The 72,089-nt window shown below is 34.3% G+C and overlaps 2 protein-coding genes across 2 annotated transcripts; both read right to left on the reverse strand.

Moving 5' to 3' along the window:
* Positions 1–21,397: 21,397 nt before the first annotated feature.
* LOC123539213 (peroxidase-like protein 3) lies at positions 21,398–39,564 on the reverse strand. The gene is made up of 14 exons (XM_045323742.2): positions 39,420–39,564; positions 38,747–38,932; positions 32,324–32,354; positions 31,699–31,811; positions 29,645–29,758; positions 28,980–29,096; positions 28,502–28,591; positions 26,766–26,970; positions 24,530–24,715; positions 23,529–23,768; positions 22,583–22,746; positions 22,295–22,391; positions 21,877–21,935; positions 21,398–21,523 (listed from the first exon to the last, which is right to left on the reverse strand). The coding sequence occupies exons 2-14, from the start codon at positions 38,865–38,867 to the stop codon at positions 21,516–21,518; spliced, it is 1,545 nt and encodes a 514-aa protein (XP_045179677.2). The 5' UTR covers positions 38,868–38,932; positions 39,420–39,564; the 3' UTR covers positions 21,398–21,515.
* Positions 39,565–40,466: 902 nt separating this feature from the next.
* On the reverse strand, positions 40,467–49,332 carry LOC128550563 (peroxidase-like protein). Its single transcript, XM_053529810.1, has 7 exons — positions 49,163–49,332; positions 45,274–45,463; positions 44,270–44,393; positions 43,728–43,936; positions 42,682–42,864; positions 40,820–40,844; positions 40,467–40,527 (listed from the first exon to the last, which is right to left on the reverse strand). Exons 1-7 carry the CDS (start codon positions 49,172–49,174, stop codon positions 40,467–40,469), a joined length of 804 nt encoding a protein of 267 aa, XP_053385785.1. The 5' UTR covers positions 49,175–49,332.
* Between the last annotated feature and the right edge of the window lie 22,757 nt (positions 49,333–72,089).

Here is a 72,089-nt window from a genome sequence, read left to right on the forward strand (position 1 = left end):
TAATACTTTGTAAAATACGGTGCGTCAGTTTGAGTTTGTTTTGTTGTCTCAGTTTATTAAAAACTATTGAAAACTTCTGTAGGTGTTTGTCTGAGTTAGATTTAGCAAAGTACTTTAAAATAGTAAAAGTCCAAACAAAGACCTTTAGTTGTGACAAACGCTGAATATCACGTGCACGAGAATTGTTTCCCAAAAGGTTTTTAGTCAGATGTTACTATACTATAATGTTGAGCCGATAAATATGATTTTATTGAAAAAAAAATATCCAAAAACAGTAACTGTTGTTAATGTTGTATTTTATTTTGGAAACCACTTATAATTAAACCATCTTTTTAATAAATGTTTTGTTATAGATCTCTTTTCGCGGTAACTTACATCAAAGAAGTAGTGAAACAACTGCAAAGTACGTCAGCCAATTAAACATAATATAACTGACAGACCGTACAATAGTGTTCATATTCGGAAATATTTCCGACCCGTGTCTCATATTATCTAGTTTACCATCTAAATTCCTCCAATTATTAAATATCCCGCAGATTCGCTGATCGATAGACTATAATCACAAAAATAATTTCATAAAGTCTGCCAAAGTATTGCATTTGTAGAAAGTATTAAGGCTTATGGTTCGGTCTGATGTAGATTCCTGCCAAATAGATAAGTGGACGGACTTTACAAGTTTTGAATTCAGCCGGTTTTTGACACAGCTTATATCGCTCCAGTAGTAGCGTCGACTGAATTAAATACATTGTAATTGGTAACAGCTGTTGATTTGTTTTTAAGCGTCTAATGTTATATCAATTTACCAAAGTTTTGGGGCGAAAAAGTGTCCTCAGTATTGAGTCAGCAATATGGATTTGACCTGCTTGAAAAGATTTAATTGCAAGCACCGACACAATTTTGTCATATGGCAAATTTCCAATTGTATTAAATTTTGAGTGTGGAGAGAGACCGTTCAGTATGCCATCACGGGCGGTCACCTGGGTAAAACCAACGTCCCCCTTTGAGCAAGCGGGATGTCTTCCTCAAAGTCACGAAGAATGTAACGTCCCGAGTGTGGCTTGAATCACATCGGCGGGTTGCAAGGGATTCAAAATCACCAACATTGATCACGGAGGCCAACTGATACACAATAATTAACCTTTCATTCTGTTATTCGCCTCGGGATTTTCAGTCAGTCAATCAAAGAGGACCGATACTTATTCTCGTTCACCATCGGCGATAATGAATAATACTCTTCGTGCATGTGACCTGGTTTGTTTTAGTTATGCAATACTTAAATAATGCAGTCGTCCGAGACCCGAGTGTACGGGGTCCTGTTCTTGCCAGTTGTAATATCGTTTTTTGCACTTAGAGGGCGACAAATGGCAATGTTCAGTCGCACAGTTACAATGCAATATAATAAATATAACGTGGTACGACGCAGAATATAAAACTATGCTTGACAGCGGCAGAAGACGAACCGTGATGCAATGAAAAGTATCGCAATCTCGTATCGTATAGTCGCGCGTCGAAAGCTTGATATATATATTGCAATGTCTTTCGCGTTGCTATTTGTCGTGGTCAGAATTTGTTTGCTAACCGTAACACACAACACAGAGTATTAAGCGATACGTCTTTTCACAGAGCAACGCAATTCGAGTCGATGATACGTCGAGTTACATTGTCGTGTGTCGCATCTGCGTCTATACAACGTCACAATGCAGTGGGATACGACAGTCGACAACGCTAAGCGACGCTCGAAAACATTAGGCGAAGCTATGTATATGCAAAATGGCATTTTCGCATTTTTGTGCGTTTAGTGTTGACCTGTTAAAATGATTCTATATTGTCGACTGTTATTGCGATTACTTTAAAAATTATACTTTTATATTGACTGAATAGTTATGCAAATTTTGAAGACGGAAAATACACGACAATAGTGACATCGTGACAGTGTGATATGACACGGTGACAGTACGTAGAAAATTTCACTTCGCATTGATTTCCATCGCTATACGTATAGGTCGAATAAAAATGATATCGAACATTTTGAAAATGTAGCTTTCTATTCTTAAACATTGTTTTTTTATTGGTATCGCAATACCGTGTGTGGAGACCAATAAAGTGCATTGCATGACGTACGACAATATGATATGACATCGCGAAATTGCAAATTGACATAGCAACAAATTGAATGTGATGCGGTGCAGGACAGTGCGAAGTAACATTACGATAATACTGTGCTATTAAATATCAAAAGTAACTAAGCGACGTTTTTCCGTATAACTTTAGTTTGTCGTATTGCATCGTCGAGCGTCGTTTCGCAGTGTCCTGGTGCCCCTTCAGTGAAAATGTGTCTATTTCCTGTTTAGTCTAAACATTGTGTAGATACTGAACACAGCGTGAAATATCAGTAAAAATATGATAATATTTCCAAATTGGTTGGCAGTTTTGAAATTAAGAACTATCGTATACACTATTTTCCAGGTTTATTTAAAATTAGTTTTCTTCAGTCTCTTGAGGAAAAAATGTTACTCTGTACCACACGCAATAGAAAGTATACAACTGAACAAGCCGAAAAGGTTAAAAGTATCAGACCAGGATAAAGGAGGGAATGGGTAAACTTCTTGACAAGATGAAATGACTACGTCAGTACTACTAGAACAAAATGGTACGAGAATGTCAGGCAGGTTTTGAAATGTTTATTTTGTCTGATTAGCCATTAAACATATATTTTTAACTAAATCATTTGATAGATATTATATTAAGTAACTTATATTTAGAAGTTACTTGTTGTTTCTCCTTAATAATAATGGAATTAACAGTAATAGTGTCAAACATTGTGTGATGACAGCAGATTAATAAATTATAAAAAAAATGCACCGTAAAAGTGTATAACTGATATATCTTAGGTTCCGGCTTTGAACGCATCTTTACCACTGGCACACTTGCCCCAAGTCGCATGAGCAAATGTATTAGAAGTATATAGTTTAAAGTTTGCAATCACAAAGAATAAATTGAGAACTGTAAAAATACAGAATGTCAGAAATGCAAAATAGAAATCTTTCATTTTAAAACTAGTATCTAATTGTCGAGTAAGATGATTTCTAAAGCATTTATGTCGCTTTTCCATTGTAAAACTTTCCCGCAAATAACTTAATGTTCACATTGATAATGTTTCTGATGCTGAAAACATGGTATCTGGCAGCGAGCGATGGCGATCTACATTCCGTTCAAGTATGTTAACTGCTATTAAAGGGTTTTCTTTCGCCAGCAGAACTGTGCACCATCATGGATGGCATCATTTTCTAACGAAAGTTGAACACCGTTTCTTGAAACCAGTATATGTGGTCTACAACGGGCCAACGGTGAAATTTTGTCAGGCAAGGCGCTCTAAATGGATCATTTTAACCGACATTCCTCATCCATTAACTTTTATTGATATAGTTATTCAAAGAGGTATGCGAGGCTAATCCTGTACATTTGTAAATTTTAGTGTACACATATATAGCGAAAATGTGTCTATTTTACCAGCCCAGACATTTTCAATTAAATCTGAAATATTGTTGATAGTATCTTATTTCACCTGTGATATTTCCCTCAGCTGAAATGTATATGTCACAAATATGTCTGTAGTATAGTCCCTACACTGAAGTTTCATTCACCCGTAATATTTTCCATAAGGTGAAGTATCACAACTATATCTGTAACATTATCCCTTACTGAAGTGACATTTTACTTAAACTGAAATGTCATAATGTTTATGACATTTTTCCTACATTGAAGTATGTAAACCTAAATTGATGTATTGTTTTTGTTTACACCTGTGTGATTTCTTCAACACTGTAGTAATGCATCTATTATATTCTCCCTTATTAATTGAAATGTGGAAATTAACTAACTTACATAACATTTTTGATGCGCATGCTCAAACTGATAAAATGTGACAAAACAACTCTAACTATTCAATTTAGTAAAGCCAATAATTCTGTGAATTTTTGCCTAAAGTACAGAGCAGTAACAACAAATTTGATATTGCCTTAAATTAAATTATCCGTGACATTTTTCCTGGATTTAAATGTCATAACAATGTTAGTGACCTTTTATTAAAAAGGGGTATATGTCTACATAATTCTGTGTCATTTCTGCAAAAATTGTCATACCTGTAACATTATCTCTATTTGGAGATGTTATATCTATATTTGTGATTTATCTCTCAAATTGAAGTGTCATAGCTCCATCTGTGATATCTTCTCTAAACTCAATTGTCTAAACTATATTATCTTAATCTGAGTTGAAGTGTCATATCACGCATTCGAAATTTCTCTTAATAGAAACGCCAGAGCAACATTTGTGTTATTTTCCTTTAGTTGACGGGCCATTACAGCATATGTGATATTTGCCTTAAGGTCGATCCACACCTTAGGACCGGAATGTAGAAGTTTGACGGAAAAGTATGAAATTTGGCACAAATATATTTGCCTTAAATTATCACAAAGTATCATAATAGCATCAATGACTTATTTCTGAACTGAAGTGTCATAGCTATATCTGAGATATTTTTCCTAAGATGCGTGTCATACAATGTAACTAAATCTGTGAAATTTTACAGAGTAATAGCGCTATAACTATACCAGTGATATCTTCTTAAACCGTTTATTTCCTATGACTGTCTTTTCATTTCAGACAAAACAACACGAGAAAATGGAGACTATTTGTTATATTCTTGCATTTGGTATCAACAATTTGTTCAGAGAATAGAAATGATGTACCGACATTTCCGACAGGTCTGTCAAGTTTGTGTCCATATACGTCTTTCTGCAAAGGCAATTCTACTCAAATATTTGAATCCTCAAAACAGGGAGAGCCATGCTGTCAGCCATGTTCATGTGAATCTACTTGTGGTCTGCAATATAACTGTTGCTTTAAACATTTAGATTTATATAATATAGAGGAAACGTATCAAATGGTTTGTAAGTCAGTGACAGCAACCAAAAGTTTAATTGGAGAAAGAACACACAGGCACTACAGAATGATCAACAAATGCATTTATTCACGTGAGTCATCTAAAGTAAAAACACAACCGGTAACGGACACTTCCACCTTCCATCCAGTTTACTCAGAAAAAACAGGTTATATTTACTTTAACTCTGCCGTCGCTGTATGTAATAACGCCATTAATACAGTTCCTTTCCGAAAAGCATTCACATGTCCCTCCCAAGAAGATTTGCTAACGGATGCCGATCGTTTAGTTCAAGGTCTAGAACCTTATTCTGAGTGTTATATGCAATATATCCCGCCAGATGGCGTCAATTTGAAAAATGAACAATGTGAACCGAATGTCGTACGTAAATGTAATGTAACTGGTGAAATGGAGGAAAGAACCCCATTTTGGGATTTGTGTGAAACATTCAATGCCACGTATATACGTCAGATTGGATTAATGTCTTATGGATATGGTAATATTTATTGCCATATGTGTAACAAGTGGATGTACGATAAAAAACGTCAAGATGTGTGCAAAACAAGAGAAACTTTTGGTAACAATAAGGTACCAGGTAAGAAGTCACTGACGGTTATTTTAGAACACGGACTTAAGTCACATGAGGAAAACGCAAACAGGTACACGAGAACGTCAAACAGCTGCCCTGTTAACGAGATAATGGTCAAATCCTTTTCAGTAAGTCAGCTTGTCAGCTTATCTAAATTCACTTCAAATATTATTTCGTTTTTTTTTTTAATATTTAAACTCGTAGCTTTGAGTATTGACTGGAGAGGCAAGTGTTTTATTAATGCCGTCTCTCATTTTCCTTTTTTAGTCCACCAAACATGTGAAAGAATTATTTACGGGTTATAACTATAAAAACAATACCTTCTAAGTGATCAATAAAAATGACTTTCGGCCCAAATTTATCATATTGATAAGCGGTAAAAAAAGCGTAACTTAGGACAGATTTTACGTTTTTCAGCAACGTGACGGTTGACGTCCTCTAACGATTCTTGGATTCACACCGAAAAATATAGACTTGATCCATCGCAGAAAGATTTCTGCTTCTGTATTGTGCATATTTTATTCAACTCTTATAAGCTATAACTATTGATCGGCAAGCCATTCAATAATTGTTAACTGATAAATACCTTTTTTTCAATATATCCATATAATAGAATACCACAGGAAAATGAGAGACAGAAATTATATAAAAGTGGACTATTTCTCATTGATATCATAGTGTGCAACCTACTTTTTTGAACAATTGGAGTGAGTTATTTTTCAAAAAATGTGGTTGTTAATTCCTTAAGACCAATGTGACTGTAGCAATAATTTTCGAAGAACAGCTCTACAAACTGAAGAGCGTCGACTGAATGCGCATGCGTACCAGTGACCACCCCTCTATCGTATTTAAAAGGAAGATGATACATTTTTGTTAGTCAAAGGTAGGCGGTGACTCCGACACGACTGACTCTGTAATTCTAATTGGTCAAACGTAGATTTCACACTATGTTTGACAGATAAAGTCCATGAAGAGAATTCATGTCGGTTGTTCATTCTCTATCGTTTTCTTTTTTACGAAGAATTCATTTCATAAACTCTGTCTATAACTTTGAAATCAGTACATCCTTGTTGTTTGTAAAACAATTCGTTTTTATTTTAACAAATACTATTTCATTCCAGATATTCTTGTAAAATGATTAAGGTGTGAAAACGATTTTGTAATGTCACGTGGCTCTATCAAAATATAACTCAGCTTTATATTTTGTTTCTATTTTCAGAAAAGTTGCCGGCCAGTGAAATGTCCATTTCTGAAAGTTCTTTTAAACACCGAATGCAAGTTTTACAGTAAGCGGCTCATTGGTGGTCCCTTCTCTATTTATTTGAGACTAGTACCTCTACTTGAAAATGCGAACATTTCGCGGTCTTACTTCGACAAAATGCCGGAAAATGACAAAAATGATAAAACAGCGAAATGGCTGAAACGAAAGGCGATGAAACGTTGGAATATATATACTTACTATCACCTCTTTCCAGATAATGTTAACATTGAATATTTTGTTGTGAAAGCTATATATCCGGTTATTTCTGTCAATCCAAAATATATAGAAAAAACAGTTGATATGGCTTTAAAAGAATTGTGGTTAATTACCCAAATAGATAGAAGTACCGCATTGCGAGCTCATTTTAACGAGTACACATCATATAGCCACCCGATAAGTAGACAAGAACTAATGGAAGAAGCAGGTATTGATGTGAAGGAAGATATCGTATACATTCCCGGAAGGTTTCAAATCAACATCGTTCCTATTAAAACTTTAATAGATGAAATTTTACTTCTGGTTCCAAAATATACATGGGAACATTTACAATCGGAAATGATACATATTACAAAACTGTTCCTTTGCAAGCAAGTCGACCTACTTCCGGAAGAATACGAAGATGGACCAGTTAGCATATTCTTCAAAGTCAGAAATATTACCCTGTACACCTTCATCAGAGTATATACCACTTCAAAAGTCTCACATTTAGACAACTTAACTGCGGAAGGAGAGACGGTTCGAATATGTTTAAATGAATTCCCACAAGCAGCTGATGTTGCTAATAAAGAGTATACATTTGAGGTCAAAATTATTGCGTTATTTACAACGATTAACCTTATAGTTAAAATGATGTAATACAGAAATAGGATATAGAACAATCATGTTTTGATATATGTACGTCTGTGGAGGTGTACAGACTTCGACAAATATGTTATTTTTAACATCTATAGTAAACTATGTACTGTCTTTTGTTGTGGCTTAGCAACCAATATTGTAGATGCTGCAGAAAAATACATGTTATATAGATTACTATAGATAGCAACACATAGGAGCGGATCTTGTAAGTCATTTTGACTTCAGTTTACTGTGTTGCTGCTTTAAAACACTGTAATCGCCGATAATTCAATATATGACTTTATGATTTGAGCGACAGGTTACTCGTAACTGTGGTTAGGAACGTAAGAAACAACGCCCTCGTCCACACACATTTTTAGTCTCGATATCCACTAAAGAAATGTCATTTATACGAAACAGTTATATTTGTGTTTGCTGTTGCCTCTCCAGGTTTATACGATATCTATTAACGAATTGCCTAATGATACGGCGCAGTTAAAATTGTTGTCTTTATTTTTGACGCAAATCGATATTGATGCATCGGTTAAAGCATGCAGATAGATATATATATGACTGTCTATTCGGCTGTTAAATTTCAGAACTATCAATTTCAGTTTTAATTATGTCATTTTTGCCTCAACTGGTTGGGTGAAGTAGTTATACCTTGAATCCTCTTAACGCATTTTTGCAATACAGCTGATGATATAAATAATATAAGCCAATAAATTGCGTACAGGGGACTTGCTCTTTGAGGTCGAAAGAGTAGCTCACGCACATAATCTACTTTTTAATCACCGATGTAAGTGTATTGCGCACCGTACTTTGAATTCCTCAAGGGAGTCATACGTTGTCCTGATCTTGCAGTGGTATCGGAGACGGAAATTTAGCAAGAACTTACCGCAGAACATGTCATTGCAAGACGCATCCGAATCAAACAATTGGGAAGAAGAAATCAATACAAACACTATCAGTCTACCATTTGGCAATTCATTTCTTCTTTCTTTTGTTGGCTACCTTTGTACCAAAGTTAGTAGGTATATACCAAATCATCTTCATTGCTATAATTGTTTTAAGTTAAGTCACAACGAAAAGAACTGTAAAGCCCAAAGGACGGCCAAAATTGCTATCCTCATAAGCATGACACTTGCATCGTCCATTGCGTTGTGTGAATTACTGCGAGCCACTCAATCAAGCCTCGTGACTGCAAGACATGGAAGATCGGAAAAGAGGTACTCCATGTCAAATTCACACAGGGCATTGGATTTCCGGAAGCTATACAAATTGCCAACACTAAATTTATACCTCCATCTGCTAAACAAGCGCTGTCACAAGCTGTTCAAAATGTACCAAGGTATCCAAATACGCCATCGTCAAGGCAAAGCAAGCCCACATGGGGTGGGTCAAACAGCAAAACAACAAAAAGCTGATTTACAAACTGACAGGTTTAGAAAGGGATCAAACGATCCTATACAAACGCATAATCAGTTCCCTCTGGATTTCAACCAGTTTACGGGAATGGATGACGACGAAGATCCGCTGTTGTCTTCTCTGTCCATTTTAACTAGCACAAAGGAGGTGGGTGATCAATGCAGCACTAATCTATTGTTCAAATTTTCAGTCGTGATTTTTTTCTTTACCATTTTCAACAAATATTAAATGTCAAGTAAAATTAAGTTATGTACTTAAGCTATATAAAATCAAATTCATCTCATCTTGTCAAAATATAATCTTTCACTTACATACCTTAGCGAAACATTTTTAAAGGAAACCGACATTATATCTTTCAATCATCACTCAATATATAATTTATTAATCCTAATAGAGAAAGAGCTTCTGGTGGTGCATCTATTGTTATTAACAAAGCATGTCCACACAGCACTGACACATAGTTCTAAATACTAATATTCAGTCGGTTGCATTTAAATGTTACATTGCATCTACCAAATACATGTACGCTTTGTTTTATATATATATCCATCTTGTGCCGAGTCTTTTCATTGTCAAGTTTATATATATAATATATACATCCTCAGTTTAAACTTTATCTTGAAGATCTAGGCCATCTTATAAAACAAAAAACACAACCGTATCTTCCTATGGTAGACTTTAACGGTCATCATGAGTTTTGGGGCTGTTCTGTCAGCAACACTAGTGGTAAAGAGGTCAAAGTATTGAAATAATTATTGAAAGAAATGTCCACTGTTTATTAAATAATAAATCATAAACATATCTCCATTCTGCAACAGGTAAACTTTCCTCCCTTGATCTGACAATTGGTCAACAGGACATTTTTCTTCATTTTGAATGTAAAGTACAAGATGACTTGCATTGGCAGTGACCATTTTTCAATTATTATTTCAAATACTTCTCATCTGCTCTGCCTACAGACCACCCTTCACACTTTAAAGTTAATAAAATTGATTGGATGCAATTTCAATGTTGATACAAAAATTATTTGACTTGGATAAATTCCACTATTCTTTATGATCCTGTTGATCGGTTTTCTATTATTCTATCCGATATTGCTAACAAGTCCATTCCGAAAACTTCAAGAAATGGTAAACATTAACATAAACCGTGGTATAATGATGATTGTTAGACCGTTTGTCGAAAACGTAGAGATGCAACCAAAATTTCAATATATGGTTAACTCTGCAGTCAGTTAAACATTTGGGGGCAAAAAGCGTGTAGACCAATTAAACAACCAAAGAGAAAGTCCCGGCAATCATATGAATCATCTCAACTGAATTCCAGACCATCAGTTAAAAAAGTGTGGGGTATGATTCGCAAAATAAGTAGTAAAGTCAAAACCCTAAACTTTCCACTATCCAGCCACTTTCATCAGTCGAAATTACGTTTGCCAAATAATGCTGCAATATTTTCAGCCAAGGCAAAAACTATTGATTTATCCCTAAATTTATATCGAAATATAATGAAGAAAAGTTTATTATCTTTTCCGACTCACTTTCTGTTTTACAGTCAATTCACAAGTGAAATCTGGAAAATCTTTTCATTTATTAAAATATTTTCCTCAGGGTTCATGCACTATCTTTCAAAACGTACGTCATATTTTGTTGGATTCCTAGTCATGTCTGTATTTATGGAAACGAGGATGCTGATACTGCAGCAAGAAAATCCCTTTCATTTACCACAATCTAATTTGATATTACCATATACTGATATTAGGCCAACTAAAAAATATTATCTAAATGGCAATCGTCGTTGAACAATGCTTCGTTTAATGAACTTCGTGGTATTAAAGTTACTTAAGGCGATAGAGCCAAGGGAAAAGATCCGTTCGCATGGAGGAAGTTGTTCTTTCCCGTTGTCGGACAGGTCATATCCAAACTGATTAAAATCATCTGTAATTAATGCTACGCATTGGATCTGACGACATGCTATTGATACTCACCTTTACCAACCAGGTCCTTACTTTCGTCATTTTGAAAGTAAAAGTAGAAGTTTAAATAGAAATCTATATCTAACCTGGGGTTCACGTTCTCGATATATATGTGAATTTCACGCACAGCTTATAGAAACACATGAAAATTTGTTGTTTTTCTTATTTTTTTTCATTCAAAATAGAAAAGCGTTTATAAGAAGTACCGGGGGTAATCTGCCTTAATTATCAATCTTTATATGTAACCATCAGTTAGTACGTGTTCCTCTGTGGTGTATTGGTGAAGAAAGAAGGAAACTACTTTATTGCTGCGGCGGCCCCTGGTTCGATTCCCGACTCAGGCGTGATTTTCCCTTGATTTTATTTTTTTTTAAGAGATAGTTTAGAAACTAAATTTCATGTTCTTATGTTTATAACATAATGAAACTTTTATTTTAAAGAAAAAATTATTTTAGCCAAAATCTGGGTCCAGTCCGTTTTAGCCCTGTTACAACAAGTCGTCTGATTTGTTCAAATAAACATAGATTGGTGTGAAGAAAATAGCAATATTGGAAATGATACAGAAGATGAGTTTGAATGGGCTGTCTTCAGATCTACCTTTAAGGAAGATCGAGAACTTTAGCCAGATTAGGTCATACCCGGTTGACTCATTCTTATCTTGTGAACAAAGAAGATCAACCTGAATGATTAAAATGTCAAACTCCGCTCACTGTTAAAGACCCACCACGATCTAGTGGATAATCTAGGCCCTCTCTGAATTAATGTGTTTTTACAACTTCATCTGCTAGTTTATTCGCTAAATCTCTTTTTAAAATAGTTTTAAAAACACAGATAACTAACTATTTACCTTGTAGAAACAAGGTGTGGTCTAAACTCAGCTTAATTCATCAAATTATGAGTACGCCTGATACTTGTCACTGTCAATATATAACGAGATACACGTTTGTTTTCTTTTTTCATGCAAATCATGTATAATTACATGGAATTCATGGAAATACAAGAGAAAACAGTTAATATGTGGCGCGTCTAAAAACATGTTTTAACCGACTGTGTGGAATTCGCTTCACAGCGCAGTACATACTTTGACATTCAGTCTTTGAAAGAGTTATTTGAAAAAATAAAAGGATTTCAATCGCCAATATTTTATCTTTTTAAAACAGATAGGCATTTATCACAAAATCTGAACTTCATATATTTTTATTCACATATTTTGCAATATTATTGTTCGCTGCTGATATTTTAACCCTTTATCATGTTTATAATATTATGTATATACAATTTTACATAAATATTTTTAGAGATGCTTTTTTTATTTACGATTGTAACCCTTAATATGTATAAACTTTTTACATATATGCTTTTGTGAAATGCTTTACAATTTACATTTTCAAAACAATTTGTTTATGGCCTTTTTTGTGTCGGTTCGCCGTAAAATCTAACTCACTCACTCACTCCTTCATGTTCAACTGAGTTTATTTATATAATATATTAAATAAATTTCAAAACGGATCGTTTAGACTGTGAATGCTTCTTACTGCTAAAATTATGTTGATCAAATGCAAGCATATACTTTAATAATTTGAATATATTTATCCCCGAGTATACATAAAATAGTTTGGAACAATACTAACAACACGTTTACATGAAATAAAAGAAAGGGTACGACCTTAAGAGGACAATAAAATTTGTATGACACTGTAAAGTAATATGAAAGTGGAACGAAGTAGATTGAAATACTGACTCGAATAAAAAATACATTATATTACAAAGTCTCCTGCCTTAAGGTAATTTTGTAATTCTAAACATGAGTGCTTTCTTGATAAAATGAACGTTAGAAAGGATTGGGCGTCCACAGAGCACTGTATTGTGATCAGTCTCAGTTGACTTCCTTTTAAAGATTGTCCAATGTTCAGAATTGAGCTGAGGCGATACTTACACACGTATAACATAATGCCTTTTTCCTTGTGTTATTGTCATCTTAGATACAGTAAGGAGACTTATTTTCCTAGTCTTGTCAGAAATGTAGTGTTTCTCAAAATCAAAAAAATTAAAGATTACATTGTTGCAACAGTCGAAGTTCTCCCCATAATGATTATTAATGTATTCCGAGACAAATTTGTTTAGGTTTTAGAAGTATTTTAAACGACGGAATATACCGTAGTTTTTGGTAAAGAAAGTGTTCTCCAAGGCCAGAAAAAAGAACGTTGATCATTTTGGAAACATGATCAAGATCGATCAAAGATTCGGGGTGTTCGGTAAAAGGAATTGGCAGAACATTTATTGCTCGGGATTGAATTGCTGTGGACTGATTCAATTTTGAACCTTGATACGGGACTGAATGCATAATACATAAAGTCACCTGGTTTAAACATAAGATATATTTGTATCAATTGCAAGACCGAACGAATCCTGATTAAGATTTAATGAACAGTATCAGAGTTGGGATTGAATAGACATGATCGAAAAAAAAAGACTGTCGAAAACGGCCGCTGTATTTGCAATAGGCAGTCGTTGTCGACTATCGAGAATACAGCTGTATAAAAGTAAAAAACTGTCTTGTAGACATGTTATATGCCCCGTAGTGTCTCTTCTTCATATAAATTTTGTATCTATTTAATCTACCTGTGTTTTTGCGATATCTTTCGTCTTTCGTTTGAGTAAAATGTGTATACATTAAGAAGCATTCACAGTCTAGGCGATCCGTTTTGAAATTTATTTAATCTATTATATAAATAAACTCAGTTGGACATGAAGGAGTGAGTGAGTGAATAAGATTTTACGGCGAACCGACACAAAAAAAGGCCATAAACAAATTGTTTCGAAAATGTAAATTGTAAAGCATTTCAAAAAATCTTGTATGTAAAAAAGTATAATACATATTAAGGGTTACAATCGTAAATAAAAAAAAAACATCTCTAAAAATATTTATGTAAAATTGTATATACATACAAAGGGTTAAAATATCAGCAGCAAACATTAATATTGTAAAATATGTGAATAAAAATATATGAAGTTCAGATTTTGTGATAAATGCCTATCTGTTTTAACAAGATAAAATATTGGCGATTGAAATCCTTTTTATTTTCAAATAACTCTTTCAAAGACTGAACGTCAAAGTATGTACTGCGTTGTGAAGCGAAGTCCACACAGTCGGTTAAAACATGTTTAAAGACACGCCACAGATTAACTGTTTTCTTCTGTATTTCCATGATGGTAATTATACATGATTTGCATGAAAAAAGAGAGTTTGTTTGTTTGTTTTGGGTTTTACGCCGTTTTTCAACAGTATTTCAGTCATGTAACGGCGGGTAGTTAAACTAACCAGTGTTCCTGGATTCTGTACCAGTACAAACCTGCTCTCCACAAGTAACTGCCAACTTCCCCACATGAATCAGAGGTGGAGGACTATGATTTCAGACACAATGTCGTTTATTAAATAGTCATGGAGAACATACACACAGCCCGATGATCGAACTCACGACCCCGCGATCCGTAGACCGACGCTCTACCTACTGAGCTAAGCGGTATCTCGTTATATATTGACAGTGACAAGTATCAGGCGTACCCATAATTTGATGCATTAAGCTGAGTTTAGACCACACCTTGTTTCTACAGGGTAAATAGATAGTTATCTGTGTTTTTAAAACTATTTTAAAAAGAGATTTAGCGAATAAATTTGCCGATGAAGTTGTGAAAACACATTAATTCAGAGAGGGCCTAAATTGTCTACTAGGTCGTGGTGGGTCGTTAACAGTAAGCGGAATTTGACATGGTATATAATCAGGCTGATCTTCTTTGTTCGCAAGATAAGAATGAGTCAACCGGGTATGACCTAATCTGACTAAAGTTCTCGATCTTCTTTAAAGGTAGATCTGAAGACAGTCCATTCAAATTCATCTTCTGTATCATTTCCAATATTTGCTATTTTCTTCACAACAATCTATGTTTATTTGAACAAATCAGACGACTTGTTTTAACAGGGCTAAAACGGACTGGACCCAGACTTTGGCTAAAATAATTTTTCTTTAAAATAAAAGCTTCATTATGTTATAAACATAAGAACATGAAATTTAGTTTCTAAACTATCTCTTAAAAAATAAAATCATGGGAAAATCACGCCCGAGTCTGGAATCGAACCCGGGGCCGCCACAACAATAAAGTATTTTCCTTTTTTCTTCACCAGTACAACACAGAGGAACACGTACTGACCAATGGTTAGATATAAATAGAAAACGTGGAAACTCCACAGGTCACTCAACACAACAAAAACGAAAATGTTGCAGGAGCCTGTTCATGGACGGTAGTGGAAATGCATGCTACCGTCCACGCAAGATTGATAATTAAGGCAGATTATCCCCGATACCTCTTATAAACGCTTTTCAATTTTGAATGAAAAAATAAGAAAAACAACTAATTTCCATGTGTTTCTATAAGCTTTGCGTGAAATTCACATATATATCGAAAACTGGAACCCCAGGTTAGATATAGATTTCTATTTAAACTTCTATTTTTACTTTCAAAATGACGAAAGCAAGGATCTGGTTGGTGAAGTTGAGTATCAATAGCCTGTCATCAGATCCAATGCGTAGCATTAATTAGAGATGATTTTAATCAGATTGGGATATGACCTATCCGACAACGAGAAAGAACAACTTCCTCCATGCGAACAGATCTTTTCCCTTGGTGCTATCACCTTAAGTAAGTTTAATAGCACGAAGTTCATTGAACGAAGCATTGTTCAATGACGATTGCCATTTAGATAAAAAAACAATTATTGGCCTAAAATCAGTATATGGTAATTTCAAATTAGATTTTGGTAATGAAAGGGATTTCTTTGCAGCAGTATCGGCATCCTCGGTTCCATAAATACAAACATGACTAGGAATCCAACAAAATATGATGTACTGTTTGATAGATAGTGCATGAACCCTGAAGAGGATATTTTAATAAATTGTCTTCTATTAACTTTTACTATTCCTTGATAAAAGGTGCGGGCATGTGCGTAGTCAACACAAATGCATATTATGATAGCTATTGCTTGCAGCGACATTACTCTTCTGTACATATGTTTGTATAAACCTTCCCTCTACCCATATGTTCAATCTATCCACATCTTAACTTGATTAATGGTGAATATGTATGTTGTATACCTACGTTTATATATTTTCTATTTAGTTTTGAAACTGTTTAATTGGGACTGGGTTACACATCACACATAAATACGTTTTTTTCAATTGTCATTTAACTGTTTACCAGTTGCTGAACTCCTTAATGCAATTGCCTGCGCTATTTGCTTTTGATAATGGGTAATTCCATAGATGACTTTTGGCAGCCGATGGATCTTTTTTACAATAGATTACAGACATACATTTAAAACATCGATGTATTTTCATTTTTGTCCTTTACAAAAACAGGTGTTTTCTTCTTATTGTCTTGCTTATGAGTTACGCTGTTATTTGGAAATCTTAAACATCATTGTAGAATTTTAGTCAATACCATCAAAGGGAAACAGCTTTTCCCTGTTGTTTTCACAAAATGTCTTCAAGATGCAGTCCCTTGCACTTTATTACAATTTTGTAAAATTACTTTAAATTTAGAAATATTTCCTATTCTTTTCTAATATAATTTAAGTAGTAATATGTGATTAAATCCAAACCCGGGTAGGTAACATAACTGTAATTGTCTATCGATGTATAGTCAAAGCATCAATTAAATCCAAGCCCAGGTAGTTAACCTAACTGTAACTGTCTATCAATTTAGAGTCAAAACATAAGTTAAATCCAGACCCGGGCAGTTAACGTAACTGTAACTGTCTATCAATTTATAGTCAAAACATCAATTAAATCAAGGCCCATGTAGTTAACCTAACTGTAGCTGTCTATCTATTTATAGTCAAAACATAAATTAAATCCAGGCCCGGGCAGTTAACCTAACTGTAACTATCTATTTATAGCCAAAACATAAATTAAATCTAGACCCGGGCAGTTAACTTAACTGTAACTTTCTATCGATTTATAGTCAAAACATAAATTAAATCCATGCCCGGGCAGTTAACCTAACTGTAACTGTCTATCGATTTATAGTCAAAACATAAATCAATTTCACTATTTATACACTCGAGCGGTTATATGTCCTTCAAAATAATTCCACTCGGTCTTCGCCCTCGTGAAATTATTACCCTCGACATATAACCGCCCATCGTGTGTAAATAAAACACGGTGTTTGCTATAAATTATATCTTAAATAAAAGGAGAGACAAATAAGGACCAGCTGATAATCAGCAACCATAAATTTCAAGGTATTCTTTTGATTAATCATTTAGAGAATATAATTAAAGGACCATTACGAGATAAATTAGAGTAACATCATACGAAATGAGATAGTAGGTGAAACATGTCGTGTCTCATTTTGGAGCTTGGAAAATTTAACATGGTAAAATAATAACTATTCTTCGAGCTTTTTGACAATGCACCATTATTGTTTATTGAATACCTGACTTATGCAATCTTCCTGAAAATAACTTCTTGGCAACATTTACATGTAGTATAATGCCTGCAAAGTGCCTTTTATACCGACCGAGATTAAAAAATCTTATATTACTAAGTCATCCAAAAAGGTCGCAAACGTTACGATAACGCCGCTCCGTGATAACGTGCCTTTGTTTTGACGACACCCACATTTAGTTATAAAGGACGTTCATCTGATGACGCGACTATCTAAGTGTGTGCAATTTGCATACATGCATTGTTATGAACAAGGAAATGGAGCCATTTCATGAGAAAACCTGTATTAGTGACTAATACTGGAAAGTCATTGTGTAGAAACTAGAAACTAGTATATTGTAATTCCATTATATAAGGCAATTCAAATTCTACCATATTTTACAAGTAGAAATTAATGGGTGTTGTCATGGCAACCGAAATTTAGAGACACCAATGAGTCATGAATATACATAGGTTTATAGATAAAAGGCCCTTGTTGAATCTAAAAATACAGGGTTAAGTTGTTTTTCATTTTAAATGTTTATCAAACTTTCTCTAAAAAATCAAAATATATGATACTAAGTTAATGATAAACGAAATTTGTCGCATAAATGAGATCAAATATACACCCAGTGCAGAACGATGTGATACTGCTTTCACAACGTTCTTGACGTGATGTCTCTGAATGCGTTCGGGGACTGACTTAAAACATTGTTACACTTGAAAGAGTGAAGATAATGTCTTCAAATTTCAAAACTGAAAGGTGAAATAATGGTTTTTTATGAATATCTTGTTATATTAATTTTGATTTTTGTGTCATTTAAACATGGTACAGGTTTTCTCAAGGAACGGCCCAAATATTATATATTTATAAGGAATGAAAGTACCCTTTCCAGAGTTCATGCAAAATGGTCGACAGATTTGGGTCAGCAAATTAATCATGAATTACTCACAAAATTCATGGATTAATAATGAATGCATAGATGCGACCAGTAAACATGCAATGAATTGCATAGTAAACGTTGTTCAGGGACTTTCCGATCGTGTTCTGTGGTTCATTTTGCCACACTGGATATTAACCGGCTCTCCTGACGCCCGCTGGAAATGTAACCCAGCTGGAAATGTAACCCAGCTGTAAGTCGGTAGGTAAAGTTTATCATTTAATTCTAATAAAACGAAGCCAATTCTTGCAAATCAACTTGACAGTTTTGTCAAGGAATGAACATGGCTTACATTTACAATTTCTGGGCCAAAAACGATCGTTATGTTTTTAGATATTCGCTAACAATATCTTCAGTTTGAAAAATCGAGCAAAAATCCAAAGATTTGCGCTAATTGTTTTGTTTATGAACAACCTGTAAAAAATTTTATCATCTGGTTTAACTGTTGTGTCCTTACGGAACACCTGTGTGAAGTTTCCGGGTTCTACGTTATTCCTGAAAAAAATATATTAGCCGTTAAATAGGCATGGTCGAAAAAAAAGGACTGTCGAAAACGGCCGCTAGTGCTGTCGCTGAACTCGGATGTTAACATTTATAGACTATCCATTAACTCCGATGATTTTGAATACTTCGTATGTAAAAAGTATTACTGGCAGTGATTTGACGGAAACGTAATTATTTTATAAAACGGCACTTTCATTTCAAGAGGCTTTATGACTATGTTCCTTTACACCCGGGCTGAATTTTAAGCTAGTATACGCGTTCTTGCCATTTTTCAGCCATGCGAAAGCTAACCATACAGTTTTTTGCAGTTACACCGAAACAATACAGTACTGCAAGTTGTTGAGGTATACGGGTAAACGGTTGTAAACGATTGTTTCAAATCTAAATAAGCAGAACATTGCAAAATCGCACATGACTGTTTTAAAGGATAGTGTTCGTTTATCAAATCAGTTATTTCTTAACATGCCAGCCACATGTAGCTTTAATCAATATAAAACAAGGTAGATCGGAACTCTTCTTTGCTTGTGTACGATCCCGGATCCCAGACTTTATGTCACAAGAGCTACTCCACTTTTGTGCAGTTCACGCATTTGCTCTTTCTGTCAACACGATCTTACACTGTTATTTTGTACATCGCTAGGTATTGTGCATTGTTTCACATGCATAATGTCTTTTTGTATAAAAATAAATGCTTTAGAGACCGGACCCGAAAGTGCGACCTTAATGTTCAAGCAAGGGTAATGACTCTTGCATGTCTAAGATCATTTGGCTGTAGTTAACATTTGTGTAACATATTTCAAAATCTCTCGAGGAATAATAAAGTCACACGCCGGACAAGAAATGTTGCTTTATAAACCTATGGAAAACATGAATATACTAGTATTTGAAAATTGGTCTATGTATGTAGAAATTGCCAGTCCGACACAAAATACTTAAATATAGCTCTGTGTTAAAGATTTTTTGTGATACTGACATTGGAGGTGGTCATTCGTGATTTCGCCTCACATATACTTGTATCATTGGTTATACATGTTTGAAGGTTAAAGATAAATGCTTAAAAATCAGTTCATGCATGTAGAATCACAGCCCGGACAAGACACTGCGGACGGACGGACGAAAGGAATTAAGCAACTTTTAGACCCTAAACCAAAAGGACAATGATAATGAAATCATTCAGAATTACTCGACATGGCAATAAGGACCATACATAAGTATAATATTATATAAACTGCTTACTGACTGCAAGTATACACATTTTACACAAACGAAAGACGAAAGATATCGCAAAAACACAGGTAGATTAAATAGATACAAAATATATATGAAGAAAAAACACTACGGGGCATACAAGACAGTTTTTTACTTTTATACAGCTGTATTCTCGATAGTCGACAACGACTGCCTATTGCAAATACAGCGGCCGTTTTCGACAGTCTTTTTTTTCGATCATGTCTATTTAACGGCTAATATATTTTTTCAGGAATAACGTAGAACCCGGAAACTTCACACAGGTGTTTCGAAAGGACACATCCGTTAAACCAGATGATAAATGTTTTCACAGATTGTTCATAAACAAAACAATTTGCGCAAAAATCTGGATTTTTGCTCGATTTTTCAAACTGAAGAAATTGTTAGCGAATATCTAAAAGCATAACGATCGTTTTTGGTCCAGAAATTGTAAATGTAAGCCATGTTCATTCCTTGACAAACTGTCAACTTGATTTGCAAGAATTAAATTCGTTTCCATAAAAATAAATGAAAAACTTTAACTACCGATTTCCAGCTGGGTTACATTTCCAGCTGGGTTACATCTCCAGCGGGCGTCTAGATAGCCGGTTATCCAGTGTGTTTCGCATAAGTTCATTTCTTAAAAAGTCGATCTGCAATTAAGTGCCATTGCTTGAAATACTCTGAGTAAAAGAAAGGATCGAGCTTATATAATGTAATTTTCTTTCCACAGGCCTCAATTGTGGATAGGTTAATGATGCGTGCCAATACCAACTGTGAGCTCGGAACTCTAGATAGTTGCTGATTCCGATTGTTCAAACCCAGATGACCACACATGCTTGACGTAATGCCCTTAGGGTGTATCCACCATTTTCTTTTAAATAGCTGGTATTGGTAAGAATGACCTCAGCCAAAAAACAACACAACTTGTCCATCAAAGTCAGTTCACTCATAAGTTTTTTTGGGGTGTTTTCATGAAGTTCCGCTATTCATCTTATTTTCATTATTCTCAAAATGTGATATATTAATTTCTTAGTTATGTACTTCAAAAAACATATAAGTGACGAAAAGTCAAAAGATCAAAGTTATTTATCATTTGGTTGACAATAACATGTGTGTGGTTATTAATAAGTGGAAAATATTTCTTGTGCTTACTGGTAAATTCTGATTGGGTTTGGTATGAAAGCTAAGCAATAAATGACAACTTGATTTGTAGATATTTGTGAAAGCTGTTTATTATGCATTAAAAATAAACATTCCATTTCATGTGAAAAAAAAAGATTGTTGACTTCTTGTAAATTACGTCATGAAACAGCGTGGAGTGTTGAATAATGCTCATTTTCCTGTAAATATTATAATTTGTAAAAAGAAACATGTCAAATTTTACGCTTTATCGATTACTGCATTGACCAAAGTTGACTATAGTTTAATTCAATTATATCGTTATCGTTGTTTATGTAACGTCATTACCACGGTATATGTTGAAAATATATTCAAAATGCTTGACGCTCAAATGTATTTACATTCCATGAATGTAACAAAAATGCATGTAGTAAATATGCACGACATATAGTTATGAAAACTAAATGTGTTTGATTTCGTCAAATGTTTTACAAAAAGAGGAATACAATATTTCTTGCCTTCCCCTATTTCTACATTTTGGTTGTTTTTGCCTGGAACTAACATAGATATTTACCTGGAATGAAGGCAGCCAAATCTAGGTCGGGAATTTCAGAACATGGTACACGCCGGTCACTGTAAAAAGAACAAAAGCATTTTGGGTAGAACTGAAAAATTGAGTAATGTCTGATCAAATATATCTAAATTCTTGAGGCCTAATTGAGACATTAATGATACTCAGCCCGACGTACTCTCTCGTGCCTAAGTGACAGATTTACACTGCACCATAAAACTAACTAAATACTTACGAACAGATATAAAACGGATTAGTGTAGTAATTGTTCCTCACAGATATAAGCTTCTATGTGTATATAATTATGTACTAGTATATGATTAAAATAAAAGTCCATATCGTATCCTTATCAAAGAAACACCGTCTTAAAATATATCTTTTACAAATTGAACTTGTACAATAAGTTCCCGATATTGCTTACCTAACTTTGAATACACTAGGATAGTTGATTTCAGCAAAGTTGTAATTGTTACACAGAATTTTTGAAAGAGAATACCGCCGTATTGCCGCAATCTGATCTGAATAATAAAAATAAAGATTTCCAAATTACTTTAACGCTACATAAACACACCAAAGACATATTTTTTGAAAATTCTTTGCCTTTAATCCGCGTCCAAAAAGAAACAAAATATTTACGAAATTAGCTTCACATCTAAAATATATCATTTTAAAGACAAATTCATTCCTTGAGCATTTAATAAAATCATACACTCATTGAAGCCTGCATCTTTATTCTGGAACCAGAATCTGTCACCATACTTCATTCTCCGAAATTGTGCACCAATTAAACACTCAAATGTAGGCCCGAGACTCCCGCCTTTAAGACTTTGCTCAGAAATGCCTCCAACAAAAAGATCAATGTCTTGTGGGGAACTACAATATAAAAGCAAATTTGCCACTTACGAACGCGTTTAAACACAGATGTGAACAGACACAGGTGTTTTGTTTTATAAACGTTGAACTATACCAGCATCGATGAGAAACACTTACATAGCATCATAATTGTATCAAAATCTTTAAAACCAGTATAATCTTGATAATGAAATGAGTTTTACTAAATGCCTATTGTTATTTTTAGTTCTCTAATCAAAATTACCATACACGTCACAGTCACATTTATAGCAGAGAATCGCATTTTGTACAGACCCTGGAGACATTTACATTCTTTAGAGTAACCATATTACCTCGCTTCTTAACAAAGAAAATAACAATTTATGAAACTGACTAAATACTTTTACCGTAAATACATGCCATCATGATACATTTTAATGCAAAGTTTAAAAAGGAATATAATTCTTTGTTTTGTGCCATCCGTTCCCGTTGAAACACATCTTAATTTCTATGTCAGGTTATTTTAAACGAATTAGTTAGTGTATTTAATCTTTTTTAGAAATATGACTCTACATAAGGTATTTCTTTACAAAATTGTCACAATGTAAGACATGTTAAGCTTTTGCATTTGCGACCAGTACAGGCCAAGATCAGCCTGCACATCCGTGCAGTATGATCATGGTCTGCACTGTTCGCTATTCAGTTAGTAAATTTTTAGTGAACACCCGTTCAAATAATAAATGGAACTGCCCGAATTGAAGATGGACCAGTCCCATTTTAGAAACTTAGCAGGGTATAGGTAAAGGAAGAATCGTCACAATTACTCATATCCAGCTTCTCTAAGCATTTGTATCAAGGCTAGGCTGTGATCGGTAAGTCCAGAGTCAGCGCCATTATTGTTCCAATTCCTGTCGACAGATGTTAGCCCGCACCACTTCCGATACTCGTTATAGGACGGAAGTCCATGATCTCGCCCTCTTTGGATGTTTAGTGCGACAAGATCAAATGTTGTTTTAGCTTCTCTATCTATAAAAAGACGACTTCGCACCGCTTCTTCGATAATGCTGCAAATGAAAGGTTCAGTTCTCCATTTCTTTTTACGTTTTGAAAGGTATGTTATAAGAAGACCCGTTATACGTGTAAACTTAAAGTTGCATTCCAGTTAAACTGGATTTGAACTTGTAGTGATTAATCATCTAAGTTTTTTTTATTCATAAATGTGAAGAAATATTACGCGTATTTGTTTATTTTAGTGTAAGATCCAAATATATTTCACAGAATGAACACTGTTATTCAATATTTTTACGAGTGGCTTTAAATTATGGGGTTTACGAGTGAAATATATTTCGATCTTACACTGAAACAAACAAATTTTCTATTTATTTTATGCACTTTTAATTGTTTTAACCAAATTATATCCCGTTTGTCCGCACAACGTCACGTGCATCTCATCATGACATCATAATGTCGTGACGACAAGATATCTTTGTAGAAAAATTGTAAATAGTTTTATAACGTTTCCTAATTTCTTTTACATTTTTGTGATGATAGACTGTAAATATTTATGATCCTGTTGTTATATTTATACATCTATGACCTTTACTGAACAATATTTTACAAGGAATTCTCTATCATTTATAATTCATACAATTTCACATTCAAGTGTAGTTCCGTACCAGTGAAAAATAAAACTGATATTTTCCCTGTTTGAAACATTGGAAATATCAATTATATTTCACGGATAAATTTCAGTACTTCACTCCAGAGCATAAAATATAAAAAAAAAAACATGTTTTACTAAGCCAATGTATACAGTTATACATACTGGTCCCGTTTTGGTGCATTGATAGCTGACAGATAGTTAGCCAATCGTTCATAGCCTAATGGTGCATAGGTAAGCTTGGGATTAAAGAAGGTCTCCTCTGTGTTCTCTGAAATATCTGGCAGTATCTCCTGCTTTAAATCCCGGCTTAATAATATCATCTGTTGTGGTATCATAGAATGACCAAAACTGTTTTAAAAACAGGAAAATGTTTCAGCAAAGGCATCGGTAAAATATCAAAAATAATAATTTGTCAGACAATATAGTATACGAAACATATAAACATGTCAATGAAGTTTTGCCATGCAATACAAAGTCCCCTACTTGAAAGCACCTAATTATCTCTACTGCAGTATAACATAATGAACTGTTATTTTTCAGTGATGTATAAACAATATTGTACTATATATACAATATCTTATAACACAGCACTTGAATTAAAATTTGCAAATTCAAAAATCTGTTGACTGTTTTATAACATCTATAAATATAAAAAAGTATTTAATTTCAACTTTGATGACATTTCATTTTAAAATTGTTGGGAAAATTATGAGAAAATGTAGGAAATCTAGGGTAGTAATTCTAAAGAAAGTACACCAACACTTTTTTTAATAGGGGTCCATATGACACATGAGCTTATATAAAAAGATTTTACAGACTGGACAGGAAAAGATCAACGTTGACTTTTGACATTCATCTTTGTGCAAGGGGTCTTGCTAATGCACATGACACATTTTCTCGTCATGGGGAATATTTGTGTCAAGTAAATATGACCTTAATTGACGCAGTGCTATGGACCAGATAGTAAATAATTCCTATTGAATTTTGACCTTCCATAGTGACCTTGACGTTTAAGTTATTAATAAGTGTTAAATCAAACAAGTTGTCTCATTATTCAAATCATTTGACATTTATTAAAAAATTAAGAGTTATTGACCATACTAAAAAGCCTGTCGACCTTTGTCCTTCAAGTGTGACCTTGACCACTGAACTAAGGTATTGGATGTTGCGCATGACACATCGTCTTATGATGAGGTTTATTTGTGCCAAAAAATATTCAAATCTCTTTAAAGATTGTTGGGTTACAGACTTTGGCATCAATGTGTGACCTTGACCTTTCAGCTGAGGGTCCAGGTTTTGCGCATGACACGTTGTTTCATCTTTGGGAACATTTGTGCCAACTGATATTTAAATCCTGTTTTGCAGGACAAAGTTATGGACCGAAAAGTGGAAAAACCCTCCCACGTATGATATGACCTAATTTCTTAATTTAGAACTAGAGTTTGGTGTGTTGCGCAATACACATATGTAAAAACATTTATGCCAGTCAATATTGTAATCCCTTGGTGGATGACTTCCGGACCGGACACGAAACATATCCTGTTCATGCAATGTTAACATTCGACTGCCAAACCTTAAACTTTGAGCTATGTGTCTGAAAGTTGTGCAGGACACCTCGTCTTATTATGGTGTGTATTTGTGAGAAGTAATATTAAACTCCCTTCATGGATGGCAGAGTTGTGGACCGGACAGGAAAAAAAGCCCTGTTGACCTTTGACCCCAAAGCGTGACATTGACCTTTAAGCTATGGGTTCGGGTTTTGCACAAGACACGTCATGGGGAACATTTGTGTCAAGTTATATCAAATCCCTTGATGAATGACAGAGATATAGACCGGAAATGAAATTGTGGACGAACGGACGGAATGACGAAATGACGGACGGAAAAGCGCAATCCTATAGTCCCAGAAACTGGTTTTCAACCCGTAGGGGACTAAAACTCTTTATTTGTCAATGTTAAAAATAACAAATATACAAACATGTATATACATATACCGTAATTTGGTTGGTATAGCTGTATAAATCGAATCAAATATCATATTTCTTCTTTCTTAAGACTTGTCGATCGCGTAACGTCAGTTTCATGTTGCAAACTAAACAACATGTACTAGAGATTAAGCAGAAAAGGCAAGTTTAGAAAGATATTTAGGTGGACCTGTTTCTCCCATATCGTAAATCGGATAAGAATTGACAGTAATCACATTTGGGAGGATGATAATTTCAAGGAAAATATGAAGCAAAATATCAAAACAGTTTGTTGTCAAAAGTGTACATATAACTCTTCTCTCTATAAACAAGCACATGACATTGTAAAACGGATATATCTGATCAATACAAAACAATATTTCCAAAAAAAAATGAAATATAAGGTTCTATCTGCTTGGTGAAAAATGGTTTACCGGAAGGCAATGCCAAAGGGGTTTATCATGGTAGGGTCCGTGTCTGGTTCATATATGTATTGGGACGAGCTAGCAAGCTGGAAATTATGCATTCCTTGTGGTGAGACTACTGCAGGGAGAAATTCATCATAAACAATTTTTTGCATCATCGCGATCACTATTCGTCTTGTCTCTTGAAATATTGTCTCTGTGTCTGCATAAAAGTCTGAAAAAAAAGAATAATTACAACAAGGATATCACGACTCTGTATTGCTTACCAGATTACAGCTGGAACTAGTATAACAAGAGAACATACAATAAAATTACTTTGGAAACCGGCCTGCATACTCAGAAAATATATTTTCAAAGTGTTTCATAGAGCCATGTATTGAACAATAGATCGGCCAATGGCAGCCATGTTTTGTGGCAAGTCCAGACATCCTGTGTACCATTATAGTAGTTGGACGCCTATGAAAGACTTTTGTAAAATTACTGAAAATTCATACCATTGATTTAGGAGATGACGTTAAAAAATTTGGTTTTCGAATTTAAGTTCTGGCTGCCATGTTGTTAGACAAATCGTATTATAAAAGAACACTTTTGGTAGATGATCGCAAGAAGCCATGTTTTGACATATCCGTTTGATACGAAAAACATAAGTAGAGGGTCATCGAGTCATGTGTGAGATTAATTTAAATGCAGTCAATAATTTCTAAAATCTATATTCCTATCGGGACATTTGCGGTCGTATTTTTGTCGTATCTGAATATTTTCAACAACTGTAATCTTTGTAGGTGTTCATACGAAGAACATTCTTAAAAATTCAAATTAGGGCTAATGAAAATTGAATATCCATTATGAACGTATAAGGGAAATTAACCCAACCCAAAAGCCTTTACAAATTGAAATAACTTAAAAATCAATAGAGAGCGCGACCCAATGGAACTTTTCTTTGAAGTTATTTAATAATCTGACCAACCGTTTAGGAATCTTCGTAAAGGAACGTTTGAATCATTTTCGCACAGCAGTTTCGCATAAGGAACTATTAATTTTTTTTAATATAGTAGATAAATAGGGCAAAGTTCATACGGCCGCTAGTAGCCATTACTAGCCTAGTGACAAATAAACATAGAGGGTCACCAAAGGATCGGTTTTGTGAATTTGTTTTGAAATTGCGTCATCTGTTTTTGACAAGAAGTTTTATCAATATTCCTATATAGACATATATAGAAAAAGGCGGTAAGATTTTCTTTATGAATTGACATAGTTTGAACATTCTTGGTATAGGATCACGTAAGGAACATGTTTTAAAAATAATGGAAAAATCAGACAAGAGATTGTGTAAATATTTTTTTTCTACTTTCAGCTCTTGCTTTATGCATACAAGCGGAACCATTTGGACAAGTTCGGTAGAGGACTATCCACAAATTTCATTAAATTGTTTCAGTGAAGGTATTGTTTAGAAAAAAGTGTGGACTTACGTGAGCGGTCACAATAGCTCATATGATCACTTTGTGAATTGAAGATGCATAGTAACAAGTTACTGCTTTCATGTCATGCTAGATGTTTACCATGTGGAACAGGTAAAAGTGATCAAGACAGAATATGACATGCATATGCATCACTACAATGCCCAGCGTAAGGCGTTTACAGTCTATAGACATACAATGGCTAAAAAGGGTTATGTCAAGGAGACCAAATACTAATACATTATTACTCATGAAGACTCAGTTATGCAGTCATTATTATAAATATACTTTTGAGTTTGTTAGCAATCCTGTTGTGTTCTAGAACAAAGAGAAAATGAATCGTTGACAAAGTCGGAACTTCATCCACTCTCAGGTCCCCTGAAAGAGAAAGGAAAATTTTATACAGTTTTTTTTTCTTTTGTATTTTATTCAGGTTCAGTTTGACTTCTTGCAAAATACTCTCAATATATTTGTTAATGTGGTTGTAACAGATGAACAGAATGAAACGCCCATGCAATATATGATATATTCTTGATATGTTTCAAGAGACTGATAAAACACTTTGATACATTAATTCAAGTTTGCATTATTTGTACAATATATGTTATAACTGTTTTAACTGTCTTTTTCAAACTCATTTCTGGGTAATTAAATGTATCTATTAGTTGATCCTGTCTGAGATACTACATGTTTGAGAAAACCTGATGTAAACGGCAAATTTAAAACCATTCATTTATCAATGTTGAATAATTGTTTAAATGATTACCTGCCCGGGAACACTGTTGTCTAGGTTCAGTGAGTGTGCAAGTATCATTAGAATTATTTCCAATGCGTATCATATGTAACTGGTAATCAAATGCTACCTTCAAAAGGAATCCGGTACCTAAAAGAAAATGTGGCTTATCCGTGTGGTTTCATTTTATAAAGTTACCATACATTTTGTCACTAAGAGCCTGACTTGTTACAAAACATGTATAATTTAAAAGAGAACTTGTCACAACCGAGAGTCTAGAGACATACTAAATGCAGAATTGTTTTATGTAGAACATATCTACTATTAAATCTAATAAACTATAGTAAATCGAATAATCCTCATTGTACAAATACTTTGTTTCTATAAAACATTAAAAGTTAAGATTTGGAAGAACGAAGAACACCAGTCAACTTGAAATTTGATATTTTTTGCACATGGACCTCTGAAATAAAACTTTATTAAAAATTTGACAAACGTTTTAAAGCATACACTCATTATTGATTGGTTAAACAGTGATATTGAATTAAATGTCTGTTACTATGCAGTGATTTCTAACATATATTTTAAAAATATGTCCTGTGATTTAAAACTTTATACAAAGTTTGTTTCGAAATATATTAAATGTCACTTGACTTTTTCTTCATCAAGAAGGCGAAATAAGATGTAATATCACTTACTGTCATCACGTAAGCTTGTTTGTCTTTGTGCATCTGATCCATACACATTGGAAGCATCCACAAAGGAAGTTATAGCATCCATTTGTTGTCTACGTGGACGATTGTTTGAAGTTGCTTAGAAAAGAAAATGCAATAGTAATTACTGATATCATAGCAGTGGTATTTAAATGCCGTGTTGCGATTGTAAAAAGCTTCCCGTACTTGGACTCGCTGTTATTATATTTTCTGTTTTTTTTCGGGTCATTAACATTGTTCACGTGTATTATAATAGAACTCCGCTCAATCAATTTTTTATAGGAGTGGGGCGTGAATGGTGATGCACGTATCATCATCTCTTATGAACAGACTCAATCAAACCGAGCCTGCAGTTATTTATGTGCTATCAAATGAAAGTTTCACAGATTTTACTGATACATCTATTTACAAAACAGCAACCGGCACTTTCAGTAGGGTGACCATTACGTGTTCCATCAACTTCATCATTTTCACTGCAATCATCCGCTGCAGAACAGCAACAAGAACATATACATGTATAAGAAAGTGATTTTCAAAATTTGATTTTCACAGTTAGAAATTCTTAAGACATTAACCAGGTTAGGATTAGCCTGCCTTTTGCCGGATAAGTGTGTCACATTCATTATGTAAAATAGGGGAATAAAGTCACTTATGCGCATGAATGTATTTAGCTGCGTTATTGGAAGAAAGAAGCTTAACGTTCAGAGCGTTATTGTGTTTGTTTTGTACATGTAGCCACGCTGACAGCTAGACGGTATGATGACTTCAAACCATATCACCATATTGCCAGATGGTATCGAAAACAACTGTAACATACACTCCGTTAGAATTGCTATACAGGTAAAGAGAGGTATTGGAAAACATCCCCGAAGCGTATACTGTCCCGAATTACATTCTGTACTGCCCTCACAGACAGTTCAGTGGTAAAGTTACCAATGGTAAATTTCAATTGTCGTATCTTCGAATCAAGGCGGAGTCGTATGTTCGAATCGAGGAAGATTCGTATGTTCTCAGTGATTATAATAAAAATAAAAACAAAAGGTATCTGCTGTTTACGTAGAATAGATCAACACTTGTCAAGTTAAATGAACATGATATGCATCTGATATAATGATGACTTAAAGTATTTTCCCGATAAAAAAGCTAATTTTAATTTGCTACATGGTGAAAAATGTGATTAGGCCTCGTTTTGAATTCGCGGCCTCGATATACTATTGTAGATGTTCTTCCTACACTACTTTGGGGTAACAAAAGTTTATTCTGTATCTTTGCAGTCACATTCGCATGTTCAATTTTGCTAGTGTAAAAAGGTCTAATTTTGTTAACATTCTGAAGTCACATTTCAGATAAAAGTTTGAAACAATCGTAGTTTTCTTTCCTTAATACCATTCTGTTTAAATACGAAATGCTCAAGTTATTTCCCATTCACACACATATCTGCACACTCACTCATGCTTACACACACCTACCTTTATACCCCCCCCCCCCCCCCTCCCCCCACCATGAGATGATTCCTTGTACTGATGATATTGACACGTTTAAAGTTTACAATAAGCCTACACTATCAAGTAAAACAAAAATGAATAGGACAGTCTTTCCGAATTCAGAGGCCGACAAATGACAATGTAAGGATATGAGGATATGACTGGAAGAATTTGCACATTACATATCTTCCATGCAAATCTGCGAAGAAACGCAATGTCATTTCAACTCAAATATCATGCACAGACTGAAATATATATCGTTTTTATTTTCGTAAGAATATTTTATGTAGGTGGACGTTCATTTGTGAAATTTACGGCATCTGCTATATATTAACTGGTCTGTTGTAAACTGAATATTGTTAACAGTGTACACATTGGAAATCACAAGCAACTATTATGTCTAGAAAAACATAAGATAACGATCATGAGCAACTAATATGTCTTGAAACAGCATAAGATAACGAACAATAACTTAAGGAATACTATTCCGTTGCCAGCTCAGTGCTGCTTTTAGCAAATTGAACATGCTTTCTGCTGAAATGCTATTTTACATACCGTCTGGGCAGAACAGAGCAGCTGAACGTTTCACTTCCATGCAATGGCCAGGTACAAGAATATTAGAAAACTTGTCTTTCTCTGTGATGATAATGTTAAAGCAGTTATCCAAACTGGAATGAAAAAGACATTCACACACGCTTAGCAAAAACCATCACCTGCATTTTTATAATACTTTATACGATATTGTTTGAATGGAGTCAAAATCTAAAAAAGATCTAAGAAATTATTAGGAAACATTATAAGGCAAAAATGTTCCTGCTTTATCTTATTACAATTTCATGCATTTAAAGGCGTACGCTAGAATTCCCTGTATATGAGATGGGCGGGATTTTTCCCAATAACAGGATTTCTTCAAACTTGTGGGAAATGCCCTTTACAAGGACAGATAACTCTTTTTCAACACCGGTGACCTATGATTTTTATTGCATATTTCTGTTTCTTGGATGATCGTTCTTCAATATCCAAAGTTTGAAGAAATTCTGTTATTGGGAAAAAAATCGCCCCAAATTCTAGCTTACGTCCTTACTGAAATTATAAACCAATTACAATGTGAAACTTAACAACGGGACATTTTACATATGTAATGTGTTTTGATTAATAATAATATATGTATGTCACTCACTCATAGCCATGTTCACAGCAGTCATTGATCTCTGTTAAATACAAAATTTGTTTATCAATAAATAAATCTCACGACTTGTTATTTATGACAGAGGATCGTTGTATCAGTATTATGGCAAACCTTTCGTTATTAATTGAAAAACTGACAACCGTATGTGCAATTAGATTATGTATATTTGTTTCTCTTAAAATCAGAAATATTTTAAATGGTATTTTTGACATCTATATATCCGTTCCAAACTTGCAATAATGTTTTGTGATATTTGCGTTTTCATGATTAAAATATTCTTTAAAGCTGGCTTTTATAAAACTTAAAACAATGACTTATGGTCAGATTGCGGAAATGATCTAAGTCGTACCGTCGTGAGAATGCTGATCCCAATGAATTAATGGCTTGTGAACGTAAAAGTTTTAACGTCGATTCTCGATTAAAAGTCTATAAAACAAATAAACACCGACTTCAACCTAAATCCTAGTTTCTTTGAAACATATGAAAAAGGAAATCAAAGAACTCCATTCTAGGTATGCTTTTTCCACCAGAAAAGACGGCAAACAATATAATCATCATTTGACGCCTACTTATATTTACAGTTATCTGTTGCCATTACATATGTTAGGGATTCAGCTGGCTTGGATAACCTTAATTTACACTTTCATAGGACTTTTGAACACGGTAGGGATAAGAGTGAGGATAGGTGCACCATAAACCGGCATTAGCTCCCCAGTGGTAGGTTTGCCTTTGACCGTTCCAAGGCGGTGCCCCACTGTGTTCCTTTGTTTGTTCGTTCGTTTTGTCCTCGTGTGTTGGCTTTGGCTGTGCGTTTGTGTGCGCATGTATGTCTGTTTGTGCATTTGTTTATCTATGTTTGATCGTCTTGTGCACGCCCATGTGCTGTTGGTTGCTCTCTTGGGATACTTTGTTTTCTAGCTATCCCTGTTGGATATTAAATCCTTCTTTCTTAAACTAAAAGCATACTTGACGTTATTCCACAAGTGATAAGCAATGTAAAGTGTTTTTGCTGTAATACGATCATTGCTTTGCTTTTCAATTATCCTGTTGATTGTTTATGGATTTTCTTATTTACAGTGATCTGCTATAACGGTGTTTCCTATATCAGTCGATTTTTAAATAGAAACTGGAGTCAAGATATCATGCTTTCGATTTAACTGAGTTTGTTATATTTGAGTTTTACAGTTTTACTGTACATATTACTCGTGATAACTATCATAGCTTAACTACTGAGCTACATGTTGTATGCTAAAAAAACTAAGAACCAAGAAATCTTATTATTGGTAACATCAGATTTTAACTGATTTTCAACATATAATGGATATTGTTGTTATAAGTGGAAGTTATTGGACAGAAAATAGCCCCGAATCGTGCACTTTGTAGATGAGTGTGGTTCTTTATCTGATACATTTCTATTATCTATAATGAAACATTTAAATGCAGAAACCAACTATACCCAACCTCTTTATGATAGATAAGAAGGGTCAGAGTCATGTCCATTGAAAGCATGTATTAAAGATGTTGGTACTATACACTGCCTATCATAATATATACTGATTCTGATTCATGTAATACAAATGTACATAACTTGTAGAAATAAAGTATTGTTGACATAACTTTGATTTTAAGGAATGGTATATTGCTTCTATCAGCTATGTAAAATGAACACAATTTTCCGGCGAAGAAGGGGTACGCACATGGAACTTAACTAGGGCAAAATAATCCTAAAGAGCTTTATCCAAGAAAACATGATTAAAGGCTAACATTTTTTGTTATTTCAAGTAGAGTTGAAATACAAGAATATGATAATACCGTTTATAGATCATTTTTACCTGATTTGTTTAATGGGTATCATCAGATCTATTTATAAAAAAAAGAAACTGAACATTTATTGTTATGACTTGCGACACCACAAGTATGTCTTTCATTATCTTCCAAACGTTAAATTTTAAAACAAAGAACAACAGAAACTGCAAAATTAATCATTGAATTTACAAACGAATTGGACCATCCGTGGATAATAGATTCCCTGGCATCTTGCATCTGATGAAGTAATTGCAGTGTTTTTCATATATGTATAATGATTTCTGTTATACACTACATGGGAGTAACAGCTTTCTTATTCTTATGTAGTGAGATCAAATCCAAGGAGAACTCCTTTTTATGTGGCTAGGGCACTGGTTTGCCTTGAATACAAACTTAGCCAACACATTAGTTCTATATACTAAGCATAATAAAGAACCCGGGACTCTATTCGCTAGATAAATGGTTAAATTGCCAGATTTTCTTGTATCTGCCTGCTGCTCCTTCAGCTTGTTTACATCTCTTAATGCTGGTAAATATTACAATGTAGCGCGTCACGGTAAAAAAGATATATTGAAGTCAGGTGTTGAGTGGCTGCCATGTATTTGGGGCCGTTTGCCATTAAACCTTCAATATTTAATGATCTTTGCTTCTTCTATGTATTTTCCAGCATTTTTGATATGTTTTGGCAGTGCTTGTTGAGTCTTGTGACAAGGATTTTTTCTTCAAGTCGTTCCTCACTCGCTTCAAAAATAGGTGAAATCCAAAAAAATGTATACATTTTTATTTCGCTCGCTCGCTCATATTTTTTTTTTTTTGAAAAAAATACGACGACCAAGAAATCAATTTGACGTGGCCTAAGTACAACTTCAGTTTACAGTACATAGTTAAATATGAAGGCTTAAAATCTATATAAACATAGTTATCAGCCATAGGAAGTTCATCAGTACAAAAGCTTTAAGACATCCCCTTACTGGAGATGAATTTGATAATATTTTACCATTTAATAAAATAATATATACAGTCATGTGAAGTTTCAAATACAAGTTTAATTGAAGTCAAAGGCAAAACTAATCTTGCAGTATCATTCGGCAAATGCAAAGTTCAAAACGTCTTGTAATAAAGCAAATGTCAGATGTTTTTAATTTTTACCTTTCTCAGTCTATCTACATGCATCAATGTATTGTTGTTACGTTTAAAACTTTTCACGTTTAATATGATTTTATAGTTGCTTAGAGCTTTTGTAATCCCATTTTGTCGTATCCACGTCAAAGGTCATGTCACCAAATAAAAAATATGACCAATTAGATATTTCTGTATTAAATAATTTAATTAGTTAATTAATCATTAATTATGTTATTCTACAAACTTAGTAGATGTTCACAATAGCAGTGGTCCTTTCTGTCAGCAGACTAAAGGTCAATGTAATCAAAGAAGAATTGCATTTTGACATTCATATTCCTTTTTCATTAAAACAATAATAATGCGGTATCGTTTGCTCAGTTCGCATGGTCACTTGCCTTGCTTTGAATTCATTATGTTGTTCAGTCTTATATTTATAATGCCAATTGTATATGCCTCAATTGAGAATATGACATATTTATATGTCAACTTGTCTCCAATTGTCCAAGTTATGGTCTTTGCATCTAATTACGTTCTCACATTTTATCGTTACAATACCATTTCATTTAGCTGATGTTTTGCGTGCAAATATGCAAGTGAGGCAATATAGATCAACCTTAAATAAGGCTTTGTTAGAATGAACCTTATGAACGTTACAGCCTTATACTTAGTAGTTTAAGTAGTTTTCATATTTTAAGCTTTATTCCACCATGCCTGTAAATTGCAACAGGTGTGTGACGATAATCTACAAAAGAACGTTGTTTGTGTCTTTAACAATGATATTAACCAGTAAAAACAAAAAAATGGCTCCTCCGTTAAAATGAGCTGTATAGATATCTAACTAAATGTTTGTGTCGTAATTCCGACTAGTCTCTTGTTTCATAGTTTCAATATCTAAGAGTAATATTTAAAGACATTCATCCGACAAAGTATGACACTATCTAGATATCATGGGTTAATTATATACCAACATGTTCATGACATGTACTCCTATTTTCCTATTGTTTCGAAAAATATGGTAAAACGTTTCATTAAAAGAGGTTAGAATTTAGTTATTTTAAGAAGCAATCAATTTCCAGCTTTCTAAATGTTTGGCGATACTCTTTGTTTCGGACGAGACAGGTGGTGGATTCAAAGAAATGTTATTTGAGCATACTTTTACTGAACTGTTTTGATGTGGTTTCTCCTGCGCTCTTCTGTTCTTTTGACCTTTCAATAGTGCCTCTATTGTTGCTTTACCTTTAACAAAGGCTTAGATATGCGTAATTTGAGAACAGGACATTGCAGCGTTTAAGATGCGGACTCGAAACCAACTTAGGTCACAAACGTATATCCATTCTAATGTATTGTCATGACCGGAAGAAACGGACACAAAACTAGAGACATCAGCTTGAAACTTACTAGAAAATAAAAAAGAGGAATATACTTGCTTTCAAAAGATCGCTCACATTTTGATGTCGTCTTACATCTAGTGTATCATTTGATTGTTTTTTATGGTAATTAGCTTAAAACACGTTGCTAAATATACTTAAATACTAAATGCTAAATTCATCAGTTCATTGTTTACAAATCAGATGTCTCAGTATCTATGTGTTAACCCTTACCCAGCTACACTTCTATAGTGAACTTGTCCATCTTTTAATTTGGGCAGTACCATTAACGAATATGCAGGCTGATCATGATCTGCACTGTTTGCAAAGGCAAAATCAATTATGTCCAACATTATAAGAGTTAACAAATGCTTTAATATTTACTGGAAGCGGAAATGAAAATAAAGAACTTTTTTTCCAAGATAGCGACTATTTCGTAATTATTGAATAGTAATTAAATTATCATTGAAGTTTCATTTTCGTTCAACACTAAAATAAGTTGAAAAAATACAGATATCTAATGACTACAGGACCGTTTCATTACTTTTCTGCGTATTCTTTTATTGCAAAAATCATTGGCGCCCTCCTGATGTATTCAGATGAGAATATCTATATTAAACATTTGATCGAATTTGGTTGAACACAATTTATAGCGGACAAATCACCAATTATTATACCAAAATATTTTAATACAGAATAAATTATTACAGAATTCTGTTTTATTCGTAGCTTACCATCGCCTGTCGCCCAATAATCAAAGAGCAATAGTAGGATGGCAATGACAGGATAATAAGATTGCAAGATAGCAATTTGATGATAGGATCGTAGTGCAGGGACAGTAGAGTGTTAGGGTAGCAACGACAGGAGAATAGGATGACATTATTCCCCAAAAATATAAGTTAGTAGAGGTGAATTTGACAATGACTTCGTTATTCTACAAATGAAAATGCGAAAAGCATTGCCGCGAAAATGTCAACGGATGTTTATTTGTTCATTTAATACATGACATTGTCTTTTTGTTTTCTGTTCGTTAAACATAACTTGTTGCATTTCATCGACCATAACAGCTGAAACTCGTCGTCAAGTATCCTGCCCGACTTTATTTAACCCTTAATTACGTTAAACTTGAGCCGGTATGTCGTCAGGTGTAAAGGCTCTCATTGTTTTATCTATGGTGGCTGATTAAGGACATTTGGTTATGTTGTGTAAGTTTGTTCTAGGTTTATGTTTCTTTGTGTCGAAATTTGGAAACGCGACAAATCGAAACTGACAGCGTCCCATAAAGAAAACATAGAACACGACAGGAGAAAACATATAATTTCGTGTTAAACAGTAATTTCAAGGAGAAGACCCGAAGGGCATCCCGGAGAATTGAGCTTTACGGTAACGTGAGTGTACACATGGTGGATCCTAAAACTTTCCCCAGAACTTTCCCCGGTAAGAAGCGCACCTGGTGGCTGCAGTAAAGCTATTTAGGAAATAATATTACATTCAGTTTTATAAATAATATCTGGAACAAAATTTGAAAAGTGTGCCATTAATATTCTTAAGTTTATGCGGCAAATGACAAATAATGTCACGGTGTAGTTAGCTCTCCGTTAAAATTGCAAACTATGATATTACCCCGAATAGGTATAATAACACTAAATATAAACTTTCATTATTATGGACTACATCCGACGAATTACTCGCCAATACATGAAAATAAACCCGTTTCAAATGCATAGAATAAAATAGTATATAAAAGACAAATATGTTTACAAAATATTATTATAAGTGAACAAAAAAAGTTATTACAAGTACAATGAAAATCTCCATGATAAAAATTCATCAAAATCGGCTTATATTTTGTTAAATACTTCCTGTAGCGATGGATTTGATAACAGAGCTTTGATATTAAGTTATCATACGCACGGATGATACAAAAGTAAAACCTTTCTACAAAGTGCACACTCTTTCGGCTTATAACCTGGACTAATACACTTATTAGGTTATATATGCTCGGTTACGAATTAATTGTTAACATCACAGTTATTAAACAGAGCTACGCAATAAATATTATGACAGAAATAAATACATTGTTTGTGTATAGCTACACACACACGCGAATTTTACTTACCACTTTCAGGGGTCATGGCAATGTCATGATCTATGAACTGACCCATCGCAAAAACATAAAGTGTGTTTGTATCACTTAGCTTCTCTTCGGGACTTGGTTCAAAATGGACATTATTGCTCATATCTCGGGCATTATGCAGTGGACCTTTATAGAGACGTTTTGTCCAATATGAACCAAACGTGTTATCTGAAAGTTTTAAAATTTTAAAATCCGTTAGTAGTAATATTGTCTTCAAGATGCAAAATCCTGTTGCCATGGTTTATGATCACTTTATAGAGTGATACAGAGTCTATACCATTCATAATGTTTCATTGTTTATATTGTCCTTGCGCACTTAATTGCATTCTGTTTTGCGTCAAATATCATTGGATGCTTTTTCAAATATCATAAATTGATATATATATATATATATATATATATATATCGTTTATATGATTTGTATATACATAAGTCGACGTTCATGATACGTCGTAAAAATGTATCTGGTTCATGGATGATATCGTCATTATGCCAGTCTTATATCCAGCACAAACAACAGATTCGCCCGTACAATGAAATATGACTAAATATAAAATATGTCTATTAATTCTGTTACTGGTTGATGAGAAAACTATTCAGATACCTGCTCAAAGGCAGGATAACTGTTTTGGTGCAATGGAAATAGAATATATACCATGTGGGTAGAATGGACCGCCTGGATATTTAAATTTCTCGCAAAAACCAAGTGCACAGATATCAGGAAAATTATGATCGTCGGTACTGCGAATATTAAAGCTTTCATCCAAACTGCAAGAAAAATAATTACACACACTCAACAAGAAGATCTAGACAATATGCGTGTGTGAAGCAAAGTACGAAACAGGAAACATTTGCTTCTGTTTTAAACGGTACCACAAATGTGACATGCGATTTTTATCTCTTTTTTATGCAAAAAAAAAAAAAAAAATACTAAATAAAGTCTCGAAATACCCCCCGCGGAAAAAATGATGTATGTGCATTTTTGGTTTGTTTTGGAAACAAAATAAAATTTCGAAACCAAAATATCTACTTGCAACATTAAATAACAACAACTACATAAAAGAAAAACATGGTAAAACTCCTAACAAAAAGAAATGTTCGTGTAAGTGTTTTTAAAGGACGGGTTGCAAATATAAGAATATAAAAATATCGCAAAATGACAAAGTCGGTTTTGGAAGCATAGAGGGGACATGTTAATTTTTTACTTTATCCCTTGGTAAGTACATGATAATCTCGCAAAACGGCATATAATCTCGTGGCCAAGACATATTATCATATTATCTTGTGGCAATGACATATTCTCTTCATCTCACGACATATTACCTTCCGACCTGGAGATATATCAACAAGTAGAAGAGCAGAACCAGTTCTCCAAACATGGTCGTAATATTTATGGGCATAAAATCTCGACCATGTTATATAACCAGCTGGGTAGTCTCAGTAACTCTTCAGTTGTGGCCTTTGAGTAACTTTAACTTACTATAGATAAAAGTGTCATTCTGACTATGCTTGCTGAACATTAGGTAATAATTACTCAAGTAAATATGGCTTTAACAGACAAACCGTGTAAAGTTTCTGGTTCTGATGTTCTACTGGTCTATTTATCTCGTGGCCACCAGGTAATATGTCATGTTTACGAGATAATTTTGTCGAGACCAGGTCATGAAATAAACTAAATCATCCACATGTCTTCCCAACTTTGTCATATCGCAATATCTATATTTCTTCTCCCAAGCCCATCCCCAGCCCATCCCCACCCATCCCTAAGAAAAGAAAGTTGTTAAAACATCTCTTAGTTTCGCAATTTTATTTCTTTCCGAATTTTTTTTTAAAAAAAAATGCACATACAATGTACTTTTAGGTTCCGCGATTTTATTTTTTGCTAAAAAGGAAGAAAACAATTTCACTGTCACCTTTTTGCCACCATAATTTTATCCTTAGCATGGCTGTTTTATAAAAATGCATAACAGAATAGTGAGACTTTCCAAATATTTGAGTTTGACAGCTTACATTATTTTCCTATTTTGTTGAAATGTAATAGAAACAATTACTTACCCATGCTCGCAGCAATCATCGATCTCTGTTGAATGTAAAATTCTTGTTAATATAATACACATAATGTTCAGGATAAATGAAGGAAAAGAGAGTTACTACAGTAAACAGTATTAATGTTTTTGTCTGAAATATGAACTTGGATATAGTCAAACTAGAATATAGTCAACAAATAGGATGTGAAGAAATTTGTTCCTTATTAACTCTGTCATAATCTTGCAGTTAAATCATATTTTTAGCACAGGTAGAACATATCCCAACTACGATTCATCACAATACTCCTTTCTAGCTACATAGGCAATTTCTTCTTTTTTTGCGTTTTACATAGTCAAACTTCGTAAGAACGAACTTAACGGGACCGGTAAAATTTGTTAGAATTTTTAGTACTTCGAGCGGTCAAACAGTTTACATTATACATTAATATCATTACATTTATGTAAACTAGATGTGTGTCCATAGGATATAGGTGAAACCACATCTCTTGTCATTGTACATGGTTTCATTACTCAATGTGAAATACATTTTAAAATGTATTCCACAAAACGTTTAAGCACTTTATTGGTATTTTTTGCAAAGTGAAGGACCATAACTTTGGCCTAGCTGAGTGAAATTCTAAAGAGAAGACAAGGTGCACAATTTTACATGCTATTTAACAATCCTTAAATGTTTTATGACTCTAGGTCAAGTACATTTCGAAATACATGGGACACAAAATTCTATTTCTTGACGAAGTCAAAGGCTATAACTCTGGTCTTGCAAAATGAAATAAAAATATTAAGGTGAAGAAAATTCATTTGGAAAATATTCCTACATGTTCTCATGACTTAAGGTGACATATATTCCATAAATATATGCAACACAAGCTTTTAAGCACTGTATGATTTTTCGAGCATTTTTTACTAAGTCGAGAACCATAAGTAGTCTTGTCTTGTTGTGTGAAATCCCAAACAGAACACTAGGTGCTTAACTTCATATGCTATATAACAATGCCCTATGTTTTAATACACGAAGTCAAATTCTTGTTGAGATACATGCGGCATAAACTTGTATTTTTTGTCAATTAAGAGCAATAAATCCAGACTGAGAGAAATTCTGAAAATATACTAGATGCATAACTTCACATGCTTAATAATATTTCGAGGATGTTTCATGATCCTAGATCAAATACTTTTTGAAATATGTGTGACACAATCTTGTATGCCCTTTTATTCATATTTTTGACTTAGACAAGGGCCATCAAGGTTACTCTGTTTGGACTGAGTTATATTTCTATCAAAACCCCGGGTGTACAACTTCACATGCTGAATGATATTTCTGTAGTGTTGCATAATCCTGGGTCAAATACGTTTTTGAGATACATGCGCCACTAACTTTTAATGCATAATTTTAATAAGTCAAGAGCCATAACTCTGGTCTGACTGAGCGGGATCCAAATTAAAACACCAAGTACACAAATTCCCGTTGAATGACAATCCCCTGAGATTTGATGATTTTGGGTCAAATACTTTGTGAGATATTTTCAGACAAGCTTATGTATTTGAACTTATAACAGAGCCGCGCACTCCATATCAGCCTATTTCCCGAAAATATCCGAATGCTCTATGAAATCTTGTGTAACTACGGTGATCCGTTTGAGCCATCGCCTGCTCTTTGATGATGATGGTCGTGCGCTAAGCGCGAGATCACAGTGGCATAACGCGAGATACCGATGGCAAATATGCGAAATAATTACGCTTTTACTCGTGATATCGCACTCCGTGCACGGTCATTATCAGATGTGAGGTAATTGACCTAATGTAAGATCGTAAAAAAGAACTGTGCTATAAACATACACAGCTTACATAAAACAAGTGAATTTCACTTACTACTTTTAGGTGTCATGTAGACGTCGTGATTTGTGAACTGACTTTTTGCAAAGTAAAGTTTGTTTTCATAGCTTAGCTTCTTGTCAGAACCTGGATTAAAATGAACTGCGTTGCTAATATGCCGCGGTTCAGGGAGTGCAACATTATTGACCCCTCTTCTCCTAGGTAAACCAAACGTGTCATCTGCAAATTTCAGAAGAACATATTACTGAACAAATGAACTTGACCTTTTGAAATATTCACAATGGTACTACATTTTTAACAACAGAATGTAATAGACCCGGTAAAGACGGATGCTTATAAAGAAACACAATAATAATACAATTATACTGCCAATTTATTTATGGACAATCAAACTCCACTATGATAGGGTTATTAACAGTACCTTGATTCCGACGGATTTTAAAGAGGCGTTCGCCCTAATGTGACGTGGCCTGGCAAAATCCACGAGAACCAGACCAAGGTACTATTTTAATGACCCTTTTGTTATATACATATAATTATTTCTAGTGTTATATCAGCCAAAATGCAGGGTTTTGTATTCATTAGTTAAATGCATGCATTTGAAACAGAATATTCAAAGGAACATACTAATATCATGTTTAATAAATTGGTACTATTTCAACGGTCACGACAGCAGTAGCAGTCGTTTCTTGGTTAGTTAAAAAAACTAGTACACGTAGAATTCCATTGCTTATATAAATAACAGTGTGAGGAAACTACATTCCAATAATTGAACATTAAAAGCAGTATAAACTTATTATACAGTGTAAATGTGTACATTTATGCGAAGCAAGAATGTTCATTTAATGTTTCGGATATCTATTAAAAGTTACATATCCCAACTACTCTATTTAAAACTATTAGTACTTGCATGTTTAACTTATTAGCCGTAGGCGGAAGAGTGTCAAGACAGAATTTTTTATCTTACCTCTTGTTGTTGTATGATAACTGAAGATGCAATACACAGATGACCTGTAAGAGGTATAAATATTTACAATTTAGCATTTACATGTTGGTTTTTATTAAGGGTATAAAAATCTTACCATAAGCACTTTTCACAATTCTCCTTTGAATCATCCCAGCCATGCCCCAGCGGGGATTGACTATATTGTTGCAAGATCCATCTGGGGTTCTGTACCTGCTAGTGAAATCACAAAATCCTGGGTTTGGTAGATCACATTCAAAACCTTGTACTCTTTCAAATGTCCACATTGCAGCTTTCGTCTGCAGATATTCTGGACTATAACCATCTCTGTTACAGTAATGTATTAGCTAGTTTAAAACATATTTAAACAAAAGGTTTAACTATATTTTAATATAAATTTGTCATCAGTGCGAACTTACATTATGAATGTGTGTTTCTTGTTTAATTGTATTGTATGTATAAATCAGTATAAACGTTACTGGCTAATGCAGCAGAAAGAAGATGAATTGGTTACATAATGCAGTTACTAATACACATGAAACAGAGCAAACTTAAACATTAAGACAAAGGATCTAGGTCGTTTCAATACTGGTTAAAATTATGCTTTAAAATTTGTAGCTTTTTACAGCGAACTACGTTCCGTCTCTAATCTTTACTCACTCAAACATTAGACTTCTCATCGTCCGTAACATATCCGTAGCTTTAGTATAATCTTTAGTGTGTCCAGATCTATATGTGCCGTGATGGAGTGAAAATAGACACCGAGAGGTCATTCTGCCATTTGCTAAAATAATAAATTAAATAATTGCTAATTTAGCAAAAAAAGTAAGTAAGTTTTTGTTTTATTTCTCAAGATATTTCCTTCCCTAGAATTGCATATATTTTAGTTATTTCATCTTTATGTGAAAAAATAACTAAAATTTAAGTACCCTTAAAGAATATTGTGATTATTAATACATTAGTAACCTACATTTTACTGTAGTATCAGCTAGTTTCTTCCATATTTACAATTGAACCTTATTTTTATAACACTAGTGACAATTAAAAGGACTGTAAGTCAGATTTAAAAACGCATATTTACATAAACCTTTATAACTCCAGTTTAAACTTTAGGTATTTGAAAAAAAAAAAAAAAAATATGTATCCGCAATACTATTATTCATGATCACTGTCATTATATTTGCATCTGGATTCAAAATCAAAATAGAACGTGGCAGTTAATGTATTTGGAAAGAATTTTCCGCAAACAATAGTGAAAGTTTTTATTATAATTGAAAAGTACTTGGGCTTTGTTTTAACTAAGCTTTGAAATGTTATATTACATATGAACATACAAATCTGGAAAAGATAACCAGAATTATCATAATCACATGTTCAAGTGTCGTTTTCAAATTCAGTTTTTATCTTTGGTTTAAAATACTGTCCTATATAGACAGAAACAAGTCAAAAATGTAACAACTTGTTCTGTTCACAAGCAGTGAAATAAGCATAATTGTACGTGCTTATTGGTAGTTGGGTGTCATTGGTTCTTTATGAATTTATCATGAATTTAGACAACCATCTCCTTTACAAATCGATCAGTGATAAAAATCAATCAGCAGGTCAGTAGCGGTAACGCAACTGTTTAGCTATGAAAATTAAATAGTAAATGCTTTCTCTCTTACTTTTTCTAGTCTCATTGTATTGCCTCCTTTGTCGAAAACTGACCTCTCGCGCCCTCTGGAGTAACTCCTCAACCCTATTCGTGGTGAGAGGTGTAGTAAACAGAATATTCCGGACATCACCAGGTTTCCGTGTTAAAATTGTATTGCTCAAATGGACAATAGCAATTAAAGACACGAAGCGGAGGAGTTCCTGAAGATCCGCAAAAATAAATATCAGTGATTTTTAATTAATAGATTAGTATCACTCCAGAAGAGTTATGTTGCAACGTTTCATGCCTCAACGATAACATGTGGCAACATGCAACCCTATCCCTCAATATCTGGCTGTGATTATTAACATGTCTAATAATTACAATCATTCTATTTATCTGTCCCCCTGAGTTTTAAAAGTCTCCCCGTACATGGACTCAGAGTTGTTATATATTTTCTGGTTATTTTGGATCATGAAGCACACCCATTTTAACTTTAGTATAATTCTGCTTAAGCCGGTCCTAGGGGACTGCAGTTTTCAGTACCTCCCATGAACAGGATAAATCAAACAGAGTCTGCAATTAGGTTTAGGCTTCGTTCGAAAAAAGTCTGTATACAGATTTGATTTATTACAGAACGTATCTTACTTCAAAAAGTAAAAGCCAAATTGACTTTAACTATGAAAATCAATCGTCGGTTTTGGAAGGAAGTAGAATTAGAAGCAAAAATTGAACAACAAAATGTTTCAAATTAGCATTGAGAAAGAAGTCAGTGGTGAGTTAAATGCAATGCTAGTTTAAACTTCAGTAATATTTCTTTTTAGTACCTGTTGTTTCTAAAACAGCCAATTTATATTATATAAGCTGTCCCATTCTCTAACCGACGATTGTTGCAGTTTGTAAGAAGACTCATTCACTAGTTGCGAACTCTCATGATCTTGTAGTTAAACATATTTTTATACTTTATTAGACAAGGATTTTAAATGTAAACTCAGGTTATGTTAAATATGCGCAGTATTTTCAATACTATTTGATTCACCATTTCCACAAGAATATTTTCCATGATTTCGGTAAACTAGATATATAACAAAATAGAAAAAGTGGAAACTCCACAGGTTGCTCAACACGACAAAAACAAAAACGTTGCAGGCTCGATTTGATTGTGCTTGTGATAGGACGATAGTTGAAATGCATGCTAACGTCCAGGTCCTCTAGCCACGGGCTGAGCAGAACTCAACATCTACAAATGCAACAAGTACAAATACACAACTTAGAGACATTCGCAGGTTTGTTCATAGGGCGGTGCGCACAATACCATTCCCTTCATTCATTCGTTATTCATTTGAGCTCCGATTGTTGTATTGACTGTTAAACATTTTCCAAATACCTTATTACATTTTGAGTTTATTGCCAACAAAACTGTTGGTGGGTTTTCTTTTTTGTTTTAAATTTCTTATGATTGAAATTACATAATTTAAAACTTAAATTTCTGGTTAGTCTACCGCAGGATTGTTATGAAGCCTTCAAAATATTTAAGTAAGAATAAAAGCAAATGTCACATTTCGTGGACAAAAAAAAACCGTTTAAGATTTAATAAATCAAACATTACTTGTCTATAAAAACGATACATTGGAAGCATAGAACATGTGGAACGAACTCAAGCAAAATTATACGTTTCTGTATGTTCAAGTATTGGAAAGTAAAACACCGCGAACTAGCTATCACCTAGGATACATATATGACATGGCTTTATTTAACATGCATACTAGTTCATTGTTATCTGTATGTTGTTATTTATATTGCCATGAATACGTACCTTGTACACAGAAATAAATCTATCTATCTATCTATCTATCCCTTCACTTATACTGCACGTGATGCATCACATCACCTTATCATAAACGTAAAATTGTATTACAAATTAAAATATTAGCTTTAAAATACCGAATACATTATAATCGAATTGTTAAATGTGATTTGATGAAAACAGTATTTTATACCGTGAAGCCACAGTCGAATATATCCTATCTGTGTTTGTTGTGATAAGAATTATTATATTGCATCCAAAGTCGGTATCATTGTGACAGTTAAAGAGAAGTAAGCTAGTAGATACTATCAAGCCCTTGTAACTATGTGATGTAATTTATTTTATCTTTTTTTTGTTGTTTGTACGTCAAACCTACACAGTGTCAGATCAGGCATATAAGGTAAGAAAGTGAAATTATTGTCAAAATACGTGAAACAGTTAAAAATTCACTTTAATCAAACATTTCCAAAGCGGGATTCCGGAGCATTACTTGCATATTTCAAAGAAATTAAGCATATTAAGTAAAAGAAAAAAAATGTTCGTTTTTGCGTAAAAATATAAAAAATGTCTCATTTCTTGATGAGATATATTCAATTCACTCAAACACAAATATCCTCTATTTATTATATTTCTTTTCAGTAAACTATTGAAAAAGCACGAGTGGAATTTATCCGGAAATCGTACAATTAAATTCATGTTTATCAAAGATAATTTTCACTACTACGGATCTACATAATTGGTAAAATTTAATAAAACAATTGAAAAGTCTTTTATTTAACATGCAAAATCAAAATACTCGTATGGTTCACTTTTTACATTTTCCTTTGCGTCTACGCCGCTCGATGGCATAATGCATCGTGTGTCCACTTAGTGAAATATATTTTGAACAAATAAAATATCCTAATATGTTAAATTAATTCAATTTGCTTTGTAGAAATGTAAAGAAAATAGCTATTTACCTGTCATTAATAAAACAACTTAACATTTGTGAAATTTATTTTTTATGAATGAAAGTGTTCACTTTGTTTAACATTTAGCATGCTGATGGCAAGTGATTCTGCCTTTGCGGCCAGTGCAGACCAAGACCAGCCTGCACGTCCGTGTAGCTTGATAATGGTCTGAACTGGGCGCACAAGATTGCATATGCAGACTTATGTACATAGAATGTTAACAAAAACAAAGTCCTATAACTCTACAGAATATTTATCTAAAAGAACGTAACATGCACCATGCACAACTAGGGTTGTTACTGATCACTTGTGTGAAGTTTCATGAAATTGTGTGCAAGGGTTTGGAAGATTAGTCGCGCACAAGATTGCATATGCAGATTGTATGTACATAGTATGTTAACAAAAAACAAAGTCCCGTAACTCTGCATGTTTTTTTTAAAGAACCTTACATGACCCATGCACAACTACTGTTGTTACTGATCACTTGTGTGAAGTTTCATTAAATTGTGTCAAGGGGATGGGGAGCGATGGTGTGCACAAAATTGTGTTTATGTGTATAGAATAGTAGCAAAAAACAATGTCCCATAAATCTGCAGATTTTTTTCTGAAAGAACCTAACATGCACCATGCACAACTACTGTTGTTACTGATGACTTTTTGAAGTTTCATTAAATTGTGTCAAGGGGATGAGGAGAGTTGGTGCGCACAAGATTCTGTCTACGGACAGACAGACAACTTCCTACATATGGGTATTTATGTGGCTACTCTTTTGTTCTCTTTATTGTTCTATTTAGACACGTGAAAGAAAAATATACACATAAAAGCCTTACGGAATGAATGACATCAAAGAAAAAGTACAGTTACCTATTGTTCCTACAGCCACTTAAATATGCAAATGTGTGCTCGGACGGACGGACAGACAACCTGAAACTAGTATACCCACCCTTACAACTTTGTTGTCGGGGGGTACAATCAGTGGTACTGCCCAAACTGAATAATGGAACAGTACAGTTTAGAAATATAGAAGGATAGAGGTTAATGTAAAAATACTTAAGCTTCAGGCGATTAAAGTTGAAAATAATAGTCCTGTTTTTATCTGTAAATACCAAAATTCTGAAACATGATTTTGTTTAATTATTACCTTAACAAAGAAAATACCAAACCTTTATCTCCATAAGGAACAACCTCTTGAAAGTCTTAATTAGAAAATGAAAGCCGTCTTGGTTCAACTTCTATTTATATGATGCATATATTATATTCCTCACATAAATGCTCTATGCGAAATCCGCGTTGGCTTAACTTTAATAATATATCAAAATTTACAGTGATTTAATATCTTATGCGCAAAATCTCTGTTATAGTTAACTGCGCATGTGAAAGCTCGCCTATAAAAAAGATAGGCTCGTGACTTGAATTTTCACTTGACTGATGTGAGAAGATTTGCACAGAAAATCATATATTCATGACATTTATGCGATTAGAAATGTGTTGACAATGCAGATTTTAATGAATCTTTTGGCACTTAATAATTGTGTATCATATGGTCAAATAAAGTCATAGGTTCGTATGCTTATTTTTGACATATTAGTAGTAAAGCATGGTGATCTGGCACCGATGCCAGATCACCATGGCATAGCACCGGTACCTCGGGTGGATGATCCTAGGAAAAAATCTTGGCACCGGTGCCGGATCACCAAGCTGCTTGTTGCTAGGTGTCAGATCACCATCCAGCCCGTCCGTTGATAAGGACCGCCATCCAGGTTGCCAGATCACCTTCCAGGATGCCAGATCACCATCCAGGGTGCCATATTATCACCATTTAGGGTTCCAGATCACCATTTAGGGTACCATATCACTATCCCACGCGTTGCTAGGTGCCAGATCACCATTTAGGGTGCCAGATCACCATTTAGGGTACTATAACAATTTACCAGTAGACAATAAGGGAAAAGGTACTTTCTTTCGTGAAAGAAATGGAGTGGCCCTGAAAAGGGCCTTTGTGTTTTTGAGTAGCTTCTCGACTCGACTCAGTGGTGCTATCAGCAGGGGCCCTTGGACATAGGGGTGAACCCTAAAAACCCTCCATTGTTTGCTTTTCTGCACGTCTCCACTGTTCACTATCTCTTAAGGATCGGATGATTCTTAACGCCTCATTCGTTCTTCGTTGGGTGTCCCTCCACCCCTCTTCTTCCCTCCTAAGTGTATTGAGCCTACTGTTATGAAAAACAGCAGCTCTGGCTTTGAGTTGTTGTAGCTCCTCAATTTGCTCAGCAATGGACTCTAATGTGAACGAACGATGGAATGTAGGCCAATGTACTTGCTTATATGGGGATCGCGCGGACCGGATAGAGAATCAATATATTAGCCAATGAGATTTGATCTTACACGGAGGACCAACATCAACAAGTTGAGAAAAGACAAGGACTACTGGTCCTTTTGAGGGATGTGGTTATGACACCTTTACCTCTACCCCTAGATAGGGAAAAAATAACAAAACAAGAATATTTTGTTTGCACATTTTTTACTGAACAAGTAACTGTTTTAACAAAAGAACATTAAGGGTACAAATAATCATGGTCTAACACATACAATTTAAACAAAGCTTAAGCAAGTTTTTCAGTTTGATCTTCTGTACAACACTGACAATGTTCAGGTTTAGTTAGTGATCTAGCTTTTGCACACAAGTGTCCATAGCATTGTTTAAACCAAGTTCCTACATCTTTGTCATTGAGATGCCAATATCCTGGCTCTTAACAAAATTTGATAGTCAATATAGTCTCTAAATCATATCCTCTGGCTAAAGCGTCCAAAGCAAATATGCAGTAAACACCACACATGGCACTGCTTCCACTTTAAAGTCGTATGTTGTTCCCAGTCCAGCTTCGGGTATTGTTGTCCAAGAAGGGTCGAATAGCTTCCTCTAAGGGTGATAATCCATAAGAATCAAAGAAGATGGCTGTATTTTCTCTGAAGTAAATGGCCACCGAATGTTCTCCAGGTTTATCTGAGGCATGTGTGTTCACTATGTAAGTTTTCACATGACAGGGTTTCTGCTTCGGTAGATGATCCTTAGGACACACTTCTCCACTGGGTGTTCTCAATATAAAATATTTATCCAAGTTGCATTGAAGTTCATGGGTATTCATAATTCCAGGCGTCTTTCACTCGATCTGCCCATATACTCATCCAGCTTTCCCGTGGATCTGATTGATGACGGGCTAACTTGTTCCCTATATCTACCCACATAGCTATATTCTTATCCAAGAGTTCAAACGCCCGCTGTTGTGTGTTTTTACATTATTTGTTGTAGGACAGGAGATTTTTAATGTAGGCTCTGTACTGATAGGTGTTTGGGTTGCTTGAAATCAGTTTATTGATCAAATACAGATCAATGCTACTGAACATACTGTGGAAAAAAGTTATTGACCACAGAAGTTTCAGTGTCAGCCCCCAGGTCTGTTCCATCAGCCTTAGTCACGTTGAATTTGATGTACAAATAGGACTGATTCAAATCTGTCTATTTTTCCGTTTGTGGGGAATAATAAATTCGATGGGCGCTGAATTATTCATAGCCGAAATCGGGTAATGTTCTGTCAGTTGTCCATCTTGCATGGCTGACATGGTTGGAGGTACAGCAAAACATCTAGTTCTGTTTTGCTACACTCGCAAGAACCGTGTTCCATCATTTTTTTTTCAGTCGAAAAAATCTAGAGGTCTAGAATGTCTGAACTTCCGATTTCTGAAAAAACGGACGATTTTTGAAGGACCATTTATATTTTAACACTAAAAGTGACTTCCGAAAACCGAAAAGCAAAATATTCGCCGGATTAAAAATGCGACCTGTCTTAAACATATTGTTAATCCAAAAACGCTCGTGGCAAGTGGTCAGCATGTTCTTTAATTTGTTTATCTATTAGCGACGAGTTTATTTTGACATGTGTTTTAATCACAATGCTCATTTGATGCAAAAATAAAGAAACAATCAGCGATTAATTTAATTTGTTTTCAATTTATGAAAAGTGATGAATTAAATATCTTACTTGTGGAGAACTTTCTTAATGTTTGAATGAAAGAAAAGTCGATGTTTTGATTAATTCAGTTACATCGTTTAAACTATGCATTATCAAAATAAATTAAATATTGATGAACTCGGGACTTCAAAGATTGTAAAATATCAGTGGAAAATGTTTTAGTAAATGCTATTAGTGTTTTAAATATACAAATGGAAATTTATCATACAAAACAGAACAGCATTTAATGTTTGTAATTTATCAACTCATTGATAATTAATCATTTAATTAATTACTTTAAACAAACTTGTACACTTATAAAGGATAATAGTCTCCTTCATCCTACGTGTAAGAAAACGTAACTTTAGTGCACCACGTCCACTTTGCCTGCAAACTTTCAAACTTCTAAATTCCGGAAACTTCCAAATACCGAATTTTTAGGCTGGTCCGCAGGTCGTTCGGTTTTCGGAAGTTACACTGTATTTAGTTGAAAAAGGTCTGTTCCATCAGTTACATGTTTTCAAGATTATAAATATGATAGTAAAAATATTTGCAAGTAAAAGCCATTAGAAAATCAACATGCAATTCTGTATTTTAGAAAAAAACAACACTATATAAATACACTTACCCCACCTACCAGCGAAAATAATGCAAAGTCACAAGGGATTGAATATAAATTTGTTATTTCAAAATTTTGTGATTCATTACAAATTATGACTTGAAAGTAGTGTAGTTTACAATAATTGTTACAAATGAAATGACCTTAGTTCTGTTACAGCTGTTTTCAATGAAAACTTATCAATCCAAACTGGAGAAAATTGGTCCAAAATAAGTATATTTCTCTTTTTTGTTTTAATTTCAGACCTCAGTAAAAAGATTAAAGCATTTACATTACTGACATTTTCTGTTTTTACCCATACTGCTTTCAAAAGCCAGAATCTAAAGTTATCAAAACCCATGCTATCATAATACTTAAGCAACCTCTTGTAGTTAAATTTACCCCAGACATCAATAAAATATGTCAAAATTGGTATGAACCAGAGAAACGCCTACCCTTGCCTGTAACTGATTGACATTTAACAATAGGCAATAGAAAGTGTTATAAATGGTTCTTGACCTTCTTACTCACTTACTGATAGTAAAGAAATGTACAAAGTTTTAAAGCAAATAGATCTTATAGTATTCTCATGCAAGAGCTGTCTGTTCGAAGAATTGATGGAAGTATTGGGCAAAAATATTACCAAAGATTTGCAGACAAAAGATGAAAAACAGATTAGACAAACACTGTCTTTCAAACAATTTTCTTTGTAATAAATAAAATGTACATATCTATGTTTTAAAACAAATTTCTGGGCTCTTACTTTATAATTTAGCCACTGTTTTTTCAGCCAAATGAATTTTTTAAAAAATATCTCTAAACATCGGACTCCACCAAGGTTTTGTACACCTGTTTCTCTTTTCATTAACAGTACCAGCGTGTGTTGTTTTAAAAGACAATTTATCATACATTTCATGTTTCACAATTTTACACCAACCATTATAGGCAGTATCTATGTCAGCCTACATTCACATACCTTGCTCAAGCACCTCAATAACACGATTAACTTCTGATAAAGTATGACTATACAGCAAAAGAGCAGATGGTATATTAAAATTTTTAAATCAAATTTATCAAAACTGGGTACACACTCTTCCGCATTTGAAAAAAAAATATCCAAACTTCCCGAGTGACGGCCGTCAAAAATACTGATTTTCCATGATAACATAGAATGATCTGGTAAATTTCATGCAACACAATTCTGTATACCAATATTCTGAAGTAACTCCATAGTATGTGTGACGTTAAAGTCTGAAAAGTACTCTAAGCTTACATGCATAATAAGACAATTGTCGACAACTGCACAACCATTTGTTGATACAGATGTAAAGTCATTACATACATAGTTTCCACCATTCAGTATACACATACACTGCAGTCTATCAAAAATTGTATTAACATATCACCATACGAATTATCAGTAAAATCAACAGTATCACGCTGTATAATATTATCTGAACCTAAAATAAAATCCCCAGTATCACCACAGCGGCTGTTTAAATCCCCGCAGATAAAAATCAAATCCCTATTTTGATATTCATAGAAATCTTGCAATAAACCTTCATAAAAAATATATGCATCAGAGAAACGGGATGGATTTTCAGGAGGCAAGTGGCAGACACATGAGTATATGGACACATCTTCATATTTATGTGTTAGTTCCAACCAGAGTATGCCCTCGTGTAAACTATTTAAAACAGTTACAATAAAATCACTTAAAAGATTATTCTTTAGTAATAAACCAACACCCCCAGAGCCATGCTTTGCATTTTTATGAGCTTTCTATTACTGCCATACCAAGTGTAATTTTCTATGTCAATAATATCTGATCCTAATAGATTACTTTCTGCAATTCCTGTTATATCAAAATCCAAAAATTCTATACATTGATTTCTTAGCATAAACTTATCTGATCTGTTATCTAAATTCCACCCTCGGACATTCCAAAAACCTGCTTGAACCTAATAACGACCTCTTCTGTTCCTGTTGGTTGTTTTTATTCGTCTGCGATACCTGTCTTCTACTATGACCTCTGTAGCTGTTTCCATTGTTGTTACCACGACCTCTGTTGTTAGCACAATCACGTTTTGCTGAAAGAGAGCTATGACTGTCAGTGTCAGAATGCCTATTGTATAGGCTGTGATTGCGATTATAATCATGACCACGTCCTAAAAAGAATCATGTCTGTCTGTATTTTGATTATAATATCTATTCTCGTGATAATTTGCACTACATGAAAAAGAATCATGTCTGTTTTTATTTTGATCACGATTTTCATTCGATATTTATCACATCTATTATCCCGTTCACCATAATGGGGGCATGCACCATTCCTCTCTGAATCATCTCGTCTGGTGTTACGTCTAACGTGGTTTCCCCGGAGCCGAACATTGCATCCTCTCTCCCGTAATGCGCCCACGGTGATGTTCAGATTTTTTATTTAACGTTCTTTCTTCGTATGACTGATCCTTCATAATATACACGTCTTTATATTGCACAGTTTTTCAAGTTGGATTTTGTAGACAAAACAGATTTGTTGTCCTCAACTGATTGTAAAGTCGCAATCACCGTTCCAGGCTTGATCTCACGGTGTGAATCTTTCCTTTCCGCCCTGACAATGTTCACGACCCTCACACCAAGCCCTACCTGAATCACGGCGTTTACTTTTATATTTAAATTTTCTCCTTCGTGGTACTGTAGCCCACGAACAACAATATTTTCGTTTAAGTTCTCTGATTTACCCACTGCTTCAGTAGCAAGCTGGCCCAACGTCTCATCCAGTTCGTTAATGTCCAAACGAATGCCATCTCTGAATGATTGCATGTGAGAGTCAATGTCTTTTTTGATGCGTGTACCCTCACTGTTAATACGCTTATCAAACTTGAACTTTGCACTCTAGTGAATTGTCTAGCTTGTAAATACGGTCGTGGAGGCTAAGGTCATCCGATGATCTGACGATCAACTTATCCAACAAGTCAATGTCTCTTGTCTAAGAAGATACCGGAGGCTTCACTGATTCTACTGTTTTTTTTACTGTTAGTACCCTGATCACTGGTTTTGAGAATTGAGTCCCGTTTCACTAGATTTCATGCTCGTATCCTTCTTGTTTTTTGTTGTTGTTGGATTTAACGTCGCACCGACACAAGTATAGGTCAGATGGCGACTTTCCAGCTTTGGTGGTGAAGGAAGAGCCCAGGTGCCCCTCCGTGCATTATTTCATCACAAGCGGGCACCTGGGAAGAACCACCGACCTTCCGTAAGCCAGCTGGATGGGTTCCTCACATGCAGAATTAAACGCCCCGAGTGAGGCTCGAATCCACATCGATATGGGGCAAGTGATTTGAAGTCAGCGACCTTAACCACTCGGCCACGGAGGCACCCGTATCCTTCTTGGCAGGTGTCTATCCATATAATGACCGACGTGCTTGCGCCATTACTCATTCTGACGATCACTCTACCTCATCGGACGTACTCTTCTTCCTCGAAATTAAAATTAAGTCAGCACTCAAATGTCTTTTTCTTGACGATATGGGAGTATAGCACTTTCTAACATTATTGTCAGTTAGATCAGCAATGACTGAGCTAACATATTCATTTGCATCCCTTAATGTCCAGCAAATTACCCTAAGCCATTTCAAATTTTATAATCTTAACACTCGCGAAAACGTGTGTTTTTTTAATTTCCCGGAGTTTGATTGTCTCTGACCCAACTGGTGTCAAGTAGGTTTACTCCCGTGAGAATAGACCATTGAGAAAAGTTTATCTCAAAGTTCCTCCTTCTTATCACTCTGCGACACATGAAATATGTCTCTACACTGACCTCTGTTAATTCACAACACAGCACAGCCTAAATGTCTAAAACTCGCTTGAAATGATTTTTTTTTTCAAATATTTTATCACCACGTTTTCTCTTAGTCAACCTGTACTTGTACAGTAATTTATTGAGTGACACAATTAAAGGATGCAATCATGATTGATTAATGAATACTAGTGGCATGATCTGCTGAGTGATTAATGCAAATATGGACATATTTTACTCTTTAGTCCCGAACCCTTTATATATCTTGAATTTGTATACATAGTCATAAGTCAATCATGACTACTGAATATCATTGTCTCCATTGCTCTAAAGAAGTCTAAATTCGTCTGCGATTCCTGTGGCGGCTGGCGGCATTTACATGCCATTTTTTTTATTTAAATAACGTTTTGCATAAGAAAATAATGGGCTTCATTTATGAGTAGTGATTACTAATCCATATTCAAAATTGCACCATTTGTAGAATAAATTAATATTAAAAATATGTACAGCAAATCATTTATTCATGTTCAAAATTCTAAACCTCCACTAATTCCATTATTTATGATTGAGTGTTAATTTTATATTTAACTGTATGATGTGTTTACAATGTGATCCATTATAATTTTATATAAATATGCAATAACATTGATTTAGAAATAAGACTCTTTCTTTGCTTGCAAAAACATGTTTCTATTATACATGGTCCTATTCATACATTATGATTCAAAGCATGTGGGCCGAAACAGCCAAAATATTTTATTTTTTTTGATAGAGTGTGTCAAAATCTGTCATAATACATGGGTTTATCTACTCTTAATTTTAAATACGTGGTTCGAAACAGCAAAATTATATGTTCATTATTTACTCTTAATTCAAAGTATGTTGTCTGAATCAGCCAAAATGTTTGACCCGAATCAACCAAACATTTAGGTCAAATCAGAATGGGCCGAATCGACCACGGTTCGAATCAGCCTAGCTGTTTCCGCATACATATTGTGGTAAAAAGAAATCATTATATAAATATATAAAAACATTAAAATATGAAAAGTGAATCAAAGCCATAAAGATAGAATTACATCACAATAAAAATGTCTTTAACCGAATTTGAACCTAAGGTAATCTGCTGAAAAGTCAAAGATCTAACCAGTACACCAGCGTGTCATAGGTCATTCTAGTTGTAACGATTAAAGTATAAATATTTTCAGTATACAAGCATCTCGTCAAATATTTGCAGAGATTCATGAGTGCCAGGTAAATAGTTACGGACTATACAATTAAAACACAGTCAGTTCAAAGCTGAATGCTAATACATGTAAGATACGGTTTTTGCATTTCTTTATACATAAATTCGCTTGACAATTAAAAAAGTGTCTTTCACTTAAAACGATTATATATCATTTTCTAGAAATGTTTTGCATTGAGTATGTAATTCAGTACAATTCAATTCTATTTGAAAGAACGACAGCTATGAAGAAAGAATGATAAGAGAAATATTGAAACGTCGAGAGTCGATTCCACAAAAAGTGAGGGGCAGACATTCATTCTGTGTAGGAACACTTTAACTATTTCGACCTATGTAGGTAATAACAGTTGATTAAACATTTATTACTGTAACACTCAGTTTAACATACACATGTACACATCTGATTAATCGTCTGTTGTTATCCGCAAGTTTAATAATCTTAATGTGTTTATTTTATTTTTGTTGCTGTTTTTTTATGTTTTTTTTTTTGTAAATTAGTTTTCGGCGTCCGAATTAAGTACGGATATAAAACATTGAAAAATCAATACACGCTGTGCGGACAAAACGTTCAGCTACGAATCTCGGGGTTGTAGTTTCGAGTCCTGTGTCTGACCGTATCACTTTATAGCATTTGTAAACTAAAAGGCATGAAAATGGACACACTTTTCATGATTGGTCGTTCATTTATTCAAGAAACACATATATATGTGATATACACATCTATATTTTTGCATATAATTTTTCTAGACTTTTGGATGGTCTCAAACTTAAAAGAGTTAAGAAAAGTCAAAGTGATTGGCATTTGTCATTAGGACCTTGCCAAATATTTTCATTGAATTTTTTTTTTCAATGTCTCTTATTTTCCACGTTGATTAACATGTATCATTAACACCTAACTGTAAAATCTTTCGATTCAGTAAATTTGTTTGATATGCCATGAATGTTGCCTATAAACTTGAACCCGCCCGCTTAGCTCTGTAGGGAGAGTGTTGGTCTACGGATCGCAGGGTCGCGAGGTCCATCCCCGTATGTTCTCCGTGACGATTTGATATAAGACTTTGTGTCTGAAATCATTCATCCTCCACCCCTGATAATTCATGTGGGGAAGTTGGCAGTTACTTGCGGAGAACAGGTTTGTACTGGTACAGAATCTAGGAACACTGGTTAGGTTAACTGCCCGCCGTAACATGACTGAAATACTGTTGAAAAACAGCGATAAACCCAAAACAAACAAACAAAATAGTTTACTAGAATCTTTAAACTTAGACAACATCTTAAATTTTGTTCTGAATATAATATATTAATAAATATCTAAAACTATAAACTGACTTTTCGCTATTCCCCAATTTCATAAAGTACACAACGAGAATTGCGTTCCCAAGAAGTGGATTGATTACCAAAAACAAAAACCAACCATGTCACCGTCTATTCCTTAAATTTGCAATACACTATTCTTGAAAGTGATTAAATTGTTATGTGCAAAATGTTTTCATCACCTTTTACGGCAGCGGTAATACATACGGTATGACGAGATACTGGAGAGGGTTTAACATTATAGGAAAGGGCCTGTCACATGTTTACTATTTGATATTATTGAAGTATTTCTTCATATTTCATTTAGAAATTAATAAAAAATGAAAATGATTTACGAAAAAAAAATATCAATCTTACCACGAATGATAGATACGATTATGAGTCGGCGCATGGAATGAGTTAAAGCGGCCTGTCATATGATTGTTTTTGTAATTTATTTATTTCCTCATAGTTTCATTAAACTATTGAAACTGAAAATAAATTAGGATGCTACGTTTTTATTTTCGATTTTAAATGAATTGCATGTATTGGCGAAGAGTTTATTTTGAATTATATTAACAGATTATTTTACTTGACAGTAGGTAGATCAGGCTCCTATTGGATCTACATAGAATAGTTAACAAATTTGTTTCATGTTTCTATGACAAAAAGGATAGCATGTCACCTTTTTGCCATCGTAGTTTTGCAGCTAGAAAGTGTTTTTCTAACTAATAACGCATTTGTTATTGTTTTGATGAACTTTTTTAACGAATTACAAACCTTACAGTTAATATGTATGAAAGTATTAAAAGTAGTCAAAACTCCAAAAACTTTTTTTAACAAGTCACTTTATTTTTCACCAACGTTTCGACTACATTAGATTTCTTCAGGGTTTAGAAAAAACAAAACAAAAGGAAGTGACGTCAACGTCAAACGACATCAATGATGGCAACGTTAAAAGTTAAAGTGTTTGGCGTAAAAATCATAAACAGGATCATAGTAAGATACATAAATACTGGTGAAAAAATGCAGTATAAGTGCAATGGTTAAGGGAAGGCACCAGTAAAATCTGATTTTGGAATATAAAATAAATAATATTATACACAAAATCAATATATAAGTAAATAACATATATTTTTGAAAGGCATTAATATAGAATTTTTAAATTCATTCCGTGTGTAGACACAGTGCCCAAACGATACATCCAGGAAGTCTATTTTAAAAACATTTCCCAATTATTAGTTACTTTATCAATTTATATTAAAGAGAAATCCTGGATAGTATGTCCTTGAGAATTAAAATGTTCAGAAACATTAGCAATTGTTTCTGGGTAATGATTTATATAAAATCTATGACTATTCATTCTTTGTTAATATATTAATGCGTTTGTCCATCATACTTTTTTAAACATGTATTACATGTTATTAAGTAAATAACATGAGTTGAACTGCATGACAGATCATGTCTTACATTATAACAAGATGAATAGGTGGTACTAGAAAATGAATTATCCTCATTTATATTCAAAAAGTGTGTACAGCGACGTCTGTAACATTTACTTTTACAACCATTTCTGTCTTCCTTGCTCAACTTTGAATGAATTTAAACATCCTGAATATTCTTGGTCTTTTATATTACTCTGCAGTTTTCCCGCTTTTTATAACCTTAAATGTCTGTGTTTGATTTATGCCGTGTATATATTGTGTGTACAAGGGTTGATAGACATAAAAAAGTTTGACATAAAATTTTTAGTGTGTTGTGATGGTCGTGATAACAAGAAAAAGTTTTGCATCCTTTACCTTGGAAACACAGGTCTAATTAATGTCCTCTAGATCTGAAACTACAGACTGATCTACCGTCTTTGTGTCCGTCCGTCCATCTGTTCGTTCGTTAGCAATCCCGTGTCCGTTTTGTAAAAACTTGAACTGCTTGAAGGATTTTAAAGAAACTTTACACAAAATGTTCACCACATCAAGGTGATGTGCAGAATTTATGTTTCGGATGGCTGGCTTCAAGGTCAAGGTCACACTTAGGGGTCAAAGGTCATAATTCGGGCGTATATTGTTCCGCATTGTGGTGCTCTTGTTTCCTAAAGTACTTCTTCATTTTAAGACATGACAACATCATAGATTTAGCATTAACAGAATTAACATTTTTCTCAACACAATGCTACAGCGTGTATTGAAATGACTTGCTAAGACACTAGCTTACTTACCGACAAGATCTAACCAACATAAACGCTCTTAACAGCGAAGTTTTCAGTATATTCTTGTATCATCTTAATAATATATCACCTGAAAGATGGTAGAAAAAAAAACACAACATATTTTTTATACCATTAGTATCCAAAGCAGACAACAGGACGCAATGATAAGTAAGTCAAAACTGATGTCGAATTCAGTTTATCTTTGTCATTGCGTCGTAATCCTTATGGAACAGTATTGAAGCGAAAATTGCATATTGCTTTTTGTGTCACATGCAAGCCGCTATCGGACAAACTGAAAAAAAAACATCTCACATTCTTACATGTCCATATCTCTATATGATATTCATATGGTTTCATCATTCTTTTTTTCATTTGTCTACAATATCCATATTGCTACTCGTATGGCTACATCGGGTCTACTTAATTAGTCAAGGATTTGTCTTGCTTTCAGTCATGCTGCAATGTGACTTGTTACATTCGGTGTATATGAACAGTTGACAGAAATATCCCTCCCAAGTGTCAGACATGCAAGCACACATACTCTCCCTTGTCACTATACAGAATGCAGCATAGCACTTAGCATAATGAGGCTATTATATTGTACATCTCTCATTATGGCAGCAGAGGTCGCTTTTATCTTTGTGTTTGGAAGCCTTCGCTAAATCAGGGAAAAATACGACAATGTGTGTTGTACGTACGTGTCCGGTAACCGGACCGCTAAGCCTGTTTTATTTGTAGAGGCGTCCAGTAATCAAGTTTCATATTGATAAGGCCGCAGCCTGTATTGTCAAACCTGTGCGCATATTATTTTATTGCATAAAATCTGGAAAGTAGATCCCTCGGAAGCACCAAAAACAATGCAAACAGTGAAAATTGCAGACTCGGTTTGATTGAGTCTGTTCATGAGTAGTCTTATGAGACACCATTCATATCTGAAAGTAGCACTAAAATGCTATTACTTCCATCAACGTTATTTTATATATGTACGAGTGTTGAGTAAGTGACCAAGAGTGTACATGAATGTACGAATGTTGCGAAAATGACCGAGTGAGTACAATGAATATAAGAATGGATGTTGAGTAATTGACCGAGTGAGTAAATAAATACATGTACGGATGTTGAGCAAGTGGCCGAGCGAGTAAATGAATGTTTATAGTGGACAGTCCAGAGTGGCATGCATTTCTGACTCATTACAGCCAAAGAGACACATAAGCTGGTTCTCAGGCAGCCCTTCAGAGCTGCCGGTTTCCAGTCTTATGGTAGCAATGCCACTTCGAAATTTAACCAATGCAGATCTGTGAGCAAAATGCAAATGCATTTAACAATACTGCTCTACAGCATAGTAATTCGTAAACATATATTTTCGTAATTTATTTCGACCCGAGCCATTTATTCTAGTCATCCGTGCAATACTAATTGACCATTGTTCAATATGATCATTTAACAACACTTTAGGGGTAGTACAATCAGATGTTTTCTTGAGAAGGGAAATTGTACAAAATCAGTAAAACCTTAGGCATCTGAATTTATCCCTAATAATAAAAGACAAGTTCTTACATCTATGGCCACCTTTATTACAAGCCCAGTTAAATATCTTTTTCATTAATACGTGTACCATCATAGCTCAGAACCCGATGTCAATGACTACATACTGGTGCTCAGCCAAAATAAGTTAGACGTGAAGTGCACAATATTACTTTTATTGGCGTTGACTGACATGAAATTCGTTTTACATCAGTCACTCAATAAATTTAATACATGAATACATGTATGGATGCTGAGTGAGAGAGCGAGGTTAATTTCCTGCAATCAGGACGTATCGTCCGCATACAGGAGGACAAACACATTTTCATTATCAATGTCAATACCCTTTTGGGTATTTTTAACAATAATGCAAGATCATTAAAGTAGATAATGAAAAGAACAGTAAATAACGAACAGTTCTGACGTAATCCAGTATAAACAGTAAACAAATCGGTAAAATGAACATTTACAGGCACATAGGATGAAATATTTATGTATAGAGACTTTACAGCAGAGAGCATTTTGGTCTGCAAGCCTATATCTTCCATTTTCTCCACAAACGTCCCTGTTAATCGAGTCAAAAGTCTTTCTGAAATCGATGAAGGCGCAGAAAGTTGACTGGTGGTTTTTCGTGCGTGTATCAATGAAACTGAAACTGAATGATTTGATTAAACGCCTTTTATATACAATGATATATTCAATGGCGTTGTACATAATAATAATTATCATTATTATCAAAAAACAATACTAATAATGACAATAATTATAACAGCCTTATTGTAAAAAAACAGTCATGTCCGCACCCCTCCCCTTGAGGTCATTTTACCTCTGTTGCGAATACCTGTGCTTAAAGCATCAAATGGTACGCCCAGACACGCTGTATATAGAAGCTCAAACCCCCGGTTACTCATTAGTGCCCAGATTTTCTTAATGCTGATAGTCAATCCTTTGTCGCTTTTAGTATGAAAAGAAGGGGTTTGCGTGTCTTTCCATTAAAAAACCCCAAACATTTAGTGAGTTTTAACCGTTAATTGTTACATCCCAAAAATGGGATGCTAGGCATTAGTGGGTGGTGTATTATGACATACGAATACATGCATAAATTTGACCTACATGTAGGTTTATTGTATTTACCGCTTTCATAACAGAAACTTGCATGTTAACCACGTTTTTACCTTAATAATGCTTTTATATGTCTATTTCATAGTTTTTCTACTGTAATGTTTGGTGAAATAAGTCTTCATTTCACTATGTTTGTCCGACACTCATTCTTATTGTTTCTACTTTACACATCAACGCGAGTGAAATGTTGCAAAGCATTTATCATGAAGTTTTACACCACACTTTGAAAATAAACGGGTTGATTTTGTTTTACAATGCTGGTAAACTCTTTGCGTCGGCCCTGCTACAATGAAATGGTTGAATCCGTCTCGCCTGTCGGCGTCTGGAACTCTCTTCTTCAAAACTGCTTGTCTCCCCAGAGGTCTTCCAGCAGTTACTCTCTGCGAATACCTCATTAGGTATACTTTGCATACGATGCACCGAAATTCCAAGAGATCTAGTGGCTCAGTACGGTACTTTCATGAATTCTGCATTGCCATATCTTGGATAAAAGCAAAGAATGGCCACCGCCATTTCTTTGACCTGATGGAAATTCAGCGATTTTCACAGGTAGGTCGTGTTACCACAAACAAACGATTTTTTAATGATAGCCTTATATACATTTTATTTCAGTCAGAATTGTAGCAAGCCGATTAATGGATTTACTAGGACATGTTTGCAGATATTAAACACTAAATTATTTTACCATATATTATAAGCCTTAGGGTTGGCAGTGTGCATTACTCCGTTCTAGGTCCGGTAAAGGGATGCTTAACCTATCATTTCTTTAAAATGTATAAATACAATCATCAAGGTTGTAACAGTAACACAAAAAGTATGAAAGTCAATGGAAATGTTATAATAGAGAATATACCGAGAATGTATGTAATTCACACTTCTGTGTCAAAACTGAAACAAACTTAACAAATCCTCGGTTCAAGAAAATTATGATAAATACTGACATCACAAATTTCCATTGAGTAGCGAAAACAAGCATTCCACCTTTTCAAAACATAACAAACATTAAAATAAACGCAGACATATCATAGCATAGATAAGCTGCACTGCAATGTATCAAATTAAACCAATAACAAACCTTTTGAAGTCTAAAATAACTCTTTTCTCAAGTACAACTTATTTATTTAACATTGACGCTTACAAATGGTGCAAAGACGCCAAAGGGATATAACCAATGCAGTAACAGCTTTGTACATGTAGCTTGTATTAAGGTACAAATGTAGTAGGGTGCACTTAGATGCAAAAATTTGGGCACGGACGGTCTTACATGTAGCGGTTCGCAATATTGCACTTCCCTTATGAGCAGAATCAGGGTGACCATTTTATAATTGCGTGCATGTTTTGTGCTTTTAATTAATGTCAAGATCAGAATTCTTATACAAGAATAAACAAAGTCATCAAAACGAAAGGTTTACACCATCCACAAAAATAGCATGCCAAAATCATCAATTTTGCATTTTTTGGACAGCCTGCAATGATCCTGCTGCAAGCAAAATGCCCAATTTTATTGCATTTCTCAATTTAATAGTCCTTAATGAACGTCAGGACATAAATGGAATGGGGGCTCATCCAGCTCGTTTTTTTTTTTCTTCACAAAATAGCAAAACTTTTCCTGAGTATCAATCAACAAGCACAGAACCCTTCCGTGATTTGAATTTTTCCGCGAAAAGTTGCCTCATTGATCATACAAAGCTACCAGCAGTTTTCCAACTGACATCAGACTTTTACATGTATCGGCTGTATAAATTTTCTAAAGAATTAATAATCATTATCTCTAACCTTAATTTACAGACATCCAAAATCACAAAGTTCTATTCATGACAAATACTGAGGGGGCCAAAATTCGAAGTGTACCCTGCTACCTAATTTTCAACATCAATATCAGTGGCGTTCTATAAGGCACTGCAGGCCCGGGCCTGCAGATTATCCGAAACAAATGAAAAAAATAAAAATGCCAAATATGCAATAAAAATCGAAGGATATGTGGGGTTAGGCTGTAGGAGGTAATGAATCAGTCACTAACGGGAGTGTACCTGGATGGTTTTGAACTGTACGCTAGATATGAGCAGCATAGTTACGAACGAAGCAGCGATGCTGCGAGTATGATGTAGGCGAGGGAAGGGGTCACTATCTCCCAGAAAATTGAGATTTAGTGAATGTTTTAGGCAAGAGATGCGTTCTCTTGCTGTATTCCAGCGTTATTCTATTTTGTTTGTCACTTTTGTACTACATAATACGGAGGTAATCATTTAAAATCAACGTTTAGCACACCGCTTATGCTTAATGGCAGGGATCGTGACATTGTTTACCAGCAAAAACTGCAACTCGAGCAGCTCAGAATATTTTGAGGAATACAATCATTTTTCGTATACTTTATTTACAATTAAGAGTCCTAATTAACTTGACCATGAAACTGTGTATCGCTCTAGCACGGCTGAGAATTAGAACGTTAAAGAAGGATAGTTCTGTGAATTGCTCTACACAATATACTCCCTGTTTTCGTACATTAGACATCAACAGTAACAGTAGATGTATGGTTATGTTTCAAAATATTTGTGTCACTGAAACACTGTGTCATTCTATGACATATTTTATTGTACAACTGCCATGACTCGCTCACGCCAAATGGACCTAACACTATGGCAGTTTGGGTAACTGCATCTAACTGCTACACACATCAAAAAAATAAAAAATTCGAACCGTGTGCAAAGCTGTCACTATGGTTATTTATTTATTTATTTATTTATTTATTTAATATCCTCCACAACGTCAAGATTACATATGCAATGAATGGAACGTTACCTAGCACATTAAAGGTATACTAGTTTTTTTTGTTTGTTTTTTGTTGTTTTTTTTTAGTTGTATTTGAAATCTTCATCAGTGCATTAATTTAATGCATTGCGTGTGCATCAGCATTTTCGTAAGTTTTTGATACCTCGCACTATAAAGTTATACTAGGTTTTGTTTTCATTTTTTTTGTAATCGTATTTGAAATCTTTGTCAGTGTTTAATTTAATGCATTGCGCCTGCCTCAACATTTTGGCAAGTTTTTGATTAATGTATCTATGCACACATTGCAGACATTTTATGTTTTCTCACGGGAAACTTACGATTTTTTAGTCTGATTTAAAATCTAATTTTGACAAATGCAAATTTAAACTAAGCGAATTGCTAAAATTATCAATCCGTGAATCCAATGCATATTGAAAACAAAAACTGTTTCAAGTTTACTAAAGTTTGTGAAAGTATTGTTTTTTGATTACAGAAGTCTAGACTGTGCTGTAAACTCTGTTTCATAGTACAAAATGTATATCTTGAAGAGCCTATACAGCTTATTTTCCAGTTGAATCATCATTTAAATGCGCATCTGTTTAATAAATAATGATTTACTACATTTTATCAGTGAATAAATATAATCAGAACTTCGGATGCTTAGTAATCAAATCAGGAGTGCGTAGCACTAGTGATTTAATTATTCGCATCATGTTATCCATCAACAAAATACAGGAACATATTTTTTATCAGTCACACTGTGAGTGAACCAGGTTTGCTATTTCTTTTAATAGCATTCAGCAAAACGTAAACAGAATTTGTTTGTTGTGAATGAATATGGAATATCACATCGAGATCTGATAGAATAACTTGCGCTACCTGCTCATGAAAATATTTAATTGCATCAACTGTCAATGTGATATATTCCATATCCACTCAAAACAAACAAATTCTGTTTATTTTGTTTTGCTGAATGCTAATAAAATAAATAAAAAACCTATATCACTCACAGTGTGACTGATATGGAACTGGTAATACTGATTTTGGGTCAGTTATACTTAGTTATGATAACTTAGTCATAAACTGAACTTTGATCGTTTTTTCTGTGCTTTTATTGAATTAAACTCCTCCGCTTAGCATTGGTTTTATTTCGCCAGAATGGCTCAGAATGCACCACAGACACTCTAGTTTTTCAAAAGATTCGTGGGGAGGATACCCCAATACCCCACTACCAAAGTTGCTTCTTCGGCGCATCGGGCCTGCAATTTATAAAATGCAAACTATGCCCCTGAATATAAACAGTACAACAGTCCCAATAGTTTAAATTACATTCAAATTCGAAGATTATTATATTCAACATAATTTATATATGTTATCAAATCTTAAGATCTTTTTTCATCAAAATAACATGCTTACTACTTCGAGCTGCAGTGCATCTGAAATTTTTGGTTTGGCCTTTAGGGAAAGGAAGTGATTAGGGATCCGGTAAACGGACCTCAACACCCGAAGTCTAGAGGTCCGGTAACCAAATTGCATGTACTATTTAATGCTGTATTATCAGTGTCAGGGCTGTTTCCCGTATAAATCTACCTGCGTTAAAAGGAAGGAGTTCCAAACAAAAAGGTATGTTTATTCCCCAATTTCTAACTTTAATTTCCCAGTTAGTATTAATACTGAGAACTGCATGTTTATAAAGATGAGACTATATTTATTTGATAAATGCCTCCGATTATGTACAGCGTACAAATTCCTATTTATTATTTATCGAATGTGCGATCGTATTTTTCCAAGGACTAAAGAATTATAAATACTTCTGTTTCTTGTCACTTACAATGCATTTAAAATGACAAGAAAAATACGAGAGCAAACTTCTGAAACCATCTCCCGTTTTTAAAGATAAAATATAGTCTCCTCTTTGTAAATACCATTGTCAGCGCAGTTTTTCAAGTTGGATTTTGTAGACAAAACAGATTTTTTGTCCTCAGCTGATTGTAAAGTAGCACTCACCGTTTCGGGCTTGATCCCACGGTGTGAATCTTTCCTTTCCACCCTGACAGTGTTCACGGCCCTCACATCAAGCCCCTCCTGAACCACGGCGTTTACTTTTATGTTTAAATTTTCTCCTTCGTGGTACTGTAGCCCACGAACAACAATATTTTCGTTTAAGTTCTCTGGCCCAACGTCTCATCCAGTTCGTTAATGTCTAAACGAATGCCATCTCTGAATGATTGCATGTGAGAGTCAATGTCTTTTTTTGATGCGTGTAACCTCACTGTTAATATGCTTATCAAACTTGAACTTTGCACTCTAGTGAATTGTCTAGCTTGTAAATACGGTCGTGGAGGCTAACGTCATCCGATGATCTGACGATCACCTTAATCAACTGGTCAATGTCTCTTGTCTAAGAAGATACCGGAGGCTTCACTGATTCTACTGTTTTATTACTGTTAATACCCTGATCACTGGTTTTGAGGATTGAGTCCCGTTTCATTAGGTTTCATGCTCGTATCCTTCTTGTATTTTTTGTTAGATTTAACGTCGCACCGACATAATTATAGGTCAGATGGCGACTTTCCAGCTTTGGTGGTGAAGGAAGAGCCCAGGTGCCCCCCCCCCCCCCCCCCCACCCCCGTGCATTATTTCATCACAAGCGGGCACCTGGGTAGAACCATCGACCTTCCGTAAGCCAGCCGGATGGCTTTCTCACATGCAGAATTCAACGCCCCGAGTGAGGCTCGAATCCACATCGATATGGGGCAACTGATTTGAAGTCAGCGACCTTAACCATTCGGCCACGGAGGCACCCGTATCCTTCTTGGCAGGTGTCTATCCATATAATGACTGACGTGCTTGCGCAATTACTCATTTTGACGATCACTCTACCTCATCGGACGTACTCTTCTTCCTCGAAATTAAAATTAAGTCATCACCCAAATGTCTTTTTCTTGACGATATGCGAGTATAGCACTTTCTAACACTATTGTCAGTTAGATCAGCAATGACTGAGCTAACATATTCATTTGCATCCCTTATTGTCCAGCAAATTACCCTTAACCACTTCAAATTTTATAATTTTACCACTCGCGAAAACGTGTGTTTTTTGGAATTTCCCGGAGTTTGATTGTCTCGGACCAAACTGGTGTTCCTCCTTCTTATCACTCAGCGACACATGAAATATGTCTCTACACTGACCTCTGTTAATTCACAACACAGCACAGCCTAAATGTCCAAAACTCGCTTGAAATGATTTTTTTTTTCAAATATTTTATCACCACGTTTTCTCTTAGTTAACCTGTACTTGTACCGTATTTTATTGAGTGACACAATTAAAGGATGTAATCATGATTGATTAATGAATACTAGTGGTCATGATCTGCTGAGTGATTAATGCAAATCTGGACATATTTTTACTCTTTAGTCCTGAACCCTTTATATATCTTGAACTTGTATACATAGTCATAAGTCAATCATGGCTACTGAATATCCTTGTCTGCATTGCTCTAAAGAAGTCTAAATTCGTCTGCGATTCCTGTAGCAGCTGGCGGCATTTAACATGCCACTTTTTTATTTAAATAACGTTTCGCATAAGAAAATAATGGGGTTCATTTATGAGTAATGATTACTAATCCATATTCAAAATTGCACATTTGTAGAATAAATTAATATTAAAAATATGTACAGCAAATCATTTATTCATGTTCAAAATTCTAAACCTCCACCCATTCCATTATTTATGATTGAGTGTTAATTTTATATTTAACTGTATGATGTGTTTATAATGTGATCCATTATAATTTTATATAAATATGCAATAACATTGATTTAAAAATAAGATACAATCTTTCTTTGCTTGCAAAAACATGTTTCTAACCGAAACAGCCAAAATATATGTTTTTGATAGAGTGTGTCAAAATCTGTCATTATGATAATACATGGGTTTATCTACTCTTAATTCTAAGTACGTGGTTTGAAACAGCAAAAATATATGTTCATTATTTACTCTTAATTCAAAGTATGTTGTCTGAATCAGCCAAAATGTTTGATCCGAATCAGCCAAACATTTAGGCCAAATCAGAATGGGTCGAATCGACCACGGTTCGAATCAGCCTAGCTGTTTCCGCATAAATATTGTGGTAAAAAGAAATCATTATATAAATATATATAAAAATAAAATATGAAAAGTGAATCAGAGCAATAACGACAAAATTACATCACAATAAAAATATCCTTAACCGAATTTGAACCTAAGGTAATCTGCTGAAAAGTCAGAGATCTTACCAGTACACCAGCGTGTCATAGGTCATTCTAGTTGTAACGATTAAAGTATAAATATTTTCAGTATACAATCATCTCGTCAAATATTTGCAGAGATTCATGAGTGCCAGGTAAATAGTTACGGACTATACAATTAAAACCACAGTCAGTTCAAAGCTGAATGTTAATACATGTAAGCTACGGTCTGTGCATTTCTTTATACATAAATTCGCTTGACAATTAAAAAAAGAGTATCTTTCACTAAAAGCAATTATATTTTCTAGAAATGTTTTACGTACATTGAGTATGTAATTCAGTACAATTTAATTCTATTTGAAAGAATGACAGCTATGAAAAAAAGAAAGATAAGAGAAATATTGAAACATCCACGTCGAGAGTCAATTCCACAAAAATGACGGGCAGACATTCATTCTGTGTAGGAACGCTTTAACTATTTCGACCTATGTAGATTATAACAGTTGGTTAAACATTTATTACTGTAACACTCAATTTAACATACACATGTACACATCTGATTAATCTTTTGTTATTATCCGCAAGTTTAATATTCTTATTTTTTTTTTTTTTTTTTTTTTTTTTTGTAAATTAATTTTTGGCGTCCGAATTAAGTACGGATATGAAATATTGAAAAATCAATACACGCTGTGTGGCCAAAACGTTCAGCTACCAATCTCAGGGTTGTAGTTTCGAGTCCTGTGTCTGACCATATCACTTTATAGTATTTGTAAACTAAAAGGCATGAAAATGGACACACTATTTCATGACTTGTCGTTTATTATTCAAGAAACACATATATATGTTTCGACTACATTAGCCTTCTTCAGGGTTTAGGAGAAAACAAAACAAAGGAAGTGACGTCAACGTCAAACGACGTCATTGACGACAACGTTAAAAGTTAAATAGTTTGGCGTAAAAATCATAAACAGGATGATAGTAAGATACATAAATACTGGTGAAAAAAAGGCAGTATAAGTGCAATAGTTAAGGGAAGCCACCAGTAAAATCTGATTTTGGAGTATAAAATAAATATGATACACAAAATCAATATATAAGTAAATAACTGTTATTTTTGAAAGGCATTAATATAGAATTTTTAAATTCATTCCATGTGTAGACAAAGTGCCCATATGATACATCCAGGAAGTCTCTTTTAAAAGCCTTTCCCAGTTATTAGTTACTTGATCGATTGGCATAAAAGAGAAATCCTGGATAGTATGTCACCGAGAATTAAAATGTTAATTGCTTCTGGGT

This window comes from Mercenaria mercenaria, chromosome 18, assembly GCF_021730395.1.
Source record: "Mercenaria mercenaria strain notata chromosome 18, MADL_Memer_1, whole genome shotgun sequence".
In the NCBI taxonomy this organism is placed as follows: domain Eukaryota; kingdom Metazoa; phylum Mollusca; class Bivalvia; order Venerida; family Veneridae; genus Mercenaria; species Mercenaria mercenaria.

What these genes read in the sequence shown, in the direction of transcription:
- LOC128550563 (XM_053529810.1), bottom strand. An exon ending in ATACAATGAGACTAGAAAAA is followed by an intron (nt 44,394 to 45,273) that starts GTAAGAGAGAAA and finishes TTATTATTTTAG; the next exon opens with CAAATGGCAGAATGACCTCT. An exon ending in AATTGTGAAAAGTGCTTATG is followed by an intron (nt 42,865 to 43,727) that starts GTAAGATTTTTA and finishes TGAAATTTGCAG; the next exon opens with ATGACACGTTTGGTTTACCT.
- LOC123539213 (XM_045323742.2), bottom strand. Translation starts at nt 38,867, where the DNA reads ATGAGCAATAATGTCCATTTTGAACCAAGTCCCGAAGAGAAGCTAAGT. An exon ending in TGCCATGACCCCTGAAAGTG is followed by an intron (nt 32,355 to 38,746) that starts GTAAGTAAAATT and finishes TGTATTTAACAG; the next exon opens with AGATCAATGACTGCTGTGAA. An exon ending in AGATGCAGGCTTCAATGAGT is followed by an intron (nt 22,392 to 22,582) that starts GTATGATTTTAT and finishes TTTATTATTCAG; the next exon opens with ATCAGATTGCGGCAATACGG.